The sequence below is a fragment of the Thalassophryne amazonica genome, chromosome 16 (genome assembly GCF_902500255.1).
Source record: "Thalassophryne amazonica chromosome 16, fThaAma1.1, whole genome shotgun sequence".
In the NCBI taxonomy this organism is placed as follows: Eukaryota; Metazoa; Chordata; class Actinopteri; order Batrachoidiformes; family Batrachoididae; genus Thalassophryne; species Thalassophryne amazonica.
Window position 1 is genome coordinate 4,045,234 of NC_047118.1, and position 72,089 is coordinate 4,117,322.

Below are 72,089 nucleotides of genomic sequence, written 5' to 3' on the forward strand. Positions count from 1 at the left end.
AATCCCCCCTAATAAACGGGATTTGTGAAAAATGCAAAATGGAGGAGATTATTAACCAATCTGACAATGTTAAATTCTGGTGTTGGGCAAAGTCAATAGATGGAAATATGCTCTGACAACTGGTTATAATATTTGTTCAAATGTATGTTTCATGAATCTGAGTTACAGTATCTACAGGATTCATTCATTTTATTCGTTTAGATTTGTTTTCTTCATTTTGAGAATGTCTCCAAAATATGTCACACCCATTCTGGCTTCCCTTCACTGGCTTCCAGTGACTCTAAGACCAGATTTCAAGGTTTTCTTGCTGACACATAAAGCTGTAAGTAGACATGCACCCAACTATCTTGCCAAACTTGTTAAGCCTTATGTGCCTCCTCGTACCCTGCCATCACTGGATGCAGACCTGCTCAGTGTCCTAAAGGTTAAAAAGAAGTCGGCAGGATATAGAGTCTTTTCCTGCTGTGCTCCTACCTTGTGGAATAGCTTCTTTTATGGCGATGGTTAAGACCTATTTATTTTCTATTGCTTATTATTAGTTTTATGGTGTTTATGTTCTTTTTATTATTTTTCTTCTGCAAAATTGTTTTACGGTTTGAACTGATTTTACTCTGTGTTATGGGGATCTTTATTTATTGTTGTTCTGGAGTTATGTTCAGCACTTTGTTGGTTTTTCCTTCATTTAAAGTGCTTTATAAATAAATGTGTTACTTCTTTTACTATATCAACTTCTGGAGGAGGAACTCAATCCTTTTATTACTTATGAATGAATTTTAAAGCACTGATTAGCAGGTATTTATATTCATGTTTATAAGCAGTTTGCAATTTGTCTCCATTACTTTTCACATTATTTATTAATGATTTAGAATCTTACTTAATCCAGAACGGTTGCCAGACAGTATATTTTGACAGGATACCTATTTAAAGTTATTGGTCCTGATTTATGCTGACGACACTATTGTTATGGCGACATCAAAAGCAGGGTTACAAAAAGCCATTGATCACATGTGTGAGTATTGTAACAAGTGGAGGTTAAAAATGAATAGTAATAAAACAAAAATAACAGTATTTGGCAATAGAAAAAATAATAATAAAAATCTCAGCTTTATGTGTAATGGAAATAATTTGGAAATTGTACCTTGTTTTAAATACCTTGGACTGACTTTAAATTACAATGGATAATTTAAGTTGGCCATCAAAGTGTTGCATGATTCTGCCTCAAGGGCAATGTTTGCTTTGCTTACGAAATGTAGAAACCTCAAATTGCCACTAGATGTCACCCTTGATTTATTTGACAAGTTAGTAATGCCAGTTATGTTATATGCATGTGAAGTTTGGGGTTATGGAAAATTTGATATTTGAGAAAAAAATGCACATTCGATTTCTTAAATATATTTTGAAAGTTAGAGTATCTACATGCAACAACTTGGTTTATGGTGAGCTCAGCAATTCCCCGTCCACATAGCTGTAAAAAAGAGAATCACTGGGTATTGGGGGAGATTGATAGTAAATAATGACAACAAACTAGTACAACATATGTATCAATATTTGTATCAACAGTTCTGTGAGGGTGTTTTCATGTCACTGTGGCTGCAGGAGGTCAAGAACACCCTGGATGAATGTGGTCTGTACGTGTGGTCCTTACAGTCTTTCAGTAGTGTTCAGTGGCTTAAGTTAACTGTGGAATGGATTTTAAAGGACCAGTATGTACAAAAATGGAAAAGCCAATTACAGGAAATGACATTGTGTGATGTTTACGTTGAACTAAAAAAAGAATTCAAAGTAGAAAAGTATCTATTGTGTGAAAACCTCAAATACAGGCTGGCCATTTGCAACCTGAGAACTAATAACACCAGAATCCCCAAGGTCACTGGCAGATACAAAGGCCTGGACAGATCACTGAGGACTTGTAACCTTTGTAATAGCGGTTCTGTGGGAGATGAATTCCATGTCTTGTTTGTTTGTACACATCATGAGGTCAAGAGACTAAGAGAAAAATATATCCCTGTTTTTTATAGAGAGTGTCCGTCTAAACATAAGTTCGTGTTACTGTTTCAATCTGAAAACAGGAAAATTATTTGTAAACTTGGTGTCTATTTGAAAGGGGTTCTGGATTTGTATTGAATTTTGATTTCTAGTGTTTTCCTTTTGTCAAAGTATGAATTTGTTTTTGTTTGTGCTCCATACCATGGAATTGGTTATGAGCAATCTATCTATTAAATTGAATTGAATTGAGTTGAAGTATATTGAATAAACTCAATCAGTCACTCTTTAAGGCTCATTGATGTTCAACATTAAATATGGATATGGACGGGGTCTTCTGTTCGCACTCTAGGAAATGGACTAAAAGGAACAGTTAAACTTTGCTATCGTGGGGGCAGTGTTGTCAAATTACACGTGAAACACAACCATAAAGTAAAAGTACATGAAAAATATTATTAACAATGGTGGAATATTTTGATGAAAGTTTTATTTATGTAATGTTTTTGTGAAGAATAGTGACTGCACAAATGGTGGAGGGCAACATTTGGTGATGGTCCACCAACTTACTACAGGACGCAGTTCTGCTTTCACCATCGGAGGGCATCTGCATTGGTAGTGTACTCTGTGGAGATGATTATTGATCCACCATTTGTGAGATCAGGTGACATAGCCTATATAAACTCAACATAACTCTGCAATTGCGTCACTTGCTACTGGTGCATTGTCGAGACAGGTTCGCCAAATTCCTTCACATTTCTTAGAGTTCCTGCTGCTGAAGGGATCCAGAGGAGGTAGTGCATCCAGTCAAGCCTCTGACACTGACCGGCTGAGTCTGGTGGAGGCAAACAGCAGTTACGAAGTGCTAGTGGAGGTGATATATGTAGTACCAGCCGAGCTCAAATTTTGCCAGCATTATAGCATGAATGTCAAAGATTTCTGGCAAGTAGAAATTTTTTCCATGACCATGATGAACAACAGCATTGCCCGACTGATGTAAACTTAGCTCCTGTGGAGTCTTGCAGACCTCGGCACTGGTCATGGTTAATCAACTTTTCAGTCTCTGCTGGCAAACACTGGGCTAATCGCCAGAGTGTAAATGTACCATTAACATCCATGTCAGCATAAATGACATTAAGAAGTTCATTAAGAAGTTTTTATGGACATAACTGTTAAACTATTTGAAATACTTGGATAGATTTACAGTGCCTTGCAAAAGTATCCGGCCCTTTGGTATTTCACACATTTTAATTTATTCATGCCATTTCAAATATAAGAAGTAAATCAGGCTTCTCAATATAAAATTTCTAAAATTATCTTCCTTAAAGTCAAACTCAAAGCAAATCTCTACAACTTGATATAAATTAATTTAAAAAAATATAAAAGCCAAGATGATGTGTTACATAAGTAATGGAACACTTGGGTATAAGACCTGTAAATAATCAGTTTTATTGCCAGTTTTCTTCAGACAAGTCAGGGGATGGATACATGAACATTTCCAAGTCACTGTATATGTCTTGGACTTTATTTACATCAATTATGAAGTATCAGGCTGAGCGCAGGCGAGGCACAGACGGAGACTGGACACAAATGCAGGCTCTCAAGCAGGACATCTGAGTAAAAATGATGGTCTTTAATACAGGCAAGGGTTCAGTATTCAGGAAGGCAGAGGCAAGACAGAGGATGTGGTCATAAACAAGCAGGGTCAGTACACAAGCAAACTGGGTTTTCAGAGCTGAGGCAAAAGGCAGGATCTGGAAAACAGAACAGAGTCAAAAAGCAGCTTGGCAAAACAGGACTGAAACAGAATGCTGGCAAGTGATGTAAACAAACGAGCAATGAAGGAGTGAACAGACACAGTTTAAATAAGGGAGGCGGTGACAGGAAAACAAGATGCACGTGAGGACGAAAGATCTGGAAAGGGGGCGTGGCTGACAGATGAGGAACAGGTGCAAGAGAGTGAAGGAATCAAAAACACAATACAGAGAACTAAGTAACTAGAAAAACGAACGGTGGGAAATGCAACATGCTTAAGGCAGACAATAATTAATGTGAGCAAAACAAAAGGGGGAAAAAACCTATGAAATAATGTCACTAATCTAAAAAGCAGGAAACAAAAAGATCAATAATACTAATTGAAACTGGAGCAGAACTGACACTGACAAAAGTGTAAAAGTAAATGCAAAAACTGATAATAAGATGCTAATATAAAATAACTGATAAAGAGAAGATAAATAAGAAGCAAGACCAGAGAATGCATATCAATAACTGAAGTTAACCAATACATACATGACTAATAAAATAAAAGATAACCAAGAACAAAACTCAAGCATACAAAAAGAAAAGCAATAAATGACTGAACCAAAAATGCAATACACGAGTGAACCAAGAATACAATAAGGAACCAAAAGCAGGGACACAGAATAATGCATGGACCGGAGTAATCAGAACTAAACTAGAATGAAAATAATCAAGTGGCAAAAAAAAAAAAGCAACTATAAAGTCAAGACTGGGCTAAACAGAAGGATAAGAAAAAGGGATGAATAAAACTGGAACCCAAACAGGAACAAAACATGACATGAAGAAATACAAACAGTACGGCACTCTGTGGTGAATCTGTGTGGAGTAGACAGTTCTCAAAAACTGAGTGACTGTGCAAAAAGGAGAAGAGTGAGGAAAGCCACCAAGACACTCAGACAACCCGGAAGAAGTTATAGGCTTCTCTGGCTGTGATTGTAGAAATTGTGCATAGTGCATGTTTTGCATCTTTTGTATCACCAGATATACAGCTTCCTGATGAAGTGGTACAGAGGAGGATTTTCTCAAAAAAAAAAAAAAGACCTGGAAGTTTAGCTACAATTTGACAGAAGGTACATCTGAGATGCAAGCCCAGATTTAATATTTTGGTGAAGGAAAATCCACCTAATAGTCCTGGTTCACGTGGAAAGGTCTAAATAGATCTGGGTACCAAATCTTTATACTTTTTTGGCACTGACTAAAATGTTTCACTGCTATAGAGTATCAAAAACTCCTTTTTCTTTGGTACCAAATTTTGAAATTCAAGCTGTAAATCTCAGGATCTGTGGGCAAATACATGAATGCAAGCATGATTATATCAAGATGGAAGAATGCTGGTGATTGGCTGGCTAATGTAATGTTACACAAACACATCACAGATACATGAAGGAAAACCACTGGCTCACCTGTTTTTTTCCAGTCAAAAACCTCATTCATTGCTTCAGATGATTAGTCAGCTTGGTTGTTGGTGGGAAATCAGTATTTATTAACTACTTACAAATAGGAATGAAGGAAAACTGAATATGTTCATTCATTCATTTACTGCCCCTTGGGGTGACAGTTGAACAAGCACCTCATCCCACACTTCCCACTCCTCAGACTAGTCTTCTAACTCTTCCTGGGCAATCCAGAAGTATTCCAAGCCAACTGGGAAGTATAATACTTCGAGCATGTCCTGGGACCTTTCTAGGGAACATCTTCACAAGACGCCTGGACCACCTCAGCAGCTTCCTTTCTATGTGAAGAAGCAGCGGCTCTACTTCAAATCCCCCCTGGATAGTCGAACTTTACACATTTGGGAGTATAGGCCCTTTTTCTTTCAGTCATTACCAAAAGTTCACGATTATAGGTGAAGATAGGTCCATAAATCGATGTGTAAATCGAGAATCTTTCCTTCTGGCTCAGCTCTTTCTTCACCATGATGGTTCAGTACAGCATCAATAAAATGCCAGGTGCAACCCCAATCCATCTACTGGCCTGTGAATCAAAGGCTCTAGATATATGGAACTAGAATGGTTTAAGCTGCAGTTAACTCCTTTGCCATTCAAAGTTAAACCTTTTACAGAGAACAACATTTGGTCCCTGAGGAGATGTCTGACTTTGCTTTCCTCTCACCTCCCATATTCCCAAAGCAATTTCCTCTCTCTAGATTCTCTCTAACACTTTCTTTTGCGCTAAACTCTTCCCTCCAACTCTATTCTTTCACTCTCCTGTTCCTTTCCTTTCTTCAATCCATCCTCTCCTCTGCTGTCCTTTCACCCTGCGCAGACGACTAACTTCTTTTCATCTCAGTTGCCCTTTCCTTCAGCCTCCGCCATCTTCATGCTCACATCTCCTTTGTCTCTCCTTTTTCCTCTCCCTTTGTGCCTGTCGTTCCCTTTGGTTCATGGTGCAGGTCTACAGAGGTGTAATTGGGCTTTGCTCTGTTAGAGAGCTGCTGAGAGTCACACTTTAATCTTTAGTCTCGCTGAAAATGTAAAGTGAAGGCTGGAGGCCTCTGGCCACAGCAGAGATTTTACCCCTTACCACACACACACACACACACACACACGTTTTCATATTCTCCTTCTTATAAGCGGCCAATGCGCTCCAACATGCAGTGCAGACTACTCACCTCCTGTCACACTCATGAAGGAGAATTAAGCAGGATGACTTCTGTCCACTTTCAGCCTGTGTTCTGGATTAGTCACATCTCCATCACATCTCTGCAGCTGATGAAATGTGCACACCAGACGCTTCAGAAGCAGAAGGGCATCTGACAGATTTTATGGTGTTTGTTTGAGTTTCACTCAACGCATCTCCTGTGGCGCTCGCTCTGCTATTAGCTCACAGACTCTCTCTGACTCATGTCTTCCTTCCACTCTCTTCATTTCTAATTAGTCAGATGTACACTTACTATTAATAGCACCTGTGGGCATGAACCAATGAGGCCAACGCCAGTCTGACATTTGGCCCCAGTGAACTTGATCCAAATGATTGACCTCTGGCTGACCTTAACATGGCAGTTCTGAAATCCACTTTCCTGTATGCCACACTTGAAAGTCAAATTCTATGACTTTGACCTTTGTCAATATGAGGGTTTGCTTAATTTTTGTACCAAAGAAACAGTCCTGTTGTTGGACCTTTGCGATGGATCTGGTGGATTCAGATCAATTGGCGATGTTGTCCAGATGGAGTTATTAGCCGTAGACTTAAATATTTACCCCCAAATACTTGTCAATGTGCAATGCCTCGTTGGCGAGGTTGATGGTCTGTTCGCCGAGTCAATCTGAAGAGGCCTTTGTGTGGATTTGTTTAACATGGGAATGTTGTTGAACAGTCCTTCACAGATCCTTAGCCTGGAAATCCCAGACACTCAGGCTGTGTGGATCCACTGCAGCCTTCATCCACCTTCACAGCCACTGGGTTGCAAGCCATCACCTCTTCTGCCTGATCCACCGTTCAGGACTTTTCATTTCACCAGAGTCCCGTTAGCTCTCTTGTTTTCAGGGTTACTGTTGGGTCTTCATGTCTCCGGCAGCGGCAACAGGGCATGCAAAGTTCCCACCATATTTCACCCAAGCAGGCAATCCCATACTTGATCCATTACCTAGGTGACTTGGACAAGGGGTAGGACTTCAACACCTGACTCCCAAATACTAATCACTGGGTTCGCATCCTCCATTCAGCACAAGTCCTTTCAAAAGCTGCTTTTTGCTTACAGCAACTTCGATTTATTAGTGGTCTCCAGGTGTTGTGTTGACTACATAATCAGCATTGAGCTAATTGATTGGGGCTCATAATTAGCAGTAAGCTGTCACCGATTAATCACAATTCGCTGCTTCCATTGGGTCTCAGATTACGCGATTGGTTCACCAAGCAGCGTGCTGTTCCTGACTATGTCGGAGCTTCTCTTTTACCTGATGTGGCCAACAGACACATGTGCACAAAGCGAAATTCTCTTCCATTCCTATCAGGTTTTCCTGATATCCATGAGTGTATATCCCGTTTTCCCAGTTGTTGCATTGCACTCGTTCCTTAATTGTAATTTCCGCTGTATGATTGAACTAATTTTCTCTCTGATACCCAGCACGGATTAAAAATATATAAATAAAATATTTCACAGTTGTACTTTAGGGCTTTTCACCATCCTATTGTCTTTTGTGATTAGTGCCGGTTTGTCAAATTAGCCTACTTTATAATCTCCTGATTCAGTGATTTGATAAGTTTTGCAGTCATTTAACATGGAATTTTATTTTGGAAGCATCTCATTTGTATGCTGTGAATTGTGAAATAATTTCTGCTAATAGGATCATTCCTGTGCTAATCAGCACACTTTTCCTCAGCTGATGAGAGATAAGAGACAGAATTTCTGCTTCCTGCCACTGCTCCATGTTCTCAGCAGGTAAGCAGTTTTCAAACTGATGCAACACTAAACTCAGACAGTAAGTCGCCCCCCCGTATTTTTGTGTGTGTGTGTTTTGACTGAGAGTCAGATGGAGTTCAGCTTCCACACTGACGAAGTCAAAGCATTGCAAAGCAGCCGTTTTGGCCTTCTGAAGTGTTGTATTTGAACCTCCGCGTGTGTCCTCATACCGTCGCTTGTGTCGAGATTTATAAGTCTGAACCTTGAGTTTTTGAAAAGTCCTTTTCAATTTTGGACTAAATACTCAGGCTGAACCTGCATCGTTTGAATAATTACATCTTTCACTTGACATGAGATATTTCTGAGTGGACGTTAATTATCCAGGAGCATAATTTGGGAGGATTAACCACAGATCACATGCGACTACTTTATGCTACGTTTACACATAGGCATGATACAAGATGACTGTATGTCATTTGTTGTTAACATTCTCTTCATGATGTTCATCTGTCTATAATGGCATGTGCTGCTGCCTTTCTTGGCCAGGTCAACCTTGTGAAAGAGGTCTTGAGCTCAGTATATGACGGCTAAGACCGAGCTTTACTAAATTATAAATAACTTTTTAATGATATGAGATAGAAACATACTTTTTTTTTTGCTGAAAGTTAACTCTGCGGACGTTCGAGCCAGCCATCGGCCATCTTTGTACTCCTTATAGAAGCTGTGTGATGACGTGTGCAATGTGAGTGTCCAATCGGAATTGGTTCACCGTCACATGGTTTTCCAAAATCCAATCGTAGGGCAGATTAACCTCTTCTAATGAAATTCAAATAAATAATATGCTATATTTTTGTAAAAACTTGCTTCATTTGTACATTTGTTAATTATTTTCCAGTTATGCCTGTTTTATGATGAATCCTCTTATTTTGTTGCATTTTAATAAAAAAAAAAAAAAAACATTTCTATTTCTAAAACATTTCTATTCAGAAATGTGATTTAACAAAGGTTAAAGGAACAGATTTAACATATGTGGTGTTTATATTACTTGCAATTGGGATGAAGTAAACATCTGCTGAGTATTTTAACAACAAAAAAGGTTTGATTATGTTGAATTAAAAGCCCCAAAATGCAATGGGTCCACCAGCCCCAGCAGGACTCTGTAACACAAAAAAACGAAGACCCTATAAGGGTTAAGACAAGAATTCCAATGTACCCAAACCTTGCATATGAGTACAAATGGCAAATAAAGTCTCTATCTATCTGTCTTTTGTTGTGTGGGCCGCTGAAGAGGAGGTACTGCTGGCCCACCACCACTAGAGGGCGCCCTGCCTGGAGTGCGGGCTCCAGGCACCGGAGGGCGCTGCCGCCTTACAGGAGCAGCCAGGATGACAGCTGTCACCCATCACTGGAGACAGCTGATTCCAATCAACAGGGAGGTATATCAGCAGGACGGCATCTCCACCTCATTTGCCGAGATATCGCCTTATCAAAGAGGTAACAATCTCCGCCCAAACATACGTGGGACTATAGTTGTAATTCTTGTTGATTATTTGTAGGACAGCTGACTACCGGACAACATTTGGATAAGTACTCACCTTCCTACACTCCTTGATTGTTGTTGACGAGAGGTGGAGGTGGACTCTCCACCCTCCGTGTTGCTGGGTGCAGCCGCATCCACACCTGACTGTTTCTGTTCCTTGCCAGCAGTACCGGATCCGACGAGCGGAGGCAGTGGCCACCTGGGAATTCGGGACTTGGCGGCTCCAGTATTCCCGGGGTTCGGTGGCAGAGGAAATCGGGTTGGTTCCGGTTCGACTTGGACAGACGTCTCCTATCGTCGAGCCTGCCCACACGACACCGTTGTAATTGAACTCAGTCTCAATATTGTAATCGGTTGTGTTTGTTGTGCCTGTTTCACAACAGTAAAAACAGTGTTATTTGACTCCTCCATTGTCCGTTCATTTGCGCCCCCTGTTGTGGGTCCGTGTTCCTACACTTTCACAACAGGATATCTCGGCCAACGTCATGGATCCCGAGGGGCGTCAACCGGCTGTTGAACGGCCAATGGAAGACCAGGATGCGCAGGCGTCCTCGGGAGGGGTGATCGGTGAGTTGCAGCGGATCCTCACCGCTTTCACGACTCGGATGGATTTAATGACCGAGCAGAACGTCCTCCTGAACCGCAGGGTGGAGGCTCTCACCGCACAAGTGGAAGCGCGCCCTCCGGGCGCCGCTGCGGCTCTCCCTCCCGTCGACCCTGTGCGTAACAGCGATGTTCCACTGGTCGTTCAACGACCCCACCCACCTTCCCCTGAAGCTTACATAAGCCCCCCAGAGCCGTACGGAGGCTGTGTGGAGACATGCGCAGATTTTCCTATGCAGTGCTCGCTCGTCTTCGCACAGCGTCCCGTCATGTACGCGACTGATGCTAGCAAAGTATCTTATGTAATAAACCTGCTTCGCGGTGAGGCACGCGCTTGGGCTACAGCGCTCTGGGAGCAGAATTCACGGCTCCTTCTGACATATGATGGGTTTGTAAGGGAGCTCAGAACCGTGTTCGATCACCCTAATAGAGGCGAAACCGCTTCAACCGTGCTACTGTCAATGAGACAGGGGCGTCGGAGCGCAGCTGCCTATGCAGTCGACTTCCGCATCGCGGCTGCGAGGTCCGGCTGGAATAGCACTGCGCTCCGCGCCGCCTTTGTAAACGGACTGTATTTGGTTCTTAAGGAGCACCTGGTGGCTAAGGACGAACCGCGGGATTTAGATGGGCTCATCGATCTTGTCATACGGTTAGACAACCGGTTAGAAGAACGTCGGCGGGAACGAGATGAAGGGCGTGGCCGGGCACGCGCCGTCCCTCTCCCTTCCGGTTCCGACCGCGCTCCGCCTTCCCCACGCTCCACGGCCCCTGCGCTCCGTGGGACCACAGCTCCCCCTGCTGACGAAGCTATGGACACGAGTAGGGCAACATTTAGGGCACCAGATGCACAAAGGAGACGGGCCCACGGCGCTTGTTTTGTTTGTGGTGCCACAGAGCACCATATGAGAGACTGCCCCGAGCGGTTAAACACCAACGCCCGCCCCTAGAGACTGGGCGAGGGGTGGGCCGAGACATTCACGTGGGACACACCCACATTGCCACACGACTCCCAGTTACGATCCTTTATGAGGACTCAACCCTGAAGGCCCCAGCACTGGTGGACACGGGCTCTGAGGGGAATCTGTTGGACAGCAGATGGGCCAGGGAGATAGGGCTCCCCCTGGTGGCGCTTACCTCGCCTGTTCAGGTTCGGGCACTAGATGGCTCCCTACTCCCTCCGATCACGCATAAGACACCACCTGTAACTCTGGTGGTGTCAGGAAATCACCGGGAGGTGATCGAGTTTTTTGTGACCCAGGCCACCTCCCGTGTGGTTTTAGGATTTCCCTGGATGTTGAAGCACAATCCCCGGATTGATTGGCCGTCCGGGGTAGTGGTGCAGTGGAGCGAGACCTGCCATCGGGTGTGTCTAGGTTCCTCTGTTCCTCCCGGCTCCCGAGCTAAGGAGGAGGTCAGAGTCCCGCCCAATCTGGGGACGGTGCCGGTGGAGTACCACGACCTTGTTGACGTGTTCAGCAAGGATCTGGCTCTCACTCTTCCCCCCCACCGTCCGTATGATTGTGCCATTGATTTGAGTTCCCGTCCAGTAGGCTGTACAACCTCTCAAGGCCTGAGCGCGAATCAATGGAGACCTACATCCGGGACTCGTTAGCTGCCGGGTTGATCCGGAATTCCACCTCCCCGATGGGCGCAGGTTTCTTTTTCGTGGGTAAAAAAGACGGCGGACTTCGTCCATGCATTGATTATAGGGGGCTGAACGAGATCACGGTTCGCAACCGATATCTGTTACCCCTGTTGGATTCAGTGTTCACACCCCTGCATGGAGCCCAAGTTTTCACCAAGCTCGATCTTAGAAATGCATACCACCTGGTTCGGATCCGGAAGGGAGACGAGTGGAAGACGGCATTTAACACCCCCTTAGGTCACTTTGAGTACCTGGTCATGCCGTTCGGTCTCACAAACGCTCCCGCAACATTCCAAGCGTTGGTTAATGATGTCTTGTGGGATTTCCTGCACCAGTTCGTCTTCGTATATCTAGACGATATACTCATCTTTTCTCCAGACCCTGAGACCCATGTCCAGCATGTACGTCAGGTCCTGCAGCGGTTGTTGGAGAACTGGCTGTTTGTGAAGGGCGAGAAGTGTGAGTTCCACCGCACGTCTTTGTCCTTCTTGGGGTTCATTATCTCCTCCAACTCCGTCGCTCCTGATCCGGCCAAGGTTGCGGCGGTGAGAGACTGGCCCCAACCCACAAGCCGTAGGAAGCTGCAACAGTTCCTAGGCGTCTCCTATCGTCGAGCCTGCCCACACGACACCGTTGTAATTGAACTCAGTCTCAATATTGTAATCGGTTGTGTTTGTTGTGCCTGTTTCACAACAGTAAAAACAGTGTTATTTGACTCCTCCATTGTCCGTTCATTTGCGCCCCCTGTTGTGGGTCCGTGTTCCTACACTTTCACAACATCTTTCACAGGAAAGAAAGCACTCAACAAAATAACATTGTCCCTCAGTGGTTCTACTACCCTTCATTATTTTTAAAATGTGTCTAGCTGAGTCGGTGAAACAGTTGCTGCTACTTTTATTGTGTCTTTTCTTTGAAGACCTCATGAATTCTTCAGTCGGTCGCCCTTGTGAGCACGCGTCCCTGATCAGCTTCTCCACATCAAATTCATCATGCATTCTTCTCCCTCGACATAAGATGATTATGTGTGTCCATGTTCCTCATCGCCAGTGTGCACCAACGGGATTTAAGAATTCCACCCCTACGACAAAGATGGTGATTTTTTTTTTTTTTGTATTTTAGTTTCACTTCCATTTCTTGTTTTGTTTGTGCACCTCTGTATATGTGTTCAGGTTTTTCATTACAGTGCAAAGAATTTTTAACTCTCTCACTTATTCTTCTTCAATCTGTTCATTACTTGGCTGCACTTGAGAATTATCTGGACTTATAAGGCTTTGCAAGTTTGTCTCACTCTTCTCTGTCTCTCTCAGCCTTTGTGCTCCTGGGGTGCAATTATTTCTCAGTGGGGGGAAATACAAATATCTTTGCTGCACAGGGCCAATTACTCACCCTGTTTCTGTAAACTCTGCATTTTACATTTCAGGAATAGAGCAGTCAGTCAGTTACTTTCCATTGCAGACCTCCAAATAACTGATTACACCGCCTCACAACAGCCAACCACAAAGGAGATATTTTATTTTTAATTCGAGGATCATGATTACGAGGAATTCTAACCATTAAATGACAATAAAGAAAGAGCCATATCACTCAGGAATGGCACCAAGTAGGTGGTTTTTGTTTTCTGATGATCTTATATGAAAAATAAATTCAAGCATACAATGTGTGTGTGTGTGTGTGTGTGTGTATATATATATATATATATATATATATATATATATATATATATATATATATATATATATATATATATATATATATTCATCCATTCATCTTCTACTGCTTAGTCCAATTAAGGGTTGCGGGGGGCTGGAGCCTATCCCAGCAGTCATAGGGCGTGAGGCGGGGTACACCAGGACAGGACGCCAGTCTGTCGCAGGGCCACAAACAGACAAACACAGACACACCCACACACACACACCTAAGGAAAATTATATATATATATATATATATATATATATATATATATATATATATATATATATATATGATGTCTGTTAGAAAAGTATCGCTGGAAATGATCTGGTTGTTTCAGCGGGGTCTGAGCCTGTCGATCGGCGCTGGGAGCGCGCCGTGCTCTCAGCAGTTGTGGGCCATCCTTAAAGCAGCAGTAACACTCCTTAATCTGTATAATCTCCATAAAATCGTCCCTGAAAACCATATTAATTTTCCGAACGGTGTCCGCCTGGAGGTCTCTCACAGTTTCTGGAAAAAAATTGATGCAGCAAAGCTCCAAATCGTTCAGACATTTATTCGCAATAAAAAAACGACGAGAGGGGTGGACCAGTGCTCACACAAAGCCTGCTCACAGGTGAATGACGCAACCGACAGGCATGAAAAAACTCACGCATGTGCACAAAGGTTCAAGCTTGGCTGATGCAATCACACGTGATTCAAATCCATATGGTTTTTGAAAAAAATAAAAAGGTCAGATACTTTTCTAACAGACCTCATATATATATATATATATATATATATATATATATATATATATATATATATATATATAGTGTGTGTCAATGTGCAGGTTCACCCCCAGTCATATAAAAGTTAACCATGAGTTCAACTCACACTTATCTGAAATCATTTCTTTCAATACTGACTTTCATTAAAGTGCCAAAAATAGACCCCCAGTTTCTTGTTCAGCTACTCTACAGCACCCAGACCTCACATATATCCATTGATATGATCCATCCAATGATGTAATCCATCCAACAAGGTAATCCCTCAGGTCATAGGACGTGTCCAATGTGCATTTGCAGGATACAGCTGGAGACATCTGGATGACTGACACACACACATGCAGCACAGTAAACTAAAAGCATTTAAAATCGGGTTCTTATCCCTAAAATTTGACGACTTCATTGCCACTTTTTAAAGCAAACTTCACTTCACACAATATGCAGTACAAATATATCAGTAACAAGCACTAAAAACTGACAAAATTTTGTTGGTTGTGTTAATGAGCCCCATTGTCATGAGGTCCAAGCGGAATGTATGAGAGAGTGAATCACAGCAGCAACACAAAGGTACATGTTTGATGATGTGAAAAATCATCATCTGCGCTTTCATTCTTATGAGCACAACATGACAACAGGTTCAGATGTGGTGCAACTGCAGCAATACCAGTTTGTAACTGTAGCCCTTCTAGAGTTAAAGGGCTTTGTAATGTGCAAAAACAGTGTTTCTTTAAAACAGATTAAGTTTATTTCAACACTGAGGTGTTGCATTCTGATAAGTAATTAAAATATTAGTGCCTAAAAGTGTGTTCACATTATTGTGGTGTTGCACTCAGTGTGCTGCCTGAGCCTGACCAAAAACTATTGGTGGCATTTTAGGCTGCTTGTGTATTTTTTTTTTTTTTTAATGTTTTTGGAATTATTGTGAGATTTGGTAGAAAGCTTGTGGAATGAGGGATCCAAAAAACAATCTTCCCATGTTTTTTCAAAGGTTTGTGGAGTTCCACAATTGGTGACTTTTGGAAACTAATGTTTCACTTTCTTGACTTCTGGTTGTTTATGGGTCAACTTCATGGTTCCATAATAAGTGTATGTAAGTCATTAATGTCAGCTCTGCACACTATTAATTTGTAATTAATATATCTTGATCCTTGCCTTCAAAAATTATTTAGTCACTTCAGTCCAGAAATTGAAAAGTTAGTTTTCAAAGGTTTCCATTGTTTTTTGTTTGTTTGTTTGTTTGTTTTTTTGGAAATCCAAAATGGCCACCATAACAAGCTTTGAAAAAAAAATGTGAACATTGTTGTTTGCATCATTTACTGTAAAAAAATAAAAACGTTAAGTCAAATATGTAACAGAACCAGCTGTGAAAGAATGCTTGTAATGCAAGTCAACCTTGCATTACAAGTAGCAACTCAGATTTGGTTCAGAAAAAAGTAATCTATTCAGAAAAGCAAGCTGCCATAACTGCATGGTTTCTGAACTTGAACAAAACAATTAAAAATCTTTCACAGCAGGTTACTGTTAATTTGTAGGTAAGTACCTTCAGCTTCTACATTGTTTTTCCACTTGGGGTCGCTACATGGTTCTGCATGCTGATTTGGCACACATTTTACACTGGATGCCCTTTCTGACCCATTCACTCATTCATCTTCAAGTGCTGCCTGCAATTAAAGGTCATGGGGGGCTGGAGCTTATCCCAGCAGTCATAGGGTGTGAGGCAGGGGAAACCCTGGACATGACGCCAGTCAGTTTGCCCATATGTGGTCCTGTGACAAACACATTCACACCTACAGACAATTTACAGTTTCCAATCCACCTGATGTGAGAGGAAGCCAGAGTCCCTGGAGGTTTCTAAAAATGTAGAATTAACTTAATCTCAATTATTTTTTTCAGGTTGCCAAATTTGGAAAACCAAGATGGCAGCCATAATAACCTTTAAAAAACTGGAACCACACATAGTTTTTTTTAAATTCCTCATTTCATAATCTTTCAACAAACATATTTTTCCAAATCTCCAAAAAAAATGAAGGAACCCATCAATCATTACATAAGACACTGTCCTCTGCTTTCTTGCATTGCTAAAAATTGCTAATATTAGCCAAGCTGTTAGTTTGTTTTCAAATGTCAGAGTCACATCTGAAAACTATTATTACTAATTATTTTTCTTATTTTATTTTTATTGACATTGGTGTATAAAATTGTTGCACCGCGTTAATCCATACAAATTAATTTTAAATAAATCATTTTGGAAAAGTAAAATTTAGACATATTCATACATTTTTATACACATTACATTTGAGGCATTGTACATATCCCACATATTTTCCACCTGGAGACAATGATGATATCAATGACAACCGCATTGTGGATCAACCAAGAGAAAATAAAATGTATCAAGTTGTCTTTTACAGATTATTACTGTTGTTTTAATGTTAATCATAACCTCAACCAAAATGCAAAAGCATAATGCTGAATAGTAAATGTGAAATGCATGGAAAGTTGCAGGAATATGCAAGAAATATTGTGCTTAACTGTTCATATCGTATCACTCAAAATGGTGTCCTGGAGAGCATGTGTGTGTGTCTTTGTAGTAAAGTGCTTTGAGTGATAAGCACTTTATCTAGCCCTTAAGGGCCTCTTCACACATAATACGATTGAAGCCAACTGGCGCACTTGGACAAATCATATGCTACTTATGAAAAATCAGAGCTGCCTCAAATGCATCATACAGCAGTCACCACAACCATTCGGGCACAGCACATGCACTCTACATTGACGTGCCACTCGCGGAGGAAACCCATTCAAACAGCGGGCAAGATGAGGTCGCACTGCCATCTGACACACCGCGCGAATGCTGCGGACACAATCAAACACAGGTCAGACATATCGTGCCGTGGCCGAGGAACTGAACAAAATCATTGGCGATGTCAAACTGTGGCCAAATGGCGTAATTGAGGCAGCCTTCACACCAGCGGCCAGATGTCAGCGAATCCCGGATGAATGATCATTCGACCCACTCTTGGACGGAGTCAGCCAAAGTCCAGGTGTCACCTACAAACATCCAACACCACTCGCGGGGCAGTTAGAAAAGGCAGGGCTATTCATGCAGCCGGTATGAGAGTAGAGTACAGATGACCACTTTCGACTTGGCTGTGTGAATGGCCGCACATTTTCTGAGTGCCCCAAGACTGTGCTGTTACCAAGCAACACAGATGTCATGCAAGTGTGCTCCCCCCACAACACAAATGGTGTGAGGAGTGTGTCATTGTCCCAACACCATGAGCCAACATTATCAGGTGCAGCTGAGGTGGCTGGAGTGCGATCACTGTCCACCACAGTGCACATCTGGACAGCTGTAATGTCCAGCTGGAACAGCTGACTGCTGTGTACTTGCAGCTGAGCTGGAGAACACATATCGTGCCATGAACAACACTCCACGCAATGCACATACATTGGCGGGCTCTCATGACATCCTGATAATTAGATGCAGTCAAGATCACATGGGGACCAGTCAGCCATGTCTTGGGGTGCATGGCATGATGTGAACGTTTTTAGCAACTGGCCAGCCAGGCTAATGACACCACCGCCGTATAAATTGTAGTCCACATGACAGAGTGGAAAAAAAACAAAACAAAAAACATACAATAAGGGGAAAGGTGTTAAGGTTAAGTACAGCTAAGACGAAGACTGGACTCCGCTATGCAAGCAGAAAATACAGGAGTTAGGTGCAAGGAAAAGGTTTTATTTTTCCCCATGGCAGTGAATGACCAACAGTTCAAAGTGACCTCCACATGCAAAATTCCTCAACAGTCCAAAGTGAACAAGTCAACAATGTGAATGGAACCAAATTTTTCAAAAGACAAAGTGAACAAATCAACAATGTGAACAGAACCAAATTCTTCAAAAGACAAAGTGAACAAATAAACCATGAGCACCAAACTCAACTATCAAAACACGATAGTGAGATAAAGACTTACAAACAGGAGTATGAAGGTGACGAGGGACAGCACACAAGCAACCAGCAGCGGAAAAACCATGGGAGTGGTTTAAATAACCTAATTGATTAACCACAGCCTTTGGCCTTCGCAACATGGGCAGCAACAAGCGCGTCTGTGTGCACATCATGAGCCAGGTTGCCCCATGTGAAAAGAGCTGTCTGATCATGTGAACACTCAGCTGGCAATCCGACTGTCACGTCCACCATGTGAGTTATGGTCCACTTGACATGTCCTTCAGCATGCCGCTCGCTGGACACCTGGACACGCGGCACTGGCTGATGTGGAGATATGTCAGTCCATTAGCTTGTTTATCAATCAATCAATCAATCAACTTTTTTCTTATATAGCGCCAAATCACAACAAACAGTTGCCCCAAGGCGCTCCATATTGCAAGGCAAGGCCATACAATAACCATGAAAAACCCCAACGGTCAAAACGACCCCCTATGAGCAAGCACTTGGCCACAGTGGGAAGGAAAAACTCCCTTTTAACAGGAAGAAACCTCCAGCAGAACCAGGCTCAGGGAGGGGCAGTCTTCTGCTGAGACTGGTTGGGGCTGAGGGAAAGAACCAGGAAAAAGACATGCCGAGAAGGGGGGCAGAGATCGATCACTAATGATTAAATGCAGAGTGATGCATACGGAGCAAAAAAAGAAAGAAACAGTGCATCATGGGAACCCCCCACAGTCTACGTCTAAAGCAACATAACCAAGGGATGGTCCAGGGTCACCCGATCCAGCCCTAACTATAAGCCTTAGCGAAAAGGAAAGTTTTAAGCCTAATCTTAAAAGTAGAGAGGGTATCTGTCTCCCTGATCTGAATTGGGAGCTGGTTCCACAGGAGAGGAGCCTGAAAGCTGAAGGCTCTGCCTCCCATTCTACTCTTACAAACCCTAGGAACCACAAGTAAGCCCGCAGTCTGAGAGCGAAGCGCTCTAATGGGGTAATATGGTACTACGAGGTCCCTAAGATAAGATGGGACCTGATTATTCAAAACCTTATAAGTAAGAAGAAGAATTTTAAATTCTATTCTAGAATTAACAGGAAGCCAATGAAGAGAGGCCAACACGGGTGAGATATGCTCTCTCCTGCTAGTCCCCGTCAGTACTCTAGCTGCAGCATTCTGAACCAACTGAAGGCTTTTTAGGGAACTTTTAGGACAACCTGATAATAATGAATTACAATAGTCCAGCCTAGAGGAAATAAATGCATGAATTAGTTTTTCAGCATCACTCTGAGACAAGACCTTTCTGATTTTAGAAATATTGCGTAAATGCAAAAAGGCAGTCCTACATATTTGTTTAATATGCGCTTTGAATGACATATCCTGATCAAAAATAACTCCAAGATTTCTCACAGTATTACTAGAGATCAGGGAAATGCCATCCAGAGTAACGATCTGGTTAGACACCATGCTTCTAAGATTTGTGGGGCCAAGTACAATAACTTCAGTTTTATCTGAGTTTAAAAGCAGGAAATTAGAGGTCATCCATGTCTTTATGTCTGTAAGACAATCCTGCAGTTTAGCTAATTGGTGTGTATCCTCTGGCTTCATGGATAGATAAAGCTGGGTATCATCTGCGTAACAATGAAAATTTAAGCAATACCGTCTAATAATACTGCCTAAGGGAAGCATGTATAAAGTGAATAAAATTGGTCCTAGCACAGAACCTTGTGGAACTCCATAATTAACTTTAGTCTGTGAAGAAGATTCCCCATTTACATGAACAAACTGTAATCTATTAGACAAATATGATTCAAACCACCGCAGCGCAATGCCTTTAATACCTATGACATGCTCTAATCTCTGTAATAAAATTTTATGGTCAACAGTATCAAAAGCAGCACTGAGGTCCAACAGAACAAGCACAGAGATAAGTCCACTGTCCGAAGCCATAAGAAGATCATTTGTAACCTTCACTAATGCTGTTTCTGTACTATGATGAATTCTAAAACCTGACTGAAACTCTTCAAATAGACCATTCCTCTGCAGGTGATCAGTTAGCTGTTTTACAACTACCCTCTCAAGAATCTTTGAGAGAAAAGGAAGGTTGGAGATTGGCCTATAATTAGCTAAGATAGCTGGGTCAAGTGATGGCTTTTTAAGTAATGGTTTAATTACTGCCACCTTAAAGGCCTGTGGTACATAACCAACTAACAAAGATAGATTGATCATATTTAAGATTGAAGCATTAAATAATGGTAGGACTTCCTTGAGCAGCCTGGCAGGAATGGGGTCTAATAAGCATGTTGATGGTTTGGATGAAGTAACTAATGAAAATAACTCAGGCAGAACAATCGGAGAGAAAGAGTCTAACCAAATACCGGCATCACTGAAAGCAGCCAAAGATAACGATACATCTTTGGGATGGTTATGAGGAATTTTTTCTCTAATAGTCAAAATTTTGTTGGCAAAGAAAGTCATGAAGTCATCACTAGTTAAAGTTAATGGAATACTCAGCTCAATAGAGCTCTGACTCTTTGTCAGCCTGGCTACAGTGCTGAAAAGAAACCTGGGGTTGTTCTTATTTTCTTCAATTAGTGATGAGTAGAAAGATGTCCTAGCTTCACGGAGGGCTTTCTTATAGAGCAACAAACTCTTTTTCCAGGCTAAGTGAAGATCTTCTAAATTAGTGAGACGCCATTTCCTCTCCAACTTACGGGTTATCTGCTTTAAGCTACGAGTTTGTGAGTTATACCATGGAGTCAGGCACTTCTGATTTAAAGCTCTCTTTTTTAGAGGAGCTACAGCATCCAAAGTTGTCTTCAATGAGGATGTAAAACTATTGACGAGATACTCTATCTCACTCACAGAGTTTAGGTAGCTACTCTGCTCTGTGTTGGTATATGACATTAGAGAACATAAAGAAGGAATCATATCCTTAAACCTAGTTACAGCGCTTTCTGAAAGACTTCTAGTGTAATGAAACTTATTCCCCACTGCTGGGTAGTCCATCAGGGTAAATGTAAATGTTATTAAAAAATGATCAGACAGAAGGGAGTTTTCAGGGAATACTGTTAAGTCTTCTATTTCCATACCATAAGTCAGAACAAGATCTAAGATATGATTAAAGTGGTGGGTGGACTCATTTACTTTTTGAGCAAAGCCAATAGAGTCTAATAATAGATTAAATGCAGTGTTGAGGCTGTCATTCTCAGCATCTGTGTGGATGTTAAAATCGCCCACTATAATTATAAGCATTCCTAAGATCCAATTTCGTGAAAATTTGGGCTCCATGCAGGGGCGTGAACACTGAATCCAACAGAGGTAACGGGTATCGGTTGCGAACCGTGATCTCGTTCAGCCCTCTGTAATCAATGCATGGACGGAGTCCGCCATCCTTCTTGCCCACAAAAAAGAAACCAGCACCCATCGGGGAGGTGGAGTTCCGGATCAACCCGGCAGCTAACGAGTCCCGGATGTAGGTCTCCATTGATTCGCGTTCCGGACGTGAGAGGTTGTACAGCCTGCTGGACGGGTACTCAGCGCCCGGTATCAAATCAATGGCACAATCGTACGGACGGTGCGGGGGCAGCGTGAGCGCCAGATCCTTGCTGAAGACGTCAGCAAGGTTGTGGTACTCGGCCAGCACCGCCGACAGATTGTGGGGGACTGAAACCTCCTCCTTAGCAGTCACACTGGGTGGAACCAAGGATCCTAAACACTCCCGGTGGCAGGTTTCGCTCCACTGAACCACAACCCCAGACAGCCAATCAATCCAGGGATTGTGTTTTAACACCCATGGAAAACCCAAAATCACTCGGGAGGTAGAAGGTGTTACATAAAACACAATCTCCTCCCTGTGATTCCCAGACACCACCAATGTCACTGGCTGTGTCTGGTGTGTGATTAGTGGAAGAAGGGTGCCATCTAGCGCCCGCACCGACAATGGTGATGGTAAGGCCACTAGAGGGAGCCCAACCTCCTTTGCCCGTCTGCTATCCAGCAGATTCCCCTCCGACCCCGTGTCCACCAGTGCTGGGGCGTGAAGGGTTAGATCCCCACTCAGGATCGTGACTGGGATTCGTGCAGATCGTCGGGGTTTCCCCACGTGGGTGTTGTGACCCACCCTTAGCCCAGTCTCTAAGGACGAGTGCTGTTGTTTTGACCGTTTGGGGCATTCTCTCTGTATGTGCTCGGTAGAGCTGCAGAGAAAACACTCTCCACGGATCAGCCTCCTTTGTCTCTGATCTGATCGTTTTTTGGCCCTGCTCATTTCCATAGCAACGTCAGCAGGGGGAGCTGTTGTCACGTGGAGAGCCCTGGCAGTGGAGCGTGGGGAAGTCGGCTTCCTTTCGGACCCAGGAGGAAGAGGGATGGCTTGTGCCTGGCCACGCCCCTCGTCTCGTTCCCTTCGGTGTTCCGTTAATCGGTTGTCTAACCGTATAACCAGGTCGATAAGCCCATCTAAATCCCGCGGCTCGTCCTTCGCCACCAGGTGCTCCTTAAGGACCAGAGACAGTCCGTTTACAAAGGCGGCGCGGAGCGCAACAGCATTCCAGCCGGCTCACGCTGCCGCGATGCGGAAGTCGACTGCATACTTCGCTGCGCTCCAACGCCCCTGCCGTATCGACAGCAGCACACTTGAAGCAGTCTCGCCTCTATGAGGGTGGTCGAACACCTGTCGGAACTCACTCACAAACTCAGTATAAACCGTTAGGAGCCGTGAATTCTGCTCCCAAAGCGCCGTAGCCCAGGCGCATGCCTCTCCTCGAAGCAAATTGATCACATAAGCCACCCGGCTGGCGTCTGCTGCGTACATGACGGGACGCTGTGAAAAGACGAGTGAGCACTGCATCAAGAAGTCCGCACACGTCTCCACACAGCCTCCGTACGGCTCCGGAGGACTTATGTATGCTTCAGGGGAAGGTGGGGGGTTCGTTGAACGACCAGCGGAATGTCTGTTTCTGGCACACGGTCAGCAGGAGAAGGTGCTGCAGCAGCGCCCTGAGCACGCGCTTCCACCTGGGCGGTGAGAGCCTCCATCCTACGATTGAGAACACTGCTCTGCTCGGTAATTAAGTCCAACCGAGCGGTAAAGGCGGTTAAGATGTGCTGCAGCTCACCCAACACGCCTCCTGCTGGCGCCTGTGCACCCCGCTCTTTCATTGGCTGTTCAAGCGATGGTTGACGCCCCTTGGGATCCATGACGCTGGCCAAGAAATCCTGTTGTGAAAGTGTCGTGACACGGACCCACAACAGGGGGCGTTAATGAATGGACAATAGATAAGCCAAAACGTAACAATTTAATGTTGTGAATCACACAACGATGTACAGACAATAACAATACAGTGACTGTCAATCATACACCAGGTGACGTGTGGGCAGGCTCGACGATAGAAGACACCTGGCGATAGAAAAGCCGGATCCACACAGCTTCCACCGCCAACGGAGCTGAAGAACACCGGAGCCGCCAAGCCCTGCGCCCCAGGTGGCCGCTGTCTTCAGCAGTCAGACCCGGTACTGCTGGCAGAGAACAGAGACAGTCCAGATGAGTGTGAGGTCGCACACTCAGTAATCCCACAGTCTGTATTCAGTAAAGGAGGGAGAACCTCCACCTCCAATCACACACTCGTGCAGCTCCTGTCTAACCACTTATCTGGTTGGAGTGTGAAGCGAAGCCGTCGCTGATCACACCAAACACCAATCCCACAGATAAGGCAAACACCACAGGATAATGGCTGCAAAAGAAGTTCAGACTATTACACAATGTTTTTGTTCAGCAGAGAAAATTACCTGATTGGTAGTTGATTTCTCGGTGAGGAGGTGGAGTCGCAGTCCGGCCTTTATGGAGATGGTGATGAGTTGGCTGAGTGACAGCTGGTGCTGCTGAAGAGTGACAGCTGTCACTCCCAGTGGCTCCAGCGCCCTCTCGTGCTTGAAGCCCGCACTCCAAGAAGGGCGCCATCTGTTGGTGGTGGGCCAGCAGTACCTCCTCTTCAGCGGCCCACACAACAGTGCTCGCAGTGTGTCAATAGTCTGAACCAGGCAGTGAGGATTCTGATGATGAAGGACATGATCCCTCATTTATTCTGGACAATCAACCAGAGCAGGTGGATCCACTGATATGCGCACAGATCTCCACAGTGGGTCAGATCACACGCTTCTGTTTGCAGCTGAGCTCCATTCCAGCGCAGAGTCCTGGAATGCAGAAATGCAGACACAAACTGCTCAAGCAGTGGCTCCAGGCGAATTTTGTTTAAAGCGTCAAAATCAACATTAGCTTTGGTTTTTTGTTTCTCTTTCATTCCTTTTGCGTTCTTGATTCGCATGCTATTCGGTGATGGGAAAAGTCAAACGCTCATTTGTACACTTTTTCTCGATGATTTGTGACTTTTTTACTTTTTTTCCCTTCATTCAGGAATTGTCGTATGCTGTGTGATCGAGCCATTATATGGAGAAATGTAGAAGGGGTAGGGTTTGAACCAGTAACTTTCCATACTGAAACCAAGTGCACTAACTACTTGGCCACCACCCCTGATAATCATATAATGTAATATTTATTAATTATTATTAAGCTTTGATTGTAATGGAGGTTTTTGAGTATAGCCAAGGGGACTATAGCCACTTTAATCTACCCATGAGCGCCAGCTAACATGAATAAGTTAAACTGTCCACCTACGACACACACTGCATTCAGGGGTGGTAGAGCTCACAAACAACAGTTAAATGTTAAAAAGATGTGGAGGAGCATGTTGATGATTAAGAGAAATATGGCCTCTGTGATGAAAGATATGAGTAGAAGATCCCCTGCTGGTTTGTCTTTGGCTTTAGGTGGCCAACGACTAATCATATCATTTGCACTTAGTCATTCATGAGGTGTCTAAAAGTTATTAGGATGCATCACCACATCACGCGGCTCTGGGGCCTCCTGTGGAGCTCCAGCTTCCACTCTGGACTGTTAGACGCCTCCTCAAAAAGATATTGACGATGCTACTTAATTCTAATGATATATTTTTTTTCAAAAAGTTAAAATATAGCTTTGATTAATGTTTGTCAACATGAACATCCATTCAATTTACAGATACAGATTCTTTACTGTCATTGTATATAACAGGTACAACAAAAGGTACGGTGCAAGCCTTTCAGTGCAAATATAAACCTGAGTAAACCACACGCAGACTTAAAAGGTCTGGGGAAGAAAAGAAAATGAACATAAAATGGAAAAGGTATGTTCAGAGCACAAATTTAAAAAAAAGAAGTACATAGTAGCAATATATATATATATATATAAGTATGTACAAACCTGTGGATACTTCAGTGGCAGTGGATATTGAACATTAAGAAATATTGTATTCATTTCATGTAGAAGCAGGCTTAAATTCTGTTTGACAAAGGCTTGAAAAAGTCCAAATAGCTTATATGACTTGAATCTAAATGTCAAATTAATGTGGATATGACTCATCTCTGACATGATTATCAGGATTAAGGCAGCTATAAATTAAACAATTTCATTGAAAAATAATGTTGCAATGAAGAGAAGAGAAGCCCACTCTTACAAGTGATTAAAAACAAAATGGTGAGATGCAAAAATGTCTTTTTTTTTGTCATTTTTTGCACTGAGAGCCACACACCTTAAAATATTTAAATGGAAACTAATTTCTGCTTTGAATAAATAATTACCTGGACAGAAATGGGAATTTTCTCTTTGGTACTATGGTACTATTACATGAGTACTTTCAGGACTTTATGCACTGGAAATGAAAGTAAAGACATTTATTTGTGAAGCAGTTGCTCTCTTAAATTTCTACTGAAAACATTTTGAACACAACTGTACACCTGAAATTTTGACACAGAATGCATCATTGCCAAACATTATCCATGAAGGAGGGACATTCTTATCCACAACCCCCTTTTTGCTCAAAATGCTGCACTGCTTTGCGAAAACAACAACAACAACAACAGCAACAACAACATAGTTGGCAGATGTGTTTTTCGCATCACATCAGAGGAGGAACCATCAGATACTACAACCCAAATAATTCTACAATTCAGTCTCAGCAGACTAAAGATGGTTAAAGATTTGTTCCGTGGATATATTTTTTACAAATAATAGTCTTTGCAGCCAGTCCTTGACCTCTCTTGAGGCTGTAATTGCTGCCAAAGATGCTTCAACAAAATATTGAGCAAAGGGTGTGAATACTTACGTATATATAATTTCTTTTTTATTTTTATTTTTAATGATCTAATTCTTTTTTCATGTTGTCATTATGGGGTGTTGTTTGTAGAATTTTGATTGAAAAAAAGAATTTTCTACATTGTGGAATGAGGCTGTAACATAACAAAATGTGGAAAAGGTGAAGTACTTTCTGGATGCACTGCAACTACTCAGAATGTGGTTCATTTCAAAATGTACACTTTGAGCAAATTGTTTGTTTTGTTTAGTTTTTCTTTTTAATTTACAAACTCTCTCTCTCACTGTTGTGGATTAATTTGGTTAATATGGCACTTTTCACAAAACACAACATTATTAATGTTGATATATTGTCTTAATGTATTTATAAATTGTTTAGGTTATTGTTACCATATACACACTATTATTATTATTATTATTTTTTTTTTACTTCTATTTTGTAATTTGATTTTTAAATGGACCACAATGGAAATAAGTGTTTTCACTTTCTTGTGTCATCCCTGTATTTTTAAAAGGTACTTACAATTATATTATGTGCTTATGTTGAACTTACTAAATAAAATCATGCAGCCCAGGCATGCATACACTATGCATATGGCACTTCGTCTTTAATAAATAGATGAGTTAATGCCCCCTGCTGGAATGGCGTGTGAGACCAGAATGTAATTATCAATGCCCATTGTTCAGTGTTGCGAGTTACACTTTCTGTTTTTGCAGTGACCCAAAATACATAAACATACAAAACGGCAAATGGCAGCTCTCCCAAGTTTCTCTGAAATCGAAGCCACACACACACACACACACACACACACACACACACACACACACACACAGATGCCACTTAGCTATTAATATATAGATTACTGTTATGTGGGCCGCTGAAGAGGAGGTACTGCTGGCCCACCACCACCAGAGGGCGCCCTGCTTGGAGTGCGGGCTCCAAGCACGAGAGGGCGCCAGACCCAGAAGAAGTGACAGCTGTCATTCATCCTCTGCACCAGCTGTCACTCGTTCTTCATCATCATCATCATCATCACCATAAAGGCCGGACTGCAACTCCACCTCCTCGCCGAGAAATCGACTACTGAAGAGGTAATTTCTCTGCTGACTCATACGTTGTGTAATAATCTGAACTTCTGTTGCAGCCGTTTTCCTGGTGTTTTCCTTATCTGTGGGATTGGCGTTTGGTGTGACAGCGACAGCTTCGCCTCACACCCCAAACCAGATAAGTGGTTAATCAGGAGAGGCCACCTGGGGACTCGGGACTTGGCGGCTCCGGTGTTCTTCAGACCCCCGACGAGAGAGAAGCCGCATCCCACACGGCTTCTCTCTCGTCGGGGGTCTTCTATCTTCGAGCCTGCCCACACGTCACCTGGTGTCAATTGACTTTGCAAATTCTGTGTATTTAGTTGTGTATTATTACAACATTAAATTGTTACTTTTTGGCTTATTCATTGTCCGTTCATTTGCGCCCCCTGTTATGGGTCCGTGCTACGACACCTTCCCAACAGGATTTCTCGGCCATCGTCATGGATTCCGAGGGGTGTCAACCCGAACTTGAACGGCCAATGGAAGAGCCAGGAGCGCAGGTGTCAGCGGGAGGCGTGTTGAGTGAGTTGCAGCAGATCTTAACCGCCTTCACGGCTCGGTTAGATTTAGTGACCGAGCAGAATGTTCTCCTTAACCGGAGGGTGGAGGCTCTCACCGCCAGGGTGGAAGCGCGCGATCAGGGCGCTGCTGCAGCCACTCCTCTGGCTGGTCCTGGGCTTGTAACAGACGTTCCACTGGTCATTCAACGACCCCCCCCACCGTCCCCTGAAGCATACATAAGCCCTCCAGAACCGTACGGGGGCTGTGTTGAGATGTGCGCAGACTTCCTCATGCAGTGTTCGCTCATCTTTTCACAGCGCCCTGTCATGTGCGCGTCAGACGCCAGCCGGGTGGCTTATGTTATTAATCTGCTTCGAGGAGAGGCACGCACCTGGGCTACGGCATGTTGGGAGCAGAATTCACGGCTCCTAATGTCTTATACTGGGTTTGTACGGGAGTTCAAACAAGTGTTTGACCATCCCAACAGAGGCGAGACCACTTCGGGCGTGCTGCTGTCAATGAGACAGGGGCGCCGCAGCGCAGCCGAGTATGCAGTCGACTTCCGCATCGCGGCAGCGAGGTCCGGCTGGAATAACGTTGCGCTCCGCGGCGCCTTCGTAAATGGACTGTCTCCGGTCCTGAAGGAGCACCTGCTGGCTAAGGAGGAACCGCGGGATTTTGACGGGCTTGTCGATTTGGTTATACGCTTAGACAACCGTTTAAATGAGCATCGTCGGGAGCAGGCCGGGGGGCATGACCGGGCACGAGCCGTCCCTCCCCCTTCCGGTTCCGAAAAGGTGACGTCGTCTCCACGCTTCACTGCCAGAGAGCTCCGTGTGGTTACAGCTCCCCCTGCTGAGGAGGCTATGGACACGAGCAGGGCCAAAGTGAAGACAAACATCAGACAAAGGAGGCTGGCCCGCGGGGAGTGTTTTGTCTGCGGCTCTTGTGAGCACCGGCAGAAGGACTGCCCCAAACGGTCAAAACTACAACGTCCGTCCTTAGAAACTGGGCTAAGGGTGGGCCATAACACGCACGCGGGGAAACCCCGCAAATCTGCACGAATCCCAGTAACGATCCTTTGTGGGGATTTAACCCTTCACGCCCCAGCACTGGTAGACATGGGGTCGGAAGGGAATCTGCTGGATAGCAGATGGGCAAAGGAAGTAGGGCTCCCCCTGGTGGCTCTGCCGGCACCATTGCAGGTGCGAGCACTAGATGGCACCGTGCTTCCATTAATCACACATCAGACACAGCCAGTGACCTTGGTTGTGTCTGGAAATCACAGGGAGGAGATCGTGTTCCATGTAACACCTTCTACCTCCCGAGTGATTTTGGGATTTCCATGGATGGTGAAGCACAATCCCCGGATAGATTGGCCGTCCGGGGTTGTGACGCAGTGGAGCGAAACCTGCCACCGGGAGTGTTTAGGATCCTCGGTTCCTCCCGGCACGACGGCTAATGAGGAGGTTAAACTCCCCCCCAATCTATCAGCGGTGCCAAAGGAGTACCACGATCTTGCTGACGTTTTCAGCAAAGATCTGGCGCTCACTCTTCCCCCGCACCGACCGTACGATTGTGCCATCGATTTGGTCCCGGGCGCTGAGTACCTGTCCAGTAGGTTGTACAATCTCTCACGTCCGGAACGCGAATCAATGGAGACCTACATCCGGGACTCTTTAGCTGCCGGGCTGATCCGGAACTCCACCTCCCCGATGGGTGCTGGTTTCTTTTTTGTGGGCAAAAAGGACGGCGGACTCCGTCCATGCATTGATTACAGAGGGCTGAACGAGATCACGGTTCGCAACCGATACCCGTTACCTCTGTTGGATTCAGTGTTCACGCCCCTGCATGGAGCCCAAATTTTCACTAAATTGGATCTTAGAAACGCGTACCACGTGGTTCGGATCCGGAAGGGAGACGAATGGAAGACGGCATTTAACACCCCGTTAGGTCACTTTGAGTACCTGGTCATGCCGTTCGGCCTCACTAACGCCCCCGCGACGTTCCAAGCTTTGGTAAATGACGTCTTGCGGGACTTCCTGCATCGGTTCGTCTTCATATATCTGGACGATATACTCATCTTTTCCCCGGACCCTGAGACCCATGTCGAGCATGTACGTCAGGTCCTACAGCGGTTGTTGGAGAACCGGCTGTTTGTGAAGGGCGAGAAGTGCGAGTTCCACCGCACTTCTTTGTCCTTCCTGGGGTTCATCATCTCCTCCAACTCCGTCGCCCTTGATCCGGCCAAGGTTGCAGCGGTGAGAGATTGGCCCCAACCAACAAGCCGCAGGAAATTGCAGCAGTTCCTCGGTTTTGCAAATTTCTACAGGAGGTTCATTAAAGGCTACAGTCAGGTAATTAGCCCCCTGACTGCCCTGACCTCCACCAAGGTCCCCTTCACCTGGTTGGATCGGTGCGGAGCCGCGTTCCAGGAGTTGAAACGCCGGTTCTCGACTGCACCAGTTCTGGTGCAGCCTGATCCTGATCGCCAGTACATAGTGGAAGTGGACGCCTCTGACTCAGGGATAGGAGCCGTGCTGTCCCAGAGCGTGGAGGCTGATAAGGTTCTCCATCCTTGTGCCTATTTTTCCCGCAGGTTGACCCCAGCTGAACGGAACTATGACGTCGGCAATCGGGAGCTCCTCGCGGTGAAGGAGGCTCTTGAAGAGTGGAGACATCTGCTGGAGGGGGCGTCATTGCCTTTCACGGTTTTCACGGACCATCGGAACCTGGAGTACATCCGGACCGCCAAGCGGCTGAACCCCAGGCAAGCCCGCTGGTCTCTGTTCTTCGGGCGCTTTGACTTCCGGATCACGTACCGCCCCGGGACCAAAAACCAAAATCGGATGCATTGTCCCGGGTGCACGAAGAAGAAGCCTAAGCGGGGCTGTCGAACCCCACCGAGACCATCATCCCCGAGTCCACTGTCGTGGCCTCCCTCACCTGGGACGTGGAGAAGACCGTCCGGGAGGCCCTGGCAAGGAGCCCGGACCCGGGGACCGGCCCCAAGAACAGAATGTACATCCCACCAGAGGCAAGAGCTGCCGTATTGGACTTCTGTCACGGGTCCAAGCTCTCTTCTCATCCCGGAGTGCGTAGGACTGTGGCAGTAGTCCAGCAGCGCTTCTGGTGGGCGTCCCTGGAAACCGACGTCCGGGACTACGTCCAGGCCTGTACCATCTGCACCAGGGGCAAGGCAGACCATCGGAGGACCTCGGGACTCCTCCAACCCCTGCCGGTGCCTCATCGCCCCTGGTCTCACATCGGCCTGTACTTCATCACGGGCCTCCCGCCGTCCCAGGGCAACACCATTATTCTCACGATAGTGGACCGGTTCTCCAAGGCGGCCCACTTCGTGGCCCTCCCGAAGCTCCCGACGGCCCAGGAGACGGCAGACCTCCTGGTCCACCACATCATGCGGCTGCATGGGATACCATCGGACATTGTATCAGATTGTGGTCCCCAGTTCTCTTCGCAGGTGTGGAAGAGTTTCTGTAAGGAGCTGGGGGCCACCGTGAGTCTCTCGTCCGGGTACCACCCCCAGACAAACGTCCAGGCAGAGCGGGCTAACCAGGAGTTGGAACAGGCCCTTCGCTGCGTCACCTCCGCACACCCGGCGGCCTGGAGTCACCATCTGGCCTGGATCGAGTATGCCCATAACAGGCAAGTCTCGTCTGCTACCGGCCTCTCCCCTTTTGAGGCATGTTTGGGGTACCAGCCCCCATTGTTCCCGCTGGTGGAGGGAGAGGTCGGTGTGCCCTCGGTCCAGGCCCACCTCAGGAGGTGCCGCCGGGTGTGGCGGACCGCCCGCTCTGCCCTATTAAAGGCCCGGACGAGGGCCAAGACCCATGCGGACCGCAGGCGTTCCCCGGCCCCCACATACCAGCCCGGGCAGGAGGTGTGGCTCTCGACCAAGGACATCCCTCTCCGTGTTGACTCCCCAAAACTGAAGGACAGGTTCATCGGACCATTTCGTATCCTCAAGATCATCAACCCAGCCGCAGTGAAGCTCCAACTCCTGGCTTCACTGCGGATTCACCCTGTGTTTCATGTGTCCCGTCTGAAACCACACCACACCTCACCCCTCTGTGCTCCGGGACCTACGCCGCCTCCTGCCTGGCTTATTGACGGGGAGCCTGCCTGGACAGTCCGCAGGCTCCTGGATGTCCGTCGTAAGGGCCGGGGGTTCCAATATCTGGTGGACTGGGAGGGGTATGGACCTGAAGAATGCTCCTGGGTGAAGAGGAGCTTCATCCTGGACCCGGCCCTCCTGGCCGATTTTTACACGAGACATCCGGACAAGCCTGGTCGGATGCCAGGAGGCGCCCGTTGAGGGGGGGGGGTCCTGTTATGTGGGCCGCTGAAGAGGAGGTACTGCTGGCCCTCCACCACCAGAGGGCGCCCTGCTTGGAGTGCGGGCTCCAAGCACGAGAGGGCGCCAGACCCAGAAGAAGTGACAGCTGTCATTCATCCTCTGCACCAGCTGTCACTCGTTCTTCATCATCATCATCACCATAAAGGCCGGACTGCAACTCCACCTCCTCGCCGAGAAATCGAATACTGGAGGTAATTTCTCTAATGACTCATACGTTGTGTAATAATCTGAACTTCTGTTGCAGCCATTTTCCTGGTGTTTTCCTTATCTGTGGGATTGGCGTTTGGTGTGACAGCGACGGCTTCGCCTCACACCCCAAACCAGATAAGTGGTTAATCAGGAGCTGCACAAGTGTGTGATTGGAGGTGGAGGTGCTCCCTCCTAACTGTGTGCAGACTGTGGATTACTGAGTGTGCAGACTCACACTCATTCATCTTGTCTCTGCTTTCTGCTTTCCAGGGTCGACAGCCAAAGACAGAGGCCACCTGGGGACTCGGGACTTGGCAGCTCTGGTGTTCTTCAGACCGTTGGTGGTGGAAGCCGTGTGGGACGCGGCTTCTCTCTCGTCGGGGGTCTTCTATCTTCGAGCCTGCCCACACGTCACCTGGTGTCAGTTGACTTTGCAAATTCTGTGTATTTAGTTGTGTATTATCACAACATTAAATTGTTACTTTTTGGCTTATTCATTGTCCGTTCATTTGTGCCCCCTGTTGTGGGTCCATGCTACGACACCTTCCCAACAGATTACTGCATTAACTTACATGAATACCATTAATAACATGAATTTATAAAATGTCTCTCTATGTGTGTTGTGGATTAGTTGGGTTAATGTTGTGCTTTACACAAAATACAACTATATATATATATATATATATATATATATATATAAAATAATGTATTGTTATTATTATAATACTGTGAGTTCATTACTTAATGTTTATCACTGCATTAACTAATGTCAGTTAATGTACCCTTGTTGTATTATTAAACGTTTTTGAGGAGGTCATAAGTTGTGAGTTAATACAAATGTAAAAGTTTACAGGGATGATTTTCTCTACATTCGTGGTGCAAAAAGGTAATTTACAATTCAAATTGTAATGTATTGGAATGCTTGAGATCAGTGCAGTTGGCGTTCAACCGCAGTACAACCAGGACAGCGTTCATTAGCATTTTCTGTTTGTTTTTGTTTCCTTAACCACACCTCAGGTTTGTGTTCTTGCACTTCATGCAAATGAGGCACCGCTCGGAGCATCTCAGCAGATTTTACCCCTCCTGTAATTGTTTTGAAGGATTATTCTTCTGTGGATTTCAAAATCATAAAAAAAAAAAAAGAAGAGAAGAGAAGGAAAAATAAGATGACTTTTGTTGAACCTTTAAGCCCCGATGGCACAAACTGCTTCTCATATGATTAAACATTATGGAGGAGGAAGTTGTTTTTGCCCATAGGGCCGCGTCAGTTTTCTGGAGGCTGTAGATGTAACCTCTCCGTGTGTAACATACATTTTTAAAGACATGCACCAAATGCTTTGTCTGATATTAAATGAGATTTCTCTCTCTCTCTCTCTCTCTCTCTCTCTGTCTCTCTGTCTCTCTGAATGATGTATTGTTCTGATTAGGAATGGAATATTAAGGTCTCTGATCTATTGCTCCGGATCATTTTTATTCCCTGCCATACTGAGGGAATCCTTTGAGTTTCATATGTAGTGCTTTGTGCTGGGCGGGGGTGTACGATATGAGACGGGTGCCAGCTGGGCTTCGAGCCTAACTGATATTGGTCCACACTGGGGGTCTTTAGCGATTGAGGTGGTAATAAAATAAAGATGAGACTGGGCCTATGATATTTACAGAAGGACAATGCGATTACGTGAGGACTGTTAGTTCTGCTATGAAGCTCTCGGGTTGTGATGAAAAGCGAGGGATAGATATTAAAGCTGAAGTATTTTGTAAAAGCCTGCCTTCTTGCCACCCAGACCTGCCTCTGAGAGAACCTCAGTGTCATGTAAATAAAGGGAGAACAGAGGATGCGTGATTGCTTTCGACGAAGAGGGACAGCAAAGCGAAGGGTGGGGACACTCAACGAAAGGACAAAACAAAAAGTTGAAAAATGCAACAGTGAAATACATCGAGAAGGTAAATGGAATCTTCTGAGAAATGAAGGATGAAGGACGGCATATTGAAATGCTGGTTTGGAGAATGGCAGGGAGGGAGCAAAGATGAAAAGAGAGCAGCTGTGAGACTGACAGCCAGGCTGAGGTTTGCTGTGTGGCTGCCTGCTTGTTTTTGGCGGCTTCAGATCCACGCCGGCTGCTCCTGCCCTCTGTGAGGCCGACGCAACCGATTAGGCCGTGGTTCTTCACTATGGCCGTGTCCACACGCCAACAGACATGATCTAAGTGTTCCATAAAACACAACACCATAACCAGAAATATCTGCTTATACGGGAAATCACTGAAAACACTGTAGTACGCATGCCAGGCCTGTAGGTGGTGCTGAAACGCCCCCACAAAATGCAAAAATGTGGCGCATACGTAGTCGAACTTCTGCTTCGAGCCACACTGGATTAAAAGTCAACTGCAAGATAATGTTGACTGGAAATCATGTCATGGGTTTCAGGAGCAGTGTTCGAGATACCAGACAGAAAAAGACGTGACTTCTTGTGGCCGGGGTTCAGGCTGGTGTTCTAGAGTTGGGGCTATGACATCACTGTTTCACAAAAGTTTCATATTGCTTGTACATACAGAAATCCAATGGCAGAGTTTTGAGACTTTACCATTCCAGGAATCTGTTTTGGGCTCCGAAAACATTGGTTCTGTGTGGACAAAATGCCAGAATGATACAAACTTTTGTGGATATGCAAAAAAAAAATTAAAAAAAAAAAAAAAATCTGGACTATTAAAATCTGTAATATTTGATCTTTTATTTAATTGTTCTTGCCCATAGCTGTTGAGGCCACAGAGAGGTCAGGTGTGATTTAGATCTATCTATCTATACACAGATAGATAGATAGATAGATAGATAGATAGATAGATAGATAGATAGATAGATAGATAGATAGATAGATAGATAGATAGATAGATAGATAGATAGATAGATAGATAGATAGATAGATAGATAGATAGATAGATAGATAGATAGATAGATAGATAGACAGATAGATACACTCAACAAAAATATAAACGCAACACTTTTGGTTTTGCTCCCATTTTGTACGAGATGAACTCAAAGATCTAAAACTTTTCCACATACACAATATCACCATTTCTCTCAAATATTGTTCACAAACCAGTCTAAATCTGTGATAGTGAGCACTTCTCCTTTGCTGAGATAATCCTTCCCACCTCACAGGTGTGCCATACCAAGATGCTGATTAGACACCATGATTAGTGCACAGGTGTGCCTTAGACTTAGATGGTATCCTTGCAAAATTGACCAATCGCAGTTCAAGATAAACTGGGACTAACAAAGGATTACAGAGGATGCAGATGGAAATGTGCTGAAGTCTGATGTCAAGGGGATGTACCAGGACTGGGTTGCTGATATTAAGGATGGCTGGCAATGAACGTCTTCTATTCACGCTTTGAAGACAAGGACTCACACCTCCCCACCCCCCACACAACTGGATATTCAAACACCATGGACCTCCCCCCTCTCACCGCTGCCCTCCCCCCTCCCCCCGTTGCCCTCTCCGTCCAAGAGGAGGACGTGAGAAGACACTTCAAAAGGCTGAATCCACGTAAGGCCCCGGGACCAGACTGTGTCTCTCCTGCCACCCTGAGACACTGTGCTGATGAGCTTGCCCCAGTCTTCACGGGGATCTTCAACACCTCCCTGGAGTCATGCCATGTTCCAGTCTGCTTCAAGTCCTCCATTATAGTTCCAGTCCCCAAGAAACCACGCGTCACTGGATTTAATGACTACAGGCCTGTGGATCTCACGTCTGTAGTCATGAAGACCTTCGAACACCTGGTTTTATCCCACCTGAAGTCCATCACCGACCCCCTCCTGGACCCCCTGCAGTTTGCCTACAGAGCCAACAGGTCTGTAGACGACGCCATAAACCTGGCCCTGCACTCCATCCTGCAGCACCTGGACTCCCCAGGAACCTACGCTAGGATCCTGTTTGTGGACTTCAGCTCTGCATTCAACACCATCCTTCCGGCTTTGCTCCAGGACAGGTTTTCTCTGCTCCACGTGCCCGACTCCACCTGCAGGTGGATCACAGACTTCCTGACGGACCGGAGTCAGCGTGTGAGGCTGGGAAAGAATGTCTCGAACACTCGGGCTCTCAGCACAGGATCTCCACAGGGCTGTGTCCTTTCCCCTCTGCTCTTCTCCCTCTACACTAACTGCTGCACCTCCAACCACGACTCTGTAAAGCTCATCAAGTTTGCGAACGACACCACCCTCATCGGACTCATTTCGGATGGGGATGAGTCTGCCTACAGGAGGGAGGTGGACCGGCTGGTGACCTGGTGCAGCAGCAACTACTTGGAGCTCAACGCCCAGAAAACAGTGGAGATGATCGTGGACTTCAGGAAAGTCACAGCCCCCCGCCCTCCCCAACAGCCCCATCACCACTGTGGTCTGTCACCGCTTCCTCGGCACCATCATCACCCAGGACCTCAAGTGGGAGTCAACCATCAGCTCATTCATCAAGAAGGCCCAGCAGAGGATGTACTTCGTGCGGCAGCTGAAGAAGGCCAAGCTGCCTGTCCAGCTGATGGTGCAGTTCTACACGGCCATCATCGAGTCCATCCTCTGCTCCTCCATCACGGTGTGGTACGCCGGGGCCACAGCCAGGGACAGACACAGACTGCAGCGCATTGTGGCCTCTGCTGAGAAGGTGATTGGCTGTAGCCTTCCATCTCTCCACGACCTGCACGTCTCCAGGACTCTGGGCCGAGCAGGTCGGATCACAGCTGACCCTTCTCACCCTGCACACGGTCTGTTCAAACCACTCCCCTCGGGCAGGAGGCTATGGTCCATCCGGACCAGAACCTCCCACCATAAGAACAGTTTCTTCCCCTCTGCCGTTAGACTCATGAACTCCTCATAACTCAGTCACCTTAACCTTAACTCTGTCACTTTATCATTTTATCACGGGTCACTTTAGACAATGTACTTTGGTTTTAATTGCACTCCTCCCACTGCACTGTTTTTTTCTATTCCTCTTTCTTTCTGTTTTTCTGTTGCACACAGCCTTTCATATTTTATATGTCATTTTTTATCTTATATTTTGTCTTATTTTGGCACATATTGTATATTTTATCTCAGCATTTTATATTGCTCGCTGTTTAATGTTGCACCATTATATCGAAGCAAATTCCTAGTCTGTGAATCCTGTTCATTGGCAATAAACTTCTTCTGATTCTGATTCTGATTCTGAACCAGACTGTTTTACAGCAGTAAGAAGGGTAATTTTCCAAACTTTCTGATTTGTAATAGTGATGGACAGGTTGATAGTAAAGATCAGACAGGAGTGTCCACAGATGACACTGTGATTGTACACTGTAAAAAAAAAAGAAAAAAGTCTGTGAAATTAACGGGGAACCTCTGTAAAATTATGGCATAAAATAACTGTAAAAATAAAAATAATGGGGTAGCGTTTAGTTGACAGCAAAAATTTGTAAAATGTGTAACAAAACTGAACTGTGAATTTAACCGTACAAATATGTTAAAATAATCATATACCATTGTAGAATTTACAAATAACTAATATACAGGGTTGGGAGGGTTACTTTAAAAATGTATTCCAATACAGTTACTAGTTACCTGTTGAAAAAATGTAGTCAGTAACATAATCCAAGTACCATAATATTAAAGTAATGTAATTTGAGTACTTTCAATTACTTCTGGATTACTCAAATATCAGATATGCTAATACAGACCAAAGAAACTAAATATAAATAGTCTTGACCACATAGTACAGTTTATTAAGCAAAAATAAAACTGTTTCTTTTCCATGGCATGTGCTCTGTTTTACTTCACATTATGAATTAAGAGCACCACAATATTGTTTTAAACACACCCAGTGTTCACCTGCTAAATTTTCAACAAAAAAATGCCAAACAAATGAAAGATAATGAAAACTCAGGCGTGTGCGGATGAATTTGTAATTAAAAGTGGCAGAAACAATATACAAAAAAAAAAAATGTAAATTCGCACCATGTTTAACATATCAGTCCACTTATTGAACTTTCAAAATAAGAACAACATCATAATGAAAAACAATAAGTAAATCCTGTCAGTAAGGAGGCGTGGTCGCCATTTTAATTCCGGGCAAGTTAGTGATTTGCGTGAATAGAAGTTCAAGAAACAGGTGGAATATGCCGGAAAGCTGCGCATGTTGGCAAAGTCACAAACGGAGAAACAAGGGAGACAATATTTCCTTCCATAAGTAAGTGGTTTTGGTTCTTCTTGTCACTTTGTCTGTGATATTTGGATGATAAACAGCTGTATGTTTCCTGACGTACCTGTGTGGCCCGATGACACGGACCATTAACTCTTCACTTATGTCTAGTTGATATTTTCCACTGCTAGACCAAAGTCTAGTTAAAATACTTGTCGTTAGTGATTAAAATTGTTCGACAAGACTGGGGATTTTTTTAAATTTGCACCTTAAAATAATGAGATTATAATGACCCGCGCTGTGCCGCTCACAGTCACACCCACACACACACACACACACCACTGACTTCATGAATGAAACTCGGTCAATAAAGGATAATTGTGTAAAAATATAATATATATATAAATGTATTGTAATGGTTTTAGGAGCCGCGCTGCGTTGAACAGCTGCAGCAGGACGGATCAGCTCAGCAGCTTGAACAGCGCAGATCCGTGTAACGTTTAACACTAATATTTGGGAATGTATGTATGTGTCCGAGTAAGTTTAATACTTTCCTGACATAATTTAATGTAATTTAATTTTACTGGCTCGATATCCAGGTCAAAATGGCATTTTTTTAACATGTATTTTGCGAGCATTTTTCTGAGTGTTCAGTCGCGAATCTCCATTGAAAATGCATTAACATCCGGGTACTTCATCAGTATTTTGCCTGGTTAGGAGACATCATGTAGCTGTTCATGTTTTCGTTTCAAAGAAAAAAAAATATATACAGATAATATCATAAAATGCATTAAAATTGTAATCCTGTGAAGTAATCCCCATTTTTACTAAATATACCTGTAATCTGAATACGTCTTTTTTTCTGTAACTGTAGCGGAATACAGTTACCTTTTTTTTGTATCCTAATTACGTAACGCCGTTACATGTATTCCGTTACTCCCCAAGCCTGCTAATATAGTTATAGTAAAATAGTTTAAATACAGAAAAACCACAATACCAGTAACGGTGCAATACCAACCCAGTCTCATGGCAAGTCGTGATTCAGCAGCACGAAATATACATTAATCTATTGGTTCGTGATATTGAAATGAAAACTGCCTCATTTTCGTCATGACAGCACAAATTCATTCTAATTCATTCCGTGAGGGCTGCATGAAATAAAATGTGAAACAGGGGTGGTGGTTATGGTTACGGTGGGGAGAAGGAGTAGGATTAGGTTATGGTTAAGGTTAAGGTTGGGGGTAGGAGTAAGGTTAGTAATAGTGAGTTAAAAAAAAAACCTGTCACAAAAATTTGACTGATTTTGTCATAGGAGCACGAAAAACAAACAAACAAACAACTACAAAAAAAAAAAAAAGTGAGACTGGGCTGGCAATACAGTTAAAATTACATGACACTTAAAATCTCACGTAAAATCACTTAAAATCTCAGTGAAGTGGACTGATTCTGTTCTCTCAGACCATGTAGTTAGTGCACTTGATTTCAGTGTGGAAGTTCTCCATTCAGTGCCCACCACTGCCACGTTTCTCCATGTAATGTGGAGTTTTCTCAGGAAGGACAGCTGGTGTAAACTTGTGCAAAATCAACATGCAGACCCACCTGGATCTGCTGTGGTAACCCTGAGTGAAAAACCAGGCAGCAGCCAAAGGGTCTTACTATATGTGTAAATATTACACAAAAAAATTGTTTAATAACAGCATGGCCATGCAAATTCAACAGGAAAGGGCCATTACATTACAGGGTTTTTTGTAAATTACAACAGGTATAAACGGCAAAAATTTACATATTTTATATGAAAACCATTATATAATTCCTGTATTTTTACAGAATTCCTCTGGCAATCACAGCTGCCAGAATTTTCCGTAAAAACAACTGAATTTTTTTACAGTGTTGTGACAATAGGAAGCACACTGAGACAAGCCCAGAGACAGAAGATAGACTGTGGAGAGAAGGGGAATGAAAGAGGAATTAAGGAGAATGAAAGTTATTGGAGGAAATGGAGTATATATGCCGGAATAATTTGGCTGACCAGTGGAACGTGTGATTACATGGAGTACAGTGGGGCAGGTGGATGGCGGTGATGACTTTCAATTAACATCAACTGCTGAAAGTAATGGAGAGTGTTTCGAGGAGATAAAGAAGAAAGGCAAGCAGGGTGTAGTGGATGGAGAATGATGCCGAGGATGGAGGCCTCAGGCAGCGTAGAAGAGAAATGTCAAAAAAGAAGTTTATGGATGTGGTGAAGAAGGATATGCAAAGGAAGATGCAGACAGAGTGATAGAAACATATGATCTGCTGTGTGAGCCCTAATGGGAGCAGCCAAAGAAGCAGATTGCCCAGCCCAAGGCTTAAACAGTTATCACACATCAAAATGATCCCAACACACTCTGATGGAGTCACAAATCTTTTCAAAGTAGAAATGATACATCACCCCTGTTATTCAAGGGTTTGCATGTTTGTTTCTTAAAACCCTAATCAGGAAAGTTAAGGTGGAAAACTTTGACCTTCTATTTCTTTGCAGTCAGTATAAACTCAATATATTCACGTTTTGTGTGGTAAACTTCATTACATTGTTAAAACACATCCATTACTGCATTTCAAGCCTGCAACTGCTGGGATGGGCTAATTTAGGGCTAGTAATGAGGTAAAAAAAATAATAATAATAATTTAAACAGGTGATGTCAACAGGTGATCATGTTCATGATTTAGTACAAAAGCAGTTTCCATGAAAGGCAGAATCTTTGAGGATCAAAGGTTACCAGAGGATTTCCACTTTGCCAACAAATGCATGAGCAAATTATTGAAATTCTGTTTGATATACAGTATCTTAGTTTCTCCCCTCTGAGCTGCCACCTTATCGGTGGTGAGGGAGTTTGCGTACCCGGATGATCCTAGGAGCTATGTTGTTGGGGGCTTTGTGCCCCTTGTAGGGTCTCCCAAGGCAAACAGGACCTAGGTGACGGGTCAGACTAAGGGCAGTTCAGAAGCTCCCATGACCAGTAAAAAATCAAGGACCGAGATGTCGCCCAGTATGGCGGAGCCAGGGCCCCACCCTTCTTGGAGTCCCTGGGAGTGGTACTAGATAGCGCTCCAACTGGGGACTCCGTTGTTCTCATTGGGGGATTTCAGTGCCCACTGTGGGCAGCGACAGTGAGACCTGGAGAGGGGGGTGATCAGGAAGCACGGCCTCCCCGATCTGAACCCGAGTGGTGTTCAGTGACTTCTGGTGCTAGTCACAGTTTGTCCATCACGAGCACCATGTTCGAGCACAAGGATGTCCATAAGTGCACATGGCACCAGGACACCCTGAGCCAGAGGTCGATGATCGACTTTGTAGTCGTATCATCTGACCTTCGGCCACATGTCTCGGACACTCGAGTGAAGAGAGGGGCTGAGCTGTCGACTGATCACTACCTGGTGGTGAGTTGGATCCACTGGGAGGGGAAGGAAGCCAGTCAGACCTGGCATGCCCAAACGTATCGTGAGGTCGCTGCGGGAACGACTGGCGGAACCCTTTTTCAGCGAGGTCTTCAACTCCCATCTCCGGGAGAGCTTCTCCCAGATCCTGGGGGAGGTTGGAGACATGGAGTCCAAGTGGACCATGTTCTCCACCTTTATTGTCGATGCGGCCACTCGCAGCTGTGGTCACAAGGTCTCTGGTGCCTGTCGCGGCGGCAATCCCCGAACCCGGTGGTGGATGCCAAAAGTAAGGGATACCGTCAAGCTGAAGAAGGAGTCTTACTTATCTTTGTTGGTAGGTGGGACCCCGGAGGCAGCTGACAGGTACCGGCAGGCCACGTGTGCCGCAGCCCGTGCGGTCACAGAGGCAAAAACCCGGGGCTGGGAGGAGTTCGGGGAGGCCATGGAGGAGGACTATCGGTCATCCTAGAAGAAATTCTGGCAAACCGTCCAACGCCTCAGGAGGCAGAAGCAGCTCTCCACCAGCACTGTCTACGGTGCGGGTGGGGAGCTGTTGACCCTGACTGGGGATGTTGTTGGGCGGTGGAAGGAATACTTTGAGGATCTCCTAAATCCCATCGTCACGTCTTCCGAAGAGGAAGCAGAGACTGGGGACTCAGAGGCAGACTCATCCATTACCCAGGCCGAAGTCACCGAGGTGGTTAGAAAGCTCCTCCGTGGCAAGGCTCCTGGGGTGGATGAAATCCGTCCTGAGTACCTTAAGTCTCTGGATGTTGTGGGACTGTCTTGGCTGACACGCCTCTGCAACATCGCGTGGCAGTCGGGGACAGTGCCTCTGGATTGGCAGACCGGGGTGGTGGTCCCTCTGTTTAAGAAGGGGGACCGGAGGGTGTGTTCCAACTATAGGGGGATCACACTCCTCAGCCTCCCCGGTAAGGTCTATTCCAGAGTACTGGAGAGGAGAATTCAACCGATAGTCGAACCTCGGATTCAGGAGGAGCAGTGTGGTTTTCGTCCTGGTCGCGGCACACTGGACCAACTCTACATGCTCCATCGGGTGCTCGAGGGTTCATGGGAGTTCGCCCAACCAGTCCACATGTGTTTTGTTGATCTGGAGAAGGCATTCGACCATGTCCCTCGGGGCACCCTGTGGGGGATGCTCTGGGAGTACGGGGTCCAGGGTCCTTTGCTAAGGGCTATCCGGTCCCTGTACAACCGCAGCAGAAGCTTGGTTCGCATTGCCGGTAGTAAGTCAAACCTGTTTCCAGTGCACATTGGCCTCCGCCAGGGCTGCCCTTTGTCACCGGTTCTGTTCATTATTTTTATGGACAGAATTTCTAGGCGCAGCCAGGGTGTAGAGGGGGTCTGGTTTGGGAACCACAGAATCTCATCTCTGCTGTTTGTGGACGATGTGGTTTTGTTGGCTTTGTCAAATCAGGACCTTCAGCGTGCACTGGGGCGGTTTGCAGCTGAGTGTGAAGCATCCGGGATGAAAATCAGCACCTCCAAATCTGAGGCCATGGTTCTCGACCGGAAAAAGGTACTTTGCCCTCTTCCTTGCCTCAAGTGGAGGAATTAAGTATCTCGGGGTCTTGTTCACGAGTGAGGGACGGATGGAGCGTGAGATCGATAGATGGATCGGTGCAGCATCTGCAGTGATGCGGTCGCTGTATCAGACCGTCGTGGTGAAGAGAGAGCTGAGTAGGGGAGCAAAGCTCTCGATTTACCGATCAATCTATGTTCCGATCCTCACCTATGGTCATGAGATTTGGCTCATGACCGAAAGAACGAGATCGCGAGTACAAGCGGCCGAGATGAGTTTCCTCCGCAGGGTGGCTGGGCTCTCCTTTAGAGATAGGGTGAGGAGCTCAGTCACTCGGGAGGAGCTTGGAGTTGAGCTGCTGCTCCTCCATGTCGAAAGGAGTCAGTTGAGGTGGCTCAGGCATCTTTTCCGGATGCCCCCTGGATGCCTCGCTGGAGAGGTGTTCCGGGCACGTCCCATTGGGAGGAGGCACCGGGGAAGACCCAGGACACGCTGGAGGGACTACATCTCTCAGCTGGCTTGGGAACGCCTTGGGGTTCCCCCGGAGGAGCTGGGGGAGGTGTGTGTGGATTGGGAGGTCTGGGTGGTTTTGCTTGACCTGCTGCCCCCGTGACCCGACTCCGGATAAAGTGGAAGAAAATGGATGGATGGATGGATGTTTCTCTTTCTATAATGCATGATATAATTCAATGATTCAAAGAATCTGGAGGATTTTTAGGGTGTAAAGGTTGAGGGAAGCCTATCATGAACACCCGTGATGTCTGACACCTCAGGTGGCACTGCATGATGAACAGTCATTCATCAATAGCTGATATAACCACATGGGCTAGTGACTTAACTTCACTTTGAGAAACTTTTGTCAGCACTACATTATAGAGTTACATTCACAAATGGCATTTAACACTTTGCTCTGCAAAAACAAAAGCCTTATGAGCCAGATCTTTTTTATATAAGAAACAGACATGGTCTGCTCCAGACCAAGGGTGAAGAGGACCTTCCAAAGTGTTGTCAAGAAGTCAAAAAAGCAGGGTCAGAAAAAAAAACAAAAAAAAAAACATGAACTATTTTGGGTTAATTCTGTTTACATTGATATAAGGTCAAAGTTAATCACTGCATTATTTATTTATTTAATTATTTTTAATTTGCAATTTCCATGCCAACCCAGTTTTTTTCTGATTTTAGTTGGTACATAAGTCATTGAGCAGAATAAGCTTTCAAACCAACAAATACAGATGAAAACACTTTTTATTCAACCCAATCAAGGGGAATTTTTTAAATGTGACTCTGAACAATGGAATATGTGGAGATAATTTTACTGATAAATCACACTTCATCTTATAGGAAGTATCAAAAATAGCAGACTCCATGCAGTTTGCACCATGGCAACTGAGACAAGCTGAGAGTTTCAGAAAAATATTGAACGTCAGGTCAGTCCGAAGTTTTCAACTAATGTAGGCAACATACAAATCTATAATTAATTATCTTTTGAGATTGAAAGAGGACTTCTCCTATTTTAAATTTTACATTTTGGAATTGTAAATGATTATTTGTGTGGTCCTTTTCTTGTCCTCTTGTAGTGTCTTTTAATCTTTACTGGGCAGTTTATTGAGCTGTAAAACTGAATGTAAAAGTGACATGGGAGAAGTAACCCCTATACTGGCCCTGAGGTGCACCAGTGCTTATCACTGATATCATAGTGCCAACAACTCCACCTGGACAGCACACCAGTCCATCATGCTTTACTTTCCCAGCCAAAGCCAGATACCTATTTACAGGTGTGTGGACTGGGATAAAGAAGAGGAAATGTTTTGTCCAACAAAACAGACATGTAGCATTGCTGGGAATTAAACCCAGGTCTGCATATTGGTAGACTGACTACCTATGGCACTGAGATACCTGACAAGACATCACATAAGTGTATTTCTATTTCCAGATATCTTTAGACCGACATCCTGTAGAATACTAAGTGAAAATTGGCATCACTATAAATACACAAAGAAGCATCTGAACATCTGCCCCAAATGTAATAGATTCAGTGACTGAAAGGTCATGAATGGCAAAATGATATCTAAACTAATATAAAGTTTTTACTATACTGTAATCAGGGAGATCAGGGAGCTAAATTAATTAGTTGAGTAAGCAAAACAAACAATAAATAAATAAATAAAAATGGTGACTTTGAACTGGCAATCCTTTGCTTTTCTTCTTACAAAGTCCTAGACTACAGCCTCCAGCCAGCAGGTTAAACTGATCTAATTTACAACAGCTGGCATCAACACACACACACACACACACACACACACACACACACACACACACACACACACACACACACACACACACACACACACACACCACACACACACACACACACACCACACACACACACACACACACACACACGCACACACACTCACTCATCCAATCATGTCTTTGGATGTAGGAGGAAGCCGGAGCACCCAGAGAGAACCCACACAAAGATGGGGAGAACATGCAAACTCCACACAGAAAGGCCACAGGTGGGAATCGAACCCATGACCTTCTCTCTATGAGGCAACCAGGGGCGGATCTAGCCATTTTGGGGCCCTAGGCAAAATATAGACATGGGGCCCTCATTCTTGAAACACACACATAAACCAAATAACCATCCCAATACCCTTGCTTTAAATTGAGATTAAAGAATCACAATAAACCAGTAGTGCACTGCCACTAACAATGGTCTCAACACAATGGTCTTAACTCTGACTTAAAACTGACTTTAAAATGATTTAAGAGGTTCTACTTTGTCATCTGATGGTTAATAATCCCATTAATCCATTTGATCGCTTTGGGTGAGGAGACTCTTTCTCAGACGAGCTGCTCAGCTCCGAAATGACGCATGCACAGTGAAGGCAGGGTGGACCGATTTTTAGGGGGGACCGTTGGGTCTGTGACACCAGCACCTAAACGAGGCAGGCCTTTATTCAAGGCCGGCGATTATTAATCAAATGCTGCTTGTTTCCTGCACTGTAATATGGTGTTAGGTTTCACACATATCCCTGGATATGATGAACCAAAGAAATTTAGATCAGAGTCTTCTGCGTGGCTGCGAACCTTCCCCATGATGTGTACCTGCTAAATGACTGAGACCACAATGGGCTGTTATTTGTCACTTTTACATTTTCACTCCTTCTTGTCCCGTCATATTTTAATAATTTTTGCAGTGTGCCCGCAAATATGACCAACTTTACAACACAGAGTCAGAAAAAGATGCTCAAATGACCTGCAGTTCATGGAGGAAATTGTACGCCTTACCTTTGATTTGGAGGTTGATGATTGTATAAAGAAACTCATTGAGGGACAAATTAACCCAGAAAAAGCCGCTGTTTTTGTGGCAAATTGCATAAAGACACGATGGCGAACTTTAAAAGGGTCATGTGCATGTCAGCGTCATTCCATAGCCAAAGAGTTACGAAGTTGTAGAAGCATAAATCGAGCATTAGCATTTGGGGCCCTCATTCTTGAAACACACACATAAACCAAATAACCATCCCAATACCCTTGCTTTAATTTGAGATTAAAGAATCACAATAAACCAGTAGTGCACTGCCACTAACAATGGTCTCAACACAATGGTCTTAACTCTCCACATTAAAAACAGTTTCAGATTACTCCAGCATTTGCCAAAATTATGTTTATTATTCAGATCAAACCAGAGAGAGAGAGAGAGAGAGCTCACAATCTCCATGTGTTAATGAAACAAATACATGTGAAATCAAATAATATTTCCACTGCCAGAGATACAAAATGATCTTACGCTTAACAGAACTAGAATACAAAATGGATATGAGTCCATGAAAACCACTATTTACATTTAAACAGGATTGAAGAAAAGATTTTGTGTGTGGACAGGAATAACAGTGGCTGTGTGGCTGTGAGAGACAGGCAAAGCAGTGGTTGAGTGAGTGAGTGAGTGAGTGAGTGAGTAACAGGCAAGAGAGAGAGAGACACAGAGAGAGAGAGAGAGACACAGAGAGAGAGAGAGAGAGACAGAGAGAGAGAGAGATTGGGTTTGCAGCTAGTTAAGTTCTCAATTTTCAAGTGTTGAGTGAGTGAATGGCGGGCAAAACAGTGTGTGTGTGTGTGTGTGTGTGTGTGTGTGTGTGAGTGAGAGAGAGTGAGACAGAGAGCGCACAAGCATTTGTAAACGCAAAGTCCTACTGTTGTTGTCTTCTCAAAGTCTTCATAGCGGTGTTTTGCTGTATCTGTTAATTTTGGCTCTCTGTTGGGACTGTTTACACAGAGACTGCTACCTGCTGCTTTGGACTTTGAACTAATAGTCTTTTTCAAGACTTTTTTACTTTTTTACCTTTTTATTTTATTTTTTTTTTACTTTTTTACTTGACTCTACTGGTGGTCGGCTCTCACTGCGGTATTGTATCACTTCTTGTTCCGGAGCACAGCGGTGTTTTTCTGTATCTGTTAGCTGTTTGATCTGCGCAGTTAGATTGATCTAGTTATCTAGATTACGATTTGTTTCCCAGTGTAATCTTTACGTGCCTTAACTAAAGCACTCCTTCTGCTGAATCACCTCTAAATTATTTACACATTATTCGCTTTGCGTGTTTTTAGGAATCCGCTAGCTTAGCGTAGCTACTAGCTCTTAGCCGATTTAGCATGGCGGCTTCTCCTGTCTCTCCCGCACTTTTCTGCTCTGGGTGTGAAATGTTTAGTTATTCCTCGGCCTCCTTTAGCAGTAATGGTACTTGTAATAAGTGTAGCTTATTCGTAGCTTTGGAGGCCAGGCTGGGCGAATTGGAGACTCGGCTCCGCACCGTGGAAAATTCTACAGCTAGCAAGGCCCCTGTAGTCGGTGCGGACCAAGGTAGCTTAGCCGCCGTTAGTTCCCCCCTGGCAGATCCCGAGCAGCCGGGAAAGCAGGCCGACTGGGTGACTGTGAGGAGGAAGCGTAGCCCTAAACAGAAGCCCCGTGTACACCGCCAACCCGTTCACATCTTTAACCGTTTTTCCCCACTCGACGATACACCCGCCGAGGATCAAACTCTGGTTATTGGCGACTCTGTTTTGAGAAATGTGAAGTTAGCGACACCAGCAACCATAGTCAATTGTCTTCCGGGGGCCAGAGCAGGCGACATTGAAGGAAATTTGAAACTGCTGGCTAAGGCTAAGCGTAAATTTGGTAAGATTGTAATTCACGTCGGCAGTAATGACACCCGGTTACGCCAATCGGAGGTCACTAAAATTAACATTGAATCGGTGTGTAACTTTGCAAAAACAATGTCGGACTCTGTAGTTTTCTCTGGGCCCCTCCCCAATCAGACCGGGAGTGACATGTTTAGCCGCATGTTCTCCTTGAATTGCTGGCTGTCTGAGTGGTGTCCAAAAAATGAGGTGGGCTTCATAGATAATTGGCAAAGCTTCTGGGGAAAACCTGGTCTTGTTAGGAGAGACGGCAGCCATCCCACTTTGGATGGAGCAGCTCTCATTTCTAGAAATCTGGCCAATTTTCTTAAATCCTCCAAACCGTGACTATCCAGGGTTGGGACCAGGAAGCAGAGTTGTAGTCTTACACACCTCTCTGCAGCTTCTCTCCCCCTGCCATCCCCTCATTACCCCATCCCCGTAGAGACGGTGTCTGCTCCCAGACTACCAATAACCAGCAAAAATCTATTTAAGCATAAAAATTCAAAAAGAAAAAATAATATAGCACCTTCAACTGCACCACAGACTAAAACAGTTAAATGTGGTCTATTAAACATTAGGTCTCTCTCTTCTAAGTCCCTGTTGGTAAATGATATAATAATTGATCAACATATTGATTTATTCTGCCTAACAGAAACCTGGTTACAGCAGGATGAATATGTTAGTTTAAATGAGTCAACACCCCCGAGTCACACTAACTGTCAGAATGCTCGTAGCACGGGCCGGGGTGGAGGATTAGCAGCAATCTTCCATTCCAGCTTATTAATTAATCCAAAACCCAGACAGAGCTTTAATTCATTTGAAAGCTTGTCTCTTAGTCTTGTCCATCCAAATTGGAAGTCCCAAAAACCAGTTTTATTTGTTATTATCTATCGTCCACCTGGTCGTTACTGTGAGTTTCTCTGTGAATTTTCAGACCTTTTGTCTGACTTAGTGCTTAGCTCAGATAAGATAATTATAGTGGGCGATTTTAACATCCACACAGATGCTGAGAATGACAGCCTCAACACTGCATTTAATCTATTATTAGACTCTATTGGCTTTGCTCAAAAAGTAAATGAGTCCACCCACCACTTTAATCATATCTTAGATCTTGTTCTGACTTATGGTATGGAAATAGAAGACTTAACAGTATTCCCTGATAACTCCCTTCTGTCTGATCATTTCTTAATAACATTTACATTTACTCTGATGGACTACCCAGCAGTGGGGAATAAGTTTCATTACACTAGAAGTCTTTCAGAAAGCGCTGTAACTAGGTTTAAGGATATGATTCCTTCTTTATGTTCTCTAATGCCATATACCAACACAGTGCAGAGTAGCTACCTAAACTCTGTAAGGGAGATAGAGTATCTCGTCAATAGTTTTACATCCTCATTGAAGACAACTTTGGATGCTGTAGCTCCTCTGAAAAAGAGAGCTTTAAATCAGAAGTGTCTGACTCCGTGGTATAACTCACAAACTCGTAGCTTAAAGCAGATAACCCGTAAGTTGGAGAGGAAATGGCGTCTCACTAATTTAGAAGATCTTCACTTAGCCTGGAAAAAGAGTCTGTTGCTCTATAAAAAAGCCCTTCGTAAAGCTAGGACATCTTTCTACTCATCACTAATTGAAGAAAATAAGAACAACCCCAGGTTTCTTTTCAGCACTGTAGCCAGGCTGACAAAGAGTCAGAGCTCTATTGAGCTGAGTATTCCATTAACTTTAACTAGTAATGACTTCATGACTTTCTTTGCTAACAAAATTTTAACTATTAGAGAAAAAATTACTCATAACCATCCCAAAGACGTATCGTTATCTTTGGCTGCTTTCAGTGATGCCGGTATTTGGTTAGACTCTTTCTCTCCGATTGTTCTGTCTGAGTTATTCTCATTAGTTACTTCATCCAAACCATCAACATGTTTATTAGACCCCATTCCTACCAGGCTGCTCAAGGAAGCCCTACCATTATTTAATGCTTCGATCTTAAATATGATCAATCTATCTTTGTTAGTTGGCTATGTACCACAGGCTTTTAAGGTGGCAGTAATTAAACCATTACTTAAAAAGCCATCACTTGACCCAGCTATCTTAGCTAATTATAGGCCAATCTCCAACCTTCCTTTTCTCTCAAAAATTCTTGAAAGGGTAGTTGTAAAACAGCTAACTGATCATCTGCAGAGGAATGGTCTATTTGAAGAGTTTCAGTCAGGTTTTAGAATTCATCATGGTACAGAAACAGCATTAGTGAAGGTTACAAATGATCTTCTTATGGCCTCGGACAGTGGACTCATCTCTGTGCTTGTTCTGTTAGATCTCAGTGCTGCTTTTGATACTGTTGACCATAAAATTTTATTACAGAGATTAGAGCATGCCATAGGTATTAAAGGCACTGCGCTGCGGTGGTTTGAATCATATTTGTCTAATAGATTACAATTTGTTCATGTAAATGGGGAATCTTCTTCACAGACTAAAGTTAATTATGGAGTTCCACAAGGTTCTGTGCTAGGACCAATTTTATTCACTTTATACATGCTTCCCTTAGGCAGTATTATTAGACGGTATTGCTTAAATTTTCATTGTTACGCAGATGATACCCAGCTTTATCTATCCATGAAGCCAGAGGACACACACCAATTAGCTAAACTGCAGGATTGTCTTACAGACATAAAGACATGGATGACCTCTAATTTCCTGCTTTTAAACTCAGATAAAACTGAAGTTATTGTACTTGGCCCCACAAATCTTAGAAACATGGTGTCTAACCAGATCCTTACTCTGGATGGCATTACCCTGACCTCTAGTAATACTGTGAGAAATCTTGGAGTCATTTTTGATCAGGATATGTCATTCAAAGTGCATATTAAACAAATATGTAGGACTGCTTTTTTGCATTTACGCAATATCTCTAAAATCAGAAAGGTCTTGTCTCAGAGTGATGCTGAAAAACTAATTCATGCATTTATTTCCTCTAGGCTGGACTATTGTAATTCATTATTATCAGGTTGTCCTAAAAGTTCCCTAAAAAGCCTTCAGTTAATTCAAAATGCTGCAGCTAGAGTACTGACGGGGACTAGAAGGAGAGAGCATATCTCACCCATATTGGCCTCTCTTCATTGGCTTCCTGTTAATTCTAGAATAGAATTTAAAATTCTTCTTCTTACTTATAAGGTTTTGAATAATCAGGTCCCATCTTATCTTAGGGACCTCGTAGTACCATATTACCCCAATAGAGCGCTTCGCTCTCAGACTGCAGGCTTACTTGTAGTTCCTAGGGTTTGTAAGAGTAGAATGGGAGGCAGAGCCTTCAGCTTTCAGGCTCCTCTCCTGTGGAACCAGCTCCCAATTCAGATCAGGGAGACAGACACCCTCTCTACTTTTAAGATTAGGCTTAAAACTTTCCTTTTTGCTAAAGCTTATAGTTAGGGCTGGATCAGGTGACCCTGAACCATCCCTTAGTTATGCTGCTATAGACGTAGACTGCTGGGGGGTTCCCATGATGCACTGTTTCTTTTTCTTTTTGCTCTGTATGCACCACTCTGCATTTAATCATTAGTGATCGATCTCTGCTCCCCTCCACAGCATGTCTTTTTCCTGGTTCTCTCCCTCAGCCCCAACCAGTCCCAGCAGAAGACTGCCCCTCCCTGAGCCTGGTTCTGCTGGAGGTTTCTTCCTGTTAAAAGGGAGTTTTTTCCTTCCCACTGTAGCCAAGTGCTTGCTCACAGGGGGTCGTTTTGACCGTTGGGGTTTTACATAATTATTGTATGGCCTTGCCTTGCAATATGGAGCGCCTTGGGGCAACTGTTTGTTGTGATTTGGCGCTATATAAAAAAAATTGATTGATTGATTGATTGATATCATAGAAAAGTGGTGAGCAGCAGTATGGAACCCACATTATCTATGGTTTACCTGTTTGAAGCTGTTGATAAAGAGTTCGCCAAGCAGCCATAGTCGCAAGATGATCGGCAGACTTCTCGTGATCTTTTAGGAAGGCTGATAAATTTTTCCAATCGTTTGTGCCATCGGAGCTGATCCGCTGTTTGTTGCAATCTCCAAACAGCCGACAACAAAAGCAAATAGCGCGGTCTTTCGTCTTGCTGTACACAAGCCAGGACCTTTGGATTTTTTCGTCATTCTTCATGTTCAAATAGTAGTACGTGTTTGTAAATCGTCTGCCCTGTTTGTTCTGGGGGAAATCTCCTCGTATTTGCACTGGTCCTTTCTGTACAATTGAACAATGCTCGGAGTCTGTCAACTTTTCTGGCCAATGTGCAGGGTCGTCGCCTAATATTATTAAATTGTCTCCACTGCTGCTGGTGGTTAACGGCTGAGGTGGCATCTTCGTCTTCATCTGCATCATCCAGAGTCACCTGTTAATCTGCTTCGGCTTCCATAGCCACCTCTCCTTCCTCCTCCACTTCAACATTTTCCTCAACAGCGGAGCCTGAGCATGTCGCAAGTTCAAGAGCTACAGCGGATGCTGTAGCAGCAGGAGGTGTAAAAAAGGACGTTAATTTCGGCAATTCTTTTGATTTCTGCCCGTTTCTTTCTTTTAGCATAATCGCTTTCATAATTCCGCTTCATTTTCACCTAGTCGCATACAGTTCCCTCTGCTTTGGTTTGAAGTCACGTCATGTCGCATATTGCTACGTCATCATATTATGGACTAGTCCAATGCACAGCAACGGAGGGGGGTACGTGTGCTTAGACAACTATTATTTAGACATTAATTCAGTATTGTGCTGATATTTCGTGTTTTTTTTTATATAAATATGTTTTGTTACTTTACATCAGTAACAAATTAAGATTAGTTTTTTTGTGTATTTACTGTGGCTGGGATGGTCAGATTTGGGGGCCCCTATGGAGGGCAGATTTGGTTGAGGCCCTAGGCAAATGCCTAGGTTTGCCTAGTTAAAGAACCGCCTATGGAGGCAACAGTGCTAACCACTATTCCACCATGCTGTCGCATCAACAGACAATTATTGCCAGTTATAGTGGCCATTCTGGCTGTCACTCCGCTGTCAGCATAGATGTCACCTCTTCTTCTGAAACATCTTTAAGGGTATTGATGTTACCTGAGGATACATATAAAAAACAAGATAACAATGTGATGATATTTAATCTTCCATTCTGTTAACTATTTAAATGATTCACTTTTGAGAGTGGCACAGATAACATCAATTTTACAGTAGAATTTTGTAAATGCTGATAAAAGCACCACATCTGGTCAAGTGGCAACTTTAAAATTCAAGATGGCTGCTGAAGTGACACTGAAAATGACTTTTTATGTGATTGATTTGTGTAATGTTCATGCCAAATTGTATCACAATGGATATGTTTTACAGGATCAGTGGAATCCAAGATTGCATTTAATTTCAACATAGCCACCAAATCAAGTCCAACCCCCACCCCCCACTTTTTGTGCACAAATATTTTGTTACTTATTTGATTTGTGTGATCTTTGTGTTAAATTGTAGGTTTTCAAACATGTTTCAATGACAATATGAGACTCTTTTTGGCATAAATTGGCATTTGACTTTGTTAACTGCAGATATTAAATAAAACACAATATATTCAACACTTTTTTTTTGTAATAGAATGATATGCAGTAGTTTCAATACATGAACACTTTCAAATCTTGTGCTGGAAGATTTCCATCCAGCACAAGATTTGAAAGTGTTTGTTGTGAAAGTGTAGTGACACGGACCCACAACAGGGGGCGCAAATGAACGGTCAATAGATGAGCCAAAAAGTAACAATTTAATGTTGTGAAATGTGCACAACGAATATACAGACAATCTCAGAATATGATTACAGTCAAATTACAAAGGTGACGTGTGGGCAGGCTCGAGGATAGAAGACGTCTGTCCTGAGAAGGGCCGGAACCACACGATTTCTGCCACCACCGAACCTGGTGAATACTGGAGCCGCCAAGTCCCGAATTCCCAGGTGATCACCGTCTCCGACTGTCGGATCTGGTACTGCTGGCGAGAACAAAGACAGTCAAGTGTGGGTGTGTATATACCCAGTAACAACAACGGTGGGAATGCCACCTCCACCTCTCACTCAATATGTGATGAGTACCGCAGTGATTCCTCAGGGGAAAAGAGTGCCGTCCTGCACTCACTCAGCTTCCACAGATAGAGGAATCGGTACTCCTGCAAACACTCACAATATACAGATATATTGTAACACAAAACGGCTGAGGATATTACCTTCAATGAAGTACGATATCTCGGCGATGAGGTGGAGATGACGTCTGGGTTTAATGGAGTGAGGTGATGAAGAATGAGTGACAGCTGTCAGGAAGTAATGAGTAACAGCTGTCACTCCCGGCTGTGTCCGTGGCGGCAGCGCCCTCTCGTGCCTGAAGCCCGCACTGCAGGCAGGGCGCCCTCTGGTGGTGGGCCAGCAGTACCTCCTCTTCTTGCGGCACACACAACAGTGTTCATGTGTTTGAAAGTGCAACTGCAATAAATTTCATTATAATTTGGCACATAAGTAAAGCAGGAAACTTTATAAAACTTTGTGAAACTTTGTAAAAACCTTGTAAATGTTAGAATTGCCTGTGCAGTGAGTCACCCCTTTGAGTCTGGCCTGCTTGAGGTTTCTTCCTCAGTATAATCAGAGGGAGATTTCCTTACCATTGTCGCCTGTGTGTTTGCTCTAGGGGTTGGTAAGGTTAGACCTTACTTGTGTAAAGCACCTTGAGGCAGCTTTGTTGTGATTTGGCACTATATAAATGAAATAAATTGAATTGACCGTTCCAAGGTACATGTGTGTAATAACAGATTATATTCTTCAAATATGCATAGTAAAATGTACAAAACATAATACACAAAAAGTTGAAATCTCACATATTCATCAGATACCAGGTGTTGATGATGTCATCCAAAACAAGATGAAAGATTTTCTAAATTTTCAATAGCATCATTGTTATAAGGTGTAGTGAGAAAAAAAAATTAATGCACACATTAGTGGGGTCCTGCTGGATAAACTACAGCCTCAGTTTGTAAAAATGTGCAAAAATTAAATGGGATGGATGGGGTCATGTATTGCAAGATTTTGGCAAACAACCTCCTTCCCTCAGTAAGAACATTGAAGATGGGTCATGGCTGGGTCTTCCAGCATGACAATGACCCCAAACACACAGCCAGGGCAACTAAGGAGGGGCTCCGTAAGAAGCATTTCAAGGTCCTGGAGTGGCCTGGCCAGTCTCCAGACCTGAACTCAATAGAAAATCTTTGGAGAGAGCTGAAACTCCAAACCTGAAAGATCTGGAGAAGATCTGTCTGGAGGAGTGGACCAAAATCCCTGTTGCAGTGTGTGAAACGTGGTCAAGAACTACAGGAAACGTCTGACCTCTGTAATGGCAGACAAATGTTTCTGTACCAACTGTTTAAAGTCTGTTTTTCTCTGTGATCAAATACTTATTCCATGCAATAAAATGCAAATTAATTATTTAAAAATCATACAATGTGATTTTCTGGAATTTTTTATTCTGTCTCTAACAGTTGAACAGTTGTACCAACAATAAAAAATGCAGACCCCTACATTCTTTGTAGGTGGAAAAGCCTGCAAAATTGTCAGTGGATCAAATACTTATTTCTCCCACTGTATGCTGAGCACAGACAGACGGACGGAGGTACGTATGCAAAGCCTTCGCAATACCCAATGGCCTTATTTTGGCACTGGGTAAAATGGATGGCATAGTAACTGCCCATCATGTATATTCACTTTATTCACTAATTCAGTTTGTGAACTCTCCCTTTGATTGCATGAAGTGAAAATGTGACATCACAGATTCAAAACAAAACAAAACATATAATAGCATCATGTTCCGAGTCAATGAATCTATGCTGTGTTTGTTAGAGCGCTTGTGCACTGGGCCACTTCCAGGGGCTTGAGGTCACAGCGCTCCACCAGCATTAAAAGCCATGCGGCCATTTTTGCTCGGCTAATAGAATTAGCAGGCCATCTGTTTTTGTGCGGTGAACCCCTGCTAATTATGTTATAATATCCCATTCAACTGCAGTCGCCTTTTTAATATTCCCGCTGCAACCCACTCCGGGGGCAGGCTCAATAAAAGCAGGTGGCTGGAGACAGAGATGCAGAAACACAAACCCACATGCTCTCTTCTAATGAAATAACACTGTAGCTCAAAGTGTATATCTTACCTGAAATGGGAAATATGTTCAGAGGCTGAGCCATGTTGCCAGGCGACTGCTGCCTGGAACGGTGTGGGTCTGTTTTGACAGACAGATGGAGGAAGGGTGGGGTGGGGGGGGGGGGGTGATGTGGCAAAACCAAAAAGCTGGTGTTATAATGTCTGTAAGTCTGGCTGTGTGGTTGTTTGGCCGCCGTGGCCCGTGACAATGATGTCAATGTTTGCTGTGCTGCGCTTCAGGGGAGGTTTGCAACACGGTTAATAACCTGGCTGCTTCACCCATCTGGAAACGCTGGTACTGCTTGATGCACAGCGCACTTTCTTTGCACCATGTCTGTTATTACAGTTTAATTACTGGTGTACTGTGCGTTTCAAGCGTGGCCGCTCTTATTTGCCCTGTTGGTGATTTGTAATTTGACTCTTCTTTTTTCCACGTTTACAAAGCCTGCTGTTGTCTTGTTGTTGTTTTCTTCACGTGCCCTTGTGTTTGCAGATTGACCTTGGTCCAGACAAAGTGAGAAAGGGAATCACCCGAGCGCTCCGTGCGCCTCATTAAACGAGAGTACTGTCAGGGGGAGTTGAAATAATGACGCCACGTGTATTGTCTGTCCCGCTTTGTCATCGGAATGAGCCTATATTCTCCTCATGCTTGCCTCTCAGAGATCTGATGTTCACTGGGGACGTCACACTCTCACCTTTCAGCTGCTACTTTTAAATATCGCACATGTTGAAGTCATTATTTCACTTGATCGTGCGGCACTCAAGGACTGGGAGAAGCTGCTGATGGCACAAAATGCACATGTTCAATTAAATTAGGATTTGCACGAGATTTAAATATTGCACACAGGTACAAACTCGGTAATGCACACTATCAATGACAAAAACAAAACAGCATTATTAATAAAACTGCTGCATTATAGAGCACCTAAAGCTGCTTCACCTTGAGTAAAAATAAATAGTAATGCCTAATTTGGTTGGAGATGATTAATGGCTGAAGGACATTTTGTAACGGGGTGTTCATACTGTACAATGAATAATACTAATTCACTACATAAAATCAATCAATCAATCAATCAATTTTTTTTATATAGCGCCAAATCACAACAACAGTTGCCCCAAGGCGCTTTATATTGTAAGGCAAGGCCATACAATAATTATGTAAAACCCCAACGGTCAAAACGACCCCCTGTGAGCAAGCACTTGGCTACAGTGGGAAGGAAAAACTCCCTTTTAACAGGAAGAAACCTCCAGCAGAACCAGGCTCAGGGAGGGGCAGTCTTCTGCTGGGACTGGTTGGGGCTGAGGGAGAGAACCAGGAAAAAGACATGCTGTGGAGGGGAGCAGAGATCGATCACTAATGATTAAATGCAGAGTGGTGCATACAGAGCAAAAAGAGAAAGAAACAGTGCATCATGGGAACCCCCCAGCAGTCTACGTCTATAGCAGCATAACTAAGGGATGGTTCAGGGTCACCTGATCCAGCCCTAACTATAAGCTTTAGCAAAAAGGAAAGTTTTAAGCCTAATCTTAAAAGTAGAGAGGGTGTCTGTCTCCCTGATCTGAATTGGGAGCTGGTTCCACAGGAGAGGAGCCTGAAAGCTGAAGGCTCTGCCTCCCATTCTACTCTTACAAACCCTAGGAACTACAAGTAAGCCTGCAGTCTGAGAGCGAAGCGCTCTATTGGGGTGATATGGTACTACGAGGTCCCTAAGATAAGATGGGACCTGATTATTCAAAACCTTATAAGTAAGAAGAAGAATTTTAAATTCTATTCTAGAATTAACAGGAAGCCAATGAAGAGAGGCCAATATGGGTGAGATATGCTCTCTCCTTCTAGTCCCCGTCAGTACTCTAGCTGCAGCATTTTGAATTAACTGAAGGCTTTTTAGGGAACTTTTAGGACAACCTGATAATAATGAATTACAATAGTCCAGCCTAGAGGAAATAAATGCATGAATTAGTTTTTCAGCATCACTCTGAGACAAGACCTTTCTGATTTTAGAGATATTGCGTAAATGCAAAAAAGCAGTCCTACATATTTGTTTAATATGCGCTTTGAATGACATATCCTGATCAAAAATGACTCCAAGATTTCTCACAGTATTACTAGAGGTCAGGGTAATGCCATCCAGAGTAAGGATCTGGTTAGACACCATGTTTCTAAGATTTGTGGGGCCAAGTACAATAACTTCAGTTTTATCTGAGTTTAAAAGCAGGAAATTAGAGGTCATCCATGTCTTTATGTCTGTAAGACAATCCTGCAGTTTAGCTAATTGGTGTGTGTCCTCTGGCTTCATGGATAGATAAAGCTGGGTATCATCTGCGTAACAATGAAAATTTAAGCAATACCGTCTAATAATACTGCCTAAGGGAAGCATGTATAAAGTGAATAAAATTGGTCCTAGCACAGAACCTTGTGGAACTCCATAATTAACTTTAGTCTGTGAAGAAGATTCCCCATTTACATGAACAAATTGTAATCTATTAGACAAATATGATTCAAACCACCGCAGCGCAGTGCCTTTAATACCTATGGCATGCTCTAATCTCTGTAATAAAATTTTATGGTCAACAGTATCAAAAGCAGCACTGAGGTCTAACAGAACAAGCACAGAGATGAGTCCACTGTCCGAGGCCATAAGAAGATCATTTGTAACCTTCACTAATGCTGTTTCTGTACTATGATGAATTCTAAAACCTGACTGAAACTCTTCAAATAGACCATTCCTCTGCAGATGATCAGTTAGCTGTTTTACAACTACCCTTTCAAGAATTTTTGAGAGAAAAGGAAGGTTGGAGATTGGCCTATAATTAGCTAAGATAGCTGGGTCAAGTGATGGCTTTTTAAGTAATGGTTTAATTACTGCCACCTTAAAAGCCTGTGGTACATAGCCAACTAACAAAGATAGATTGATCATATTTAAGATCGAAGCATTAAATAATGGTAGGGCTTCCTTGAGCAGCCTGGTAGGAATGGGGTCTAATAAACATGTTGATGGTTTGGATGAAGTAACTAATGAAAATAACTCAGAACAATCGGAGAGAAAGAGTCTAACCAAATACCGGCATCACTGAAAGCAGCCAAAGATAACTGATACGTCTTTGGGATGGTTATGAGTAATTTTTTCTCTAATAGTTAAAATTTTGTTAGCAAAGAAAGTCATGAAGTCATTACTAGTTAAAGTAATGGAATACTCAGCTCAATAGAGCTCTGACTCTTTGTCAGCCTGGCTACAGTGCTGAAAAGAAACCTGGGGTTGTTCTTATTTTCTTCAATTAGTGATGAGTAGAAAGATGTCCTAGCTTTACGGAGGGCTTTTTTATAGAGCAACAGACTCTTTTTCCAGGCTAAGTGAAGATCTTCTAAATTAGTGAGACGCCATTTCCTCTCCAACTTACGGGTTATCTGCTTTAAGCTACGAGTTTGTGAGTTATACCACGGAGTCAGACACTTCTGATTTAAAGCTCTCTTTTTCAGAGGAGCTACAGCATCCAAAGTTGTCTTCAATGAGGATGTAAAACTATTGACGAGATACTCTATCTCCCTTACAGAGTTTAGGTAGCTACTCTGCACTGTGTTGGTATATGGCATTAGAGAACATAAAGAAGGAATCATATCCTTAAACCTAGTTACAGCGCTTTCTGAAAGACTTCTAGTGTAATGAAACTTATTCCCCACTGCTGGGTAGTCCATCAGAGTAAATGTAATGTTATTAAGAAATGATCAGACAGAAGGGAGTTTTCAGGGAATACTGTTAAGTCTTCTATTTCCATACCATAAGTCAGAACAAGATCTAAGATATGATTAAAGTGGTGGGTGGACTCATTTACTTTTTGAGCAAAGCCAATAGAGTCTAATAATAGATTAAATGCAGTGTTGAGGCTGTCATTCTCAGCATCTGTGTGGATGTTAAAATCGCCCACTATAATTATCTTATCTGAGCTAAGCACTAAGTCAGACAAAAGGTCTGAAAATTCACAGAGAAACTCACAGTAACGACCAGGTGGACGATAGATAATAACAAATAAAACTGGTTTTTGGGACTTCCAATTTGGATGGACAAGACTAAGAGACAAGCTTTCAAATGAATTAAAGCTCTGTCTGGGTTTTTGATTAATTAATAAGCTGGAATGGAAGATTGCTGCTAATCCTCCTCCTCGGCCCGTGCTACGAGCATTCTGGCAGTTAGTGTGACTCGGGGGTGTTGACTCATTTAAACTAACATATTCATCCTGCTGTAACCAGGTTTCTGCTAGGCAGAATAAATCAATATGTTGATCAATTATTATATCATTTACCAACAGGGACTTAGAAGAGAGAGACCTAATGTTTAATAGACCACATTTAACTGTTTTAGTCTGTGGTGCAGTTGAAGGTGCTATATTATTTTTTCTTTTTGAATTTTTATGCTTAAATAGATTTTTGCTGGTTATTGGTGGTCTGGGAGCAGGCACCGTCTCTACGGGGATGGGGTAATGAGGGGATGGCAGGGGGAGAGAAGCTGCAGAGAGGTGTGTAAGACTACAACTCTGCTTCCTGGTCCCAACCCTGGATAGTCACGGTTTGGAGGATTTAAGAAAATTGGCCAGATTTCTAGAAATGAGAGCTGCTCCATCCAAAGTGGGATGGATGCCGTCTCTCCTAACAAGACCAGGTTTTCCCCAGAAGCTTTGCCAAGGTAGATACAGGCTCCACATAATAACACATCAAATCAATAAAACAAAATTTTGCATCCATAAATTGTACTGAAGTGCAAATAAAACATGCAAGCCAGTAGATATGCATAAATAAAGTAAAACTCTTAAAATTAATGATAAACAGCATAAAATAGTGAGAATTTAAAGGTATAGTGCCACTGGGTTTTTTAAAAATTTAAGTCATAAAAAGAACTTTCACCACTATAACTTTATTCCGTAGCATTTAGATAAAGGATTCAATAATATGATATTGCCAACATGATCAAAATCTTTGCTGTCTGGGGAAAAAAAAAAAAATACTAATTTCAACTCTGAGGGGGAGAAATTTCCATGGATCAGATGCTCTGACCAACATTTGGCAGATTTGAGTGATTTATACAAATCTTATGGATGTTAACATAAGATGGATCACAGGTAATCTCAGAACCTCATGCATGTGCACACGTGCTTCCTCCTGTAATTAGTCTGCATGACAGCAATGACGTTATGTTCTGTTAGGTTTGCAGTTTCTGAGTGAACCCAGTATATGCAGACAGCAATCACACAGGATGTAAGAGGGAATAAAGGTGTTTATTAGCCAAAACAGGGGAATCAAGTCCAACAAACATAAAGATACCAAAGAGCACAACAGGAATAAATGAAACTTAAACAAGACGCAGGCAGAGGATAGCAGCAAAAACTGGGGTTAAACAAAGGTCAATTAATACAGAGGACGATGCACATAGCAAACTCACCTGAGGTGTCAACAAATAGTCCGGTAAACTGAAAAGCAAACAATGCAGTCTTAAATAGTGACACAAATGGACTGATGAATGACAGGTTGTTTGATTAGATACTGTGGAGCAGTTGTGTAGCGGAGACGGGTGACAAAGACCGCTTATAAGCACACAGAAATGACAAATACAGAGTGACTAATAATCACAACAGAGCACAGGGGGTGAGTAGAACCTTAAACATTCATTCATTCATCATTCATCTTCTCCGCTTAATCCAGCTATGGGTCGCAGGGGGCTGGAGCCTATCCCAGCAGTCATAGGGCGTGAGGCGGGTACACCCAGGACAGGACGCCAGTCTGTCGCAGGGCCACAAACAGACAAACCAAACACAGACCCACCCCACACACACACACACACTATGGACAATTTAAAGAGTCTAATCCACCTAACCTGCATGTCTTTGGATGTGGGAGGAAACCGGAGCACCCGGAGGAAACCCACGCAAACACGGGGAGAACATGCAAACTCCACACAGAAAGGCCACGGGAATTGAACCCACGACCTTCTCACTGTGAGGCAACAGTGCTAACCACTAAACCACCGTGCTGCCCAACCTTAAACATATCATAATAAATGATCAAACTAAAGGAGAAATACAAACCAAGAAAACAGCAGAAAACTAAAGTGGAACTCAAGAATGCAAAAGAGTGCAAAACATGAAAACAACACGACTAACAGGTGTGAACACAGGACTGAAACACAATGACCATTAACACAGGGACATAGTTAGGGGACAGATCACAAAGACAACTAACAAGAACAAAAAGACACAGACAGGGGACAGACCACAACAGATGAAGGAATTGACAATAATCACTATGGAATTTCTTCCCAAATAAATATTCCCTCTTCATTAAAAGGATCTGTAATTTTGCCACGTTTCAAAATAAACTACATCATAATGCTGGATTCTGGTAGAAACTAAATTTTCTCAGTTTTGTGAAGTTTGAAAGCGCCTATTAGCTTTAAGATATGCCTGAAAAGATCCATATATCCACAAAGCTGCTGCAGGACACTCAACCCTCCAGCCATCAATCCATTTTCTAAAACCAAGTTATTCCAGTCAACTGTGATGGAGGGGTGCAGCCCTTACCCATCGGTCACTGGTTGAGATCTGAAATACATCCTGGACAGGCAACCAGTCTATCACAGGGCCCATAACACATGTGCACAGTAGTCAGTAAACATGGCAATGTACATGGATGTGCATTTGAAACAATGTGCTGTTAACTGAATTTCTCACAGCAGAGGGTTGTGCACCCATGACATTCATTGATGAATGAATGTTGCCTATGGTGATGCCTGTGTAGATGTCAGTACCATCAGGAGATGTGCAAGGAGTTTTAATTCAATGCAATTCAGTGTATTACATAGAGCCAAATCACAGCAAAGTCACCCCAAGGCACTTTACATGGTAAGGTCTAACTATCCCAACCCCACTAAGGGCCCTGTCACACATAACACGATTGAAGCCAACTAGCGCATGGAGGAATTGCATGACATTCGTGAAAAATCGGAGCTGCCTCCAACGACTCATACACCGGTCGCTACAACTATTCGCACTCACCAGTGACTGAAAGACAGACTGTGCCCTGTGAGAGCCCATTCGATCCCTTTCGCAGCAGGTGTCAGACAAATTCAAGGTGCACAAGGAATATCCAACACCGTTCGCTTGGCACTTAAAAATGTGGGGCCATTCGTGCTGTCAGCATGAGATCAGTGAGCACACAATCACTTTTAAGCTGGATGTGAAATTTGTCTAAGTGCCCCCACGAGTGTGGCATTGCAAAAAAGCAACACACATGTGGCCTGCATGTGTATCGCGTGTGTCGTGCCCCGCCACTCCCCCTGAAACACATATAGCATACGTGTGTTTCGCACCTCTCCTCCACTCCCCCAACACATGTGGCATGCTGGTGGGGGAGCACACTTGCATAAAATGCTGATATGTATGCACAGACATGATCACATGGGGGCCGGACAGCCAGTGTGACTGCACACAGCACGGCGAGCGCCTCCCAGCGTTGACCAGAGACTCCCTGACTGCTACAAATGATGGCTCAGTGTGCACGACGTGTCACATTAAAAACACATCGACCAGAGCCAGGACAGGTATATTGATAGGTACTACACTACCTAAATACACAATTACATAACAAATAACTAAAAAACAATGATCACATAACACAGAAACAGAAAGTGACATGGTCTGTGTGCTGAGCTGACAGGGGGCGTTGCCGCTGACAGCAGCAATTGAGATCTCTGATTCTGGATGTCCCAGCTGGGAACATGTACCGTGTTTTAACGAACGTGGTCTTATAACTGTCCAATGTGACGCGCGTGTCTGCTTGCTGTCCTCACGTGGACATTCATAAAAACATATATCACTGTTGAGACGGGCTGCAGCAATGGGAGCACACGGTGCGCATATTGACAGGCTGTCCCATGTGAAACAGGCCCTCAGATCATAACACCCAGCAGGTGATCTGAATGTCACGTCACCTACATAAGCTCTGTTCCACGATGCTGTGTCTGTGCTGCAGGTCACCATCCACAGGACACGTGTGTTGGGCTGGACACACGCGCAAGGATAGCTGGACACACCGGGCAGCAGATGTGGACATGATAAGCGCGCATGAACTGCTTCATTCATGTAATTTCACGACTGTACGTCTGTGACCATGGGTCATCTACAGAAGAACAGACAGTTCACACTGTATTGTCCTCTCGATAGAGGGATTCAATAAAATGCTGTGGTTTTTTATGGTGTATGGTTTTATTTTGTTTTTTCCACAGCAGAAGCGAGATGTGGTGCAACATGTTCCAGCTGTTTTTTCCTCCCACAACAGGGTCGATTACAGCACTTTTTTCGCTGTATACACGGCTAACTCCTTTTTTTTCTTAATATATTTATCTCTTTGTTGATTAAGGCATTTCATGCTCCTGTTATAGGACAGTGATTGTAGTGCAGTCGTAAAGTTTCTGTCTGTTAATCAGAGCTTTGTAAATTGCTAGTTTCGAATCCCGTGGGTGACATGTATTTTTTATTTTTATTTTTTTCCCCACAGCAGCTACACAATGTGGTTCAACATGCTCCAGCTGCTCGCAATGTGTTCCTGCTGCGACGGTTTCGTTCATGCCTGCCCGACTGTGTGTCCCTCCCGGCTCAATGTTTTTGTGGTTCGCTCATTCGGGCTGTTTCGCTGTGATTCACTCTAATTCCTACTTATTCGTGCAATGTGTGAAGGGGCCCTAAGGAAGCACATGGGCGACATTGGTGAGGAAAAACTCCCTCTGGTTGTTTTTTTTTTTTTTTTTTGAGGAAGAAATCTCAAGCAGACCAAACTCAGAGAGGTGACCCACTCCAACTGCTTCAGCCTCCTCCATTTTGGACGCAAGTTGGAGGGCCATCGTCAACCGATGTTTCTTCGGAGGGTAAAACTTTCACTCGGTGAAATTAAATCGATTTCATTCAAGTGTGTGGTGTGTGTGTGTGTGTGCAAATTCAAATCACAACCAAGCAGGGTCACTCAATTAATAAATCCAAGTCAAGTTAACTGATACAAAAGGTTTACACAACAACTTACAGTTTTAATTAAAATGAAACAGATTTGCTAGTTCAGACAACTACCCTAAATAGTTAAATCAACTGACAAATCCAAGTCAACTTAACTGAAACAAAAGGTTTATAAAACTGACCATTTCAGATTTCAAAACAACTACCTGATGAGTTAAATCAATTATGAAAAATAAATCAACCCAAACTAACGCAGGTGTTTACCCAACAAGGAATATCTAACCCAGATAACAACTTATTTTCTTTCACTTAACTTGAAATTTTAAGGCAGCCCTTTCACTCGTATTTTTAAGTTGATTTTACAGTGCAGCACCTCAGACTGATAGAAAGAGAGCAGAAACAGTCAGCTGGAACTAACAACACGTAAGATATTAGTTCCCAATACTAAACCATCAGAGCAGCACAGAGTGATGCAAATTATTGGTTGAGCTAATAGGATTAATAAATGGAATAGTTTTGAACATGCTGAATGTTTTGTTTCCAAAGTAAAAGTCAAACAATGTCAACGTTGATCAGAGGTGTCAAGTAACGAAGTACAAATACTTCGTTACTGTAATTAAGTACACTTTTTAGGTATCTATACTTTACTCGATTACTTATTTTTCTGCCTACTTCTGACTTCTACTCATTACATTTTCACACAAGTATCTGTACTTTCTATTCCTTACATTTTTAAAACAAACAGCCTCGTTACTCTTGGCTTCAGTTTAATGTTTATATATATATATATATATATATATTTCACGTCATGTGCACCTGTAATCTTTTCTGCAGCACGGCTTTGCTTTGAACCGTGAACCAAACGAAGCAGTGGTTCGCAGATTGAAGCAATGCTTCGACCTATTGCTTCGTTTATTCTTTCTTTCTTTCGCTTAATTTTCCCCCGCTAAAACCCTAAAGAGCATACGTCTGTGAGTATTATTTACCTTTTCTATGTTAAACCGACCTGTTATGGTCTTCTGAAACAGTTGATAGATGTATTTTATAACATAAAAATGGGAGCGATGCTAACGCATTAGCATGTCTATGGCATTTTCAATGTTAAAAGTTAGCATTTAGCAGTTGCAGCTCTCATCACGTTCGGGTGCATTTGTTTTCAAATTGTAATATTTCTTAAATGTATTTTTGTTTAATAATCTAATGATTATTATATACAATTTTAGATAAAGAGGCAAAAAGAACATGAATAGAAACACAACAGAAAATATAAACGCAACTAACAATGAACATACATAAATACATACATACATACAGAAATAAGTGTTTCCTGTGAACACCTAGTGACTCTTACTCCTCCACTTCATCCCTGTCTTATTAATGATAGTTTTGTTTCGGTCAAACCATATTTTCAGTTTGTTAATTTCTTCAGTGATTTCCTCCTGAACTATCTGACAAACTAGAAAACTGCTGCATCCTAGTAAGAGCAGAATACTACTGGAATGAATCTGAATAAGGAAAGTTGGGTTTTTTTCTCACTAAATGGATGCTGCACTCACTGCAGTTTATTGTCTGGAATAGTCCCAGATTGCATTTCAGAGCTTCTAGAATTGAAACATTTTCGTGCAGGTGATGTTTAATTTTGGGTTTTGGGTCTTGGGCCACATGTAGAACGAATCAGTTTTTAAATTAAGCTTTCAATTCATATAGTGGCATCTATTATTTTTTTTTAAAGGTTTCTTTATACTTTTATACTTTAAGTAGGTTTTGGAGCACATACTTTTTCACTTTTACTTGAGTAAAGAGGTCAAGTTGATACTTCAACTTTTACCAGAGTGTTTTTAAACTGCAGTATCTATACTTCTACTTAAGTAACAAACGCGTGTACTTTTGACACCACTGACGTTGATTGGATTCTATGACATGTTACTGCATATGTAACATGACAACTAAGCATACCAGATGGTGCAAACTATTCCTTTTTAAAACCCTATTAACTCATCCAATCATTTCCACCACTTTTTACCAAAATGTGAGTAACTTTAACTTTTGATCCCTGTACAAACTGTAATTGACCTTTCTCACCATTCTTGCTGTTTTTACCCCATAACATCCAGTCACAGATAGTCAAATCTATATCTTTTAGGAATTTTTATAATCACCCAAATAATATGGTATAGTGTTTAATGTGATTGGAGCATATTTTAATTGTGTAATTCCGCAATTGACCCCTACCTGCCTGCCTACTGAAATTCAAGTGGCCAGTCTGTTTTTCAAGAGTAATGTCTAAGGAGTATTTGTGCTGAATTTGATGGTTCTTTCACCATTTGCAGGATTCCCCTGTAAATATTCTGTTATCTGCTGCAATAACAGTAATAATTTTGTCTAATCTCTGCGTTTTTTTGCATACACTCTCATTAAGTGTGGATTTTATGAAATTGTGCAGAGAGAATGAAAGCTTTTTATCTCCTCAAACATCCCGTTCATGAAATGTGAATAAACTGAGCACTGATTAACATGTTAGGATACTGGACGCACTGTGGGCTTATAATGGTGCTGCAAGAACAGAGAGATAACGAAAAGAGGAAACTAATATCCCTGACAGCTGAGATGCCAAATTGCTATGCAGCTGCAGTATCTGTGTGTCTGACCACTTGAGTTGATTGGGATTCCTCCCCTGAGGTAAAAGACCCACTGACAGGATTCAAGGCTTTACCCTACCGTCACACGCTTGTCTGTAATTTGTGATTACAGCACAGGCAGAAGGGGTGGCAAGAATTAATCCAATCCAACACCGATCTGATTCCCTACATTTGCATATTAATGAGATGAAACATGAAGTGTTTTTGGCAGGTGGCAAGAGAAATACAGTTAAAATTTTGGGATATTTACTGCTGTTGTCTGTGGCAAGTCGAAGTCAGTGTTTGATATTGCATGAATTTGCATATATTTACATTTCAGTTATGTGGTATACAAGAAATTCCAGCATCTTTGTGCATCTCTCTCCGTTATCGCCCACTCGTCATTTATTACATTTCAAACAGTGAGCGCTGAGTTGTATGACTCTTGGGCAGAATTTTGCGTAATGCACATGCAGAAAGTATGGTTCATAAATACTCAGAGACACACCAAGATTATGGAGGTTCACTGCTTGTTTGACCTTAAATAAGCAAAAGTGAATCATTAATGATGTTGTTATTATGGTTGTAAGTTAGAACAACCTGCACAATAGTGATTTCTAAGTAAATCCTGTATTTTGCCTATTTGGGATGCATGGAAGGATGAACGCAAAAATCATACTATTATCTGAGCAATGCTTATCTGGTTGTTGTCCTACTCCTCTGAAGTAACGATGGCTAATTCCAACAAACTTGTGAATGCTTGTGGATGAAGCCCGACTCCACAATTACTCTTAGAGACATTGTTTTGGCAAAGGTCAAAATTTTGAATTTCACAATGATAGTCCACAAATTTGGCACATGTACTTGGTGGGTTCTGAGATTGTCCAGGTGAGATCCTTTTTACCCAAGGCTAATCGCTGAGCTCAATGTCACTGGAGGAGTGAAAGGTCAGAATTGATATTTTTCTCTCAAATTTGCATCCAACTTGGCATACATGTTGAGGTGGATCTGGATTTGGCAAACAAGGCCACATTTTACCAAAGACCAATCATTGCACCAAATCCATGCCTGCCTGTCCATTTGGAGACATTCTCCTACCAGTTCCATTTGCTTATTTCTACCGAAGGTGGTACGTCAATGAATGCTGAGTCCTAACTTACACTTGAATATTTATTTTTGGGGAAGTCAAGTACACAGATTTGGATTCCAGATTTGCATTGAGAAGCTGAGCATCCCAATGCATGCCCCCCATGGTGAACTGTTGTTTGCTGATTGTGTCATTTTCCTTCAGAGCACTCTCATGGTTTCTCTGTGTGGTTTTGGGATCCTCTATTTCCATGTTTTCCTGCTTGCCACCTTTGTTCTTGAGTTTGTTGTTCCGGTTTCTCTGTGTTCAGTTTTCCCTGCAGTGCTTAGAGCAATGTGCAGGTCTTTCATCTGTTTAGTGTCACTTCCTGTTCCGGAGCCAGCGGTGTTTTGCTGTATCTGTTAGCTGTTTAATCTGCACAGTTAGATTGATCTAGTTAACTAAATAATGATTGTTTCACAGTGTAATCTTCACGTGCCTTAACTAAAGCACTCCCTCTGCGAATCACCTCTAAATTATTTACACATTATTCACTTTGTGTTTTTAGGAATCCGCTAGCTTAGCGCAGCTACTAGCTCTTAGCCGATTTAGCATGGCGGCTTCTCCTGTCTCTCCCGTACTTTTCTGCTCTGGGTGTGAAATGTTTAGTTATTCCTCTGCCTCCTTTAGCAGTAATGGTACTTGTAATAAGTGTAGCTTATTCGTAGCTTTGGAGGCCAGGCTGGGCGAATTGGAGACTTGGCTCCGCACCGTGGAAAATTCTACAGCTAGCCAGGCCCCTGTAGTCGGTGCGGACCAAGGTAGCTTAGCCGCCGTTAGTTCCCTTCCAGCAGATCCCGAGCAGCCGGGGAAAGCAGGCCGACTGGGTGACTGTGAGGAGGAAGCGTAGCCCTTAAACAGAAGCCCCGTGTACACCGCCAACCCGTTCACATTTCTAACCGTTTTTCCCCACTCGGCGACACACTCACCGGGGATCAAACTCTGGTTATTGGCGACTCTGTTTTGAGAAATGTGAAGTTATCGACTCCACCAACCATAGTCAATTGTCGTCCGGGGGCCAGAGCAGGCGACATTGAAGGAAATTTGAAACTGCTGGCTAAGGCTAGCGTAAATTTGGTAAGATTGTAATTCACGTCGGCAAGTAATGACACCCGGTTACGCCAATCGGAGGTCACTAAAATTAACATTGAATTGGTGTGTAACTTTGCAAAAACAATGCGGACTCTGTAGTTTTCTCTGGGCCCCTCCCCAATCGGACGGGAGTGACATGTTTAGCCGCATGTTCTCCCTGAATTGCTGGCTGTCTGAGTGGTGTCCAAAAAATGAGGTGGGCTTCATAGATAATTGCCAAAGCTTCTGGGGAAAACCTGGTCTTGTTAGGAGAGACGGCATCCATCCCACTTTGGATGGAGCAGCTCTCATTTCTAGAAATCTGGCCAATTTTCTTAAATCCTCCAAACCGTGACTATCCAGGGTTGGGACCAGGAAGCAGAGTTGTAGTCTTACACACCTCTCTGCAGCTTCTCTCCCCCTGCCATCCCCTCATTACCCCATCCCCGTAGAGACGGTGCCTGCTCCCAGACCACTAATAACCAGTAAAACTCTATTTAAGCATAAAAATTCAAAAAGAAAAAATAATATAGCACCTTCAACTGCACCACAGACTAAAACAGTTAAATGTGGTCTATTAAACTTTAGATCTCTCTTCTAAGTCCCTGTTAGTAAATGATATAATAATTGATCAAAATATTGATTTATTCTGCCTTACAGAAACCTGGTTACAGCAGGATGAATATGTTAGTTTAAATGAGTCAACACCCCCGAGTCCCACTAACTGCCAGAACGCTCTTAGCACGGGCCGAGGCGGAGGATTAGCAGCAATCTTCCATTCCAGCTTATTAATTAATCAAAACCCAGACAGAGCTTTAATTCATTTGAAAGCTTGACTCTTAGTCTTGTCCATCCAAATTGGAAGTCCCCAAAAACCAGTTTTATTTGTTATTATCTATCGTCCACCTTGTCGTTACTGTGAGTTTCTCTGTGACTTTTCAGACCTTTTGTCTGACTTAGTGCTTAGCTCAGATAAGATAATTATAGTGGGTGATTTTAACATCCACACAGATGCTGAGAATGACAGCCTCAACACTGCATTTAATCTATTATTAGACTCAATTGGCTTTGCTCAAAATGTAAATGAGTCCACCCACCACTTTAATCATATCTTAGATCTTGTTCTGACTTATGGTATGGAAATTGAAGACTTAACAG

The 72,089-nt window shown here is 43.5% G+C and overlaps 1 long non-coding RNA gene across 1 annotated transcript; it reads right to left on the minus strand.

Moving 5' to 3' along the window:
• Nucleotides 1-34,088: 34,088 nt before the first annotated feature.
• On the minus strand, nt 34,089-46,412 carry LOC117528541. Its single transcript, XR_004565806.1, has 3 exons — nt 46,336-46,412; nt 39,652-39,658; nt 34,089-34,100 (listed from the first exon to the last, which is right to left on the minus strand). It is a non-coding gene; the product is annotated as an uncharacterized LOC117528541 (long non-coding RNA).
• Nucleotides 46,413-72,089: the final 25,677 nt, after the last annotated feature.